The sequence below is a fragment of the Microcaecilia unicolor genome, chromosome 1, assembly GCF_901765095.1.
Source record: "Microcaecilia unicolor chromosome 1, aMicUni1.1, whole genome shotgun sequence".
Lineage (NCBI taxonomy): Eukaryota > Metazoa > Chordata > Amphibia > Gymnophiona > Siphonopidae > Microcaecilia > Microcaecilia unicolor.
This window is the reverse complement of record NC_044031.1, coordinates 207,715,760-207,787,848: the sequence shown is the minus strand read 5'-3', so window position 1 is coordinate 207,787,848 and position 72,089 is coordinate 207,715,760. Positions and strand designations below refer to the sequence as shown.

At 42.5% G+C, this 72,089-nt stretch overlaps 1 long non-coding RNA gene across 1 annotated transcript; it reads right to left on the bottom strand.

Annotated features, from left to right (window-relative positions):
- Nucleotides 1–35,190: 35,190 nt before the first annotated feature.
- On the bottom strand, nt 35,191–48,918 carry LOC115460167. Its single transcript, XR_003940394.1, has 4 exons — nt 48,827–48,918; nt 44,361–44,364; nt 38,168–38,178; nt 35,191–35,200 (listed from the first exon to the last, which is right to left on the bottom strand). It is a non-coding gene; the product is annotated as an uncharacterized LOC115460167 (long non-coding RNA).
- Nucleotides 48,919–72,089: the final 23,171 nt, after the last annotated feature.

Here is a 72,089-nt window from a genome sequence, read left to right as displayed (position 1 = left end):
GGAGTCTTAATCCCAAGCAGGGGACAGCTAAGAGGGAAACTTCCAGACTGTAAAAGTGAAGAGGTTGAGCAAGACAGCCCTGACTGTGGATTACAATATAGCTCTCCCCGTGGTCCGGTGGATTGCAAAGGACCCTGTGGAATTCCAAACCCCAGAACGTGGAGGGTAAACAGAAAACTTCCAGACTGTAAAAGTGCAGAGACCGAGCAGGGCAGGACACAGGCTGGGGGTGTGGGGGGGTGGGGAGCGGCCTTATCACGCTCCTCTGTGGCTGGGAGCTTTACACTGGGCTTTTAATTGTCTAGGTCCACTATCCTTTCACAAGACAGTGTGACATTTGTACTATTGACTGCACATCACTTTAAATAAACTTGTAATGGCATAGAAGTCCCTTTTGAGGCCCTTTTCTGTTCTCTGAGTAGGAAAAATATGTAAGGCCTGATATTTAAAAAAAAGAAAAGCTGGGCACCTATATTTTTGGCTTGTAAGTCATTCTCCTAAATTAGTGTCCTATTTGCAGCCAAACCTAGAAGCGGGGGTCGAAGCCCAAAGGTCTGGGGGCAGGGGAAGCTTTTCATTGTCAAGACGGGCTTTGTTTAGCAGTCTACCTGTACTGTCCAGTGGTTGTGTTTTTCAGGAATGTGATACATCTGTTTATAAACTCTGCTTACCATTTATTAATGATTATGTCAATACCCTATAACGGTAACTTGATGTTATACTCATACATTTAAAAGACGTGCACAGTTGCATGTATATTGTGCTTCTTGTGTGATAGATAGTAAATTATGTACTTGGCAGTTGCGACTGGAAAGGGGGAGGGAGCCCTATGGGCAGGTTGGCCCAGGGGCCTACAAACTTGTGATCCATTCCTGCTTAGAAGCCTAAGTTTTCAGTTGAAGATTCAATATAATTTAGGAATATTTGGGGGAAGGGGGCCTTGAGCATTGGCACATGCTCAAGACTTGCTGGCTTCCGTTCCCTCCAAAACATGAACTTTGGAGGTGACGGGAGCCAGTAGACCTTGAGCTTGTACCAGTACTCAAGGCCCTGCGCCAGCCAGCTGCGCATTGCCTCTTAGGCAGATGATAGAATGGTATTTTTCTGTCCCTGAAGGGCTCAATTTAAAAGAAAAAAATGAAAACCTCACAAACACCTGAAATGAGATTTGTACCTGGGTCCTTTGCTTCTCGGACTACTGCATTAACTATTAGACTACTTCTGACTCTCCACTAAAATCTATTAAGAAATTAATTTGAACATCCATAGTTCCTGAAGCTGTCATACAGTCCTGTATCCCCTGCTATTTTCACATTTGGTGTGTGTGTCTGTGCGTGTGTGTGTTGGGGCAAGGGGACAGCAACCATTGGGGCATTAAGGAGGTGACTTGCCTCAATCTGTCCAGTGGCCAGCTGCTCAATCAGAACACTTTTCTGTAACTTGGATGTGGCGAGTACTAAGTAATATATACTTTTTCTATACTGTCAAACACCAGGAGCTCTAGATGGTTTACAAAAATTAGCATCAAGCTAATGACAAGGATAATGACAGAGGAGAGGTATAGATACATTAAAAGCAGGAAACCGGCCAAAGAGTCGGTTGGGCCGCTGGACGAAAATGGTGTTAAAGGGGCGATCAAGGAGGACAAAGCCGTAGCGGAGAAATTAAATGAATTCTTTGCTTCGGTCTTCACCGAGGAGGATTTGGGGGGGACACCGGTGCCGGAAAGAATATTTGAAGCGGGGGAGTCGGAGAAACTAAACAAATTCTCTGTAACCTTGGAGGATGTAATGGGTCAGTTCAGCAAGCTGAAGAGTAGTAAATCACCGGGACCTGATGGTATTCATCCCAGAGTATTAATAGAACTAAAAAATGAACTTGCGGAGCTACTGTTAGAAATATGCAATCTGTCCCTAAAATCGAGTGTAGTACCGGAAGACTGGAGGGTAGCCAATGTTACTCCGATTTTTAAGAAGGGTTCCAGAGGAGATCCGGGAAATTATAGACCGGTGAGTCTGACGTCGGTGCCGGGCAAGATGGTGGAGGCTATTATTAAGAATAAAATTGCAGAGCATATACAAAAACATGGACTGATGAGACAAAGTCAGCACGGATTTAGTGAAGGGAAGTCTTGCCTCACCAATCTAATGCATTTTTTTGAGGGGGTAAGCAAACATGTGGACAATGGGGAGCCGGTTGATATTGTATATCTGGATTTTCAGAAGGCGTTTGACAAAGTGCCGCACGAAAGACTCCTGAAGAAATTGCAGAGCCATGGAATCGGAGGTAGGGTATTATTATGGATTAAGAACTAGTTGAAAGATAGGAAGCAGAGAGTAGGATTGCGTGGCCAGTATTCTCAGTGGAGGAGGGTAGTTAGTGGGGTCCCGCAGGGGTCTGTGCTGGGTCCGTTGCTTTTTAATGTATTTATAAATGACCTAGAGATGGGAATAACTAGTGAGGTAATTAAATTCGCCGATGACACAAAATTATTCAGGGTCGTCAAGTCGCAGGAGGAATGTGAACGATTACAGGAGGACCTTGTGAGACTGGGAGAATGGGCGTGCAAGTGGCAGATGAAGTTCAATGTTGACAAGTGCAAAGTGATGCATGTGGGTAAGAGGAACCCGAATTATAGCTACGTCTTGCAAGGTTCCGCGTTAGGAGTTACGGATCAAGAAAGGGATCTGGGTGTCGTCGTCGATGATACGCTGAAACCTTCTGCTCAGTGTGCTGCTGCGGCTAGGAAAGCGAATAGAATGTTGGGTGTTATTAGGAAGGGTATGGAGTCCAGGTGTGCGGATGTTATAATGCCGTTGTATCGCTCCATGGTGCGACCGCACCTGGAGTATTGTGTTCAGTACTGGTCTCCGTATCTTAAAAAAGATATAGTAGAATTGGAAAAGGTACAGCGAAGGGCGACGAAAATGATAGTGGGGATGGGACGACTTTCCTATGAAGAGAGGCTGAGAAGGCTAGGGCTTTTCAGCTTGGAGAAGAGACGGCTGAGGGGAGATATGATAGAAGTGTATAAAATAATGAGTGGAATGGATCGGGTGGATGTGAAGCGACTGTTCACGCTATCCAAAAATACTAGGACTAGAGGGCATGAGTTGAAGCTACAGTGTGGTAAATTTAAAACGAATCGGAGAAAATTTTTCTTCACCCAACGTGTAATTAGACTCTGGAATTCGTTGCCGGAGAACGTGGTACGGGCGGTTAGCTTGACGGAGTTTAAAAAGGGTTAGAGAGATTCCTAAAGGACAAGTCCATAGACCGCTATTAAATGGACTTGGAAAAATTCCGCATTTTTAGGTATAACTTGTCTGGAATGTTTTTACGTTTGGGGAGCGTGCCAGGTGCCCTTGACCTGGATTGGCCACTGTCGGTGACAGGATGCTGGGCTAGATGGACCTTTGGTCTTTCCCAGTATGGCACTACTTATGTACTTATGTACTTATGTGCATAACTTATAAAATATTATAAGATACACATGCATCTTTAGAATATAAGCCTACATGATTAAGCTAGCTCTATGACTGGTATAAGTGCTCAAGTGTAAGAGCATATGCGTATATATGCCCAGTTATTCCAGTATCCTATAAAGTAGGTGCCTACTTTCCTTTATAGAATATGCTTCATCAAGCATTCTCTGGGTGCCTATATAAAGGCATGTAGTTATGAATTACTCCCATAGGGCTAGTGTTATGATTGGGGTCTGAACCCCTCTCAAACTTACCTCTTTCCTGGGGGTCAGCTTTTTAGTTGGCTTCTGTTTCTTTTCTCTGTCCTTTCTGAGCTGGCTCTGTCTCTCTGTGCTGGCAGCTTCCAGCAGCATGGGGTTAATTGTCTCACTTCACTACAGCTGTGTGTGTGTTGCCTGAGTTGCTCTAACTCTCTTTGGGTGTACTGGCTTCAAGTGTTTCACGGTTTTGCATTGGTGTGGGTTGGGCCTCTCTGGGTCAGTGTGCTTTTGCCTAGGTCTAGGGAGTGTGACATCATCAGGGAGGGCCTTGATAAGGAAGTGGTGTTGTTTCCTTCAGGGCCTTTGCAACAGTTGTGTTTGCTTTAGGTAGGGTGGTGCAGTGTGCACTTCTGACATTGTGTCTAGGGTCCCTGCTTGCTTTTGCTAAGGTCCAGGTTAGTGTTAGTGCAGTGTGCACTGGTGACTGTGTGTTTAGCTTTCCTGTTTTTCCCTTATGGTTCCCCTGCTTTTCCCTCTTGGTTTTGGAAGCATTGCTATGTGTAGGGCTTTGGAAGCTCTGTTGCTGATAGAAGTACTTCAGGGTTTGGTGTTGTTAGGAACACCGCAGAGTTTGCTGTTAGAAGTACTTCTGGTGTTTGTGCTATTGGGAGCATTGCAGTCTTTGCTGTTGGTGTTTGGTGCTTTAGAAGCACTTTTGGCTTATGTGTTAGCTTCACTGCTTTTTCCTTGTGGCTCCCCTGTCTTCCCTTTTAGTGCTAGGAGCTCTTCTGGTTGCTTGCCAGAGTAGTGCTTAGGAAGCACCTTGTTAGTTGTATCTAGCTTGCTAGAGCAGTGCTTAGGTAGCTGGTTAGTTCTGTGTTTAGCTTATTAGTGTAAAGCTCTGCTTGTAGCTTGGTGCTTAGTAGCACCTGTGTTAGCTTTGTGTTTAGTTCCCTGCTCTGTTAGTTTAGGGCTTAGGAAGTCCCTTTCTTGAGCAGGGCTTAGGAGCTCCTGTTTAGTATAGGGCTTAGGAAGTCCTTTTGTCAGTTTACTGTTAGGAACACTCCTGCTGGTTTAGGGATGGGGAGCACGTAGATCAGTTTAGGTTTAGGAGCACTTCTGTTTCCAGTCCTGGTCCCTATGTCATCCGGTATCCAGTAAGTCCTGTCGGCTACTCGAACCCAGGAGCTCAACTTCTGGGGGGCTTAGTAGCTAAGTGCAGGTGAAGCTGTGTGGACCAGTCCAGTGTGCTCCAGTCCTGTGTCCTCCAGTCCGGGGGATTGCAGTCCAGTGTTCCAGTCCTGTGTCCTCCAGTCCGGGGGATTCCAGTCCATGTGTTCCGGTTCGCTGGGCAGTGCCTGCAGTCCCTGCCGGTGTGCTTACCCAGTGTTGGTTGGTGGGTTTTGCCTGCTGCTGTCGCTCCTCGGCAGCAGCCCAAGGGCTCATGTTTGCTCCAGAGCCCGGCCCCGCGGGCTCTGAACCTGAGAACCTGACAGCTACAGTAGACTGTATATATGGTACCAAAACATCAGCACCAAAAAAGAGCTATTCTATAAGCCACGCTTGAAGTTAGGTGTGGTTTATAGAATTGCATTTATGCCTGGGAATCACACCTAGCTTTAGGTTCGGCCATTTACACAAATGGAAATGTACACGCCTACATTAGACACTTATCCCCATTATTCTGTAAGAACATGCATTAATTTTAGGAATGCCCCTGCTATGCCCATGCCCCTCCCTTTTCTGTTCCCCTTTTTCCAATCACATATAAATTTTAGGCACAGATCCTATGCCTAAATTTATGCACATAAATGCCAATAATTGCTTGCTAAAAAGCCAATTATTGGTGCTAATTGGATTTTTATTCAATTAAATTGCACGTGCAAATTGGGTGTATGCCCAAATTTCCACACTCAATTTTTGGAAACTTTTATGGAATTAGTGGGTTAATGCCATTCTCCAACCCCTGATTTTTTTTCTCTGATTTACGGGCCTGTTTAATAAATTACAGTATGCAGTTAAGCATGTCCTTTATTTGATTGGGCAAGTTTTGCATCCATTATTCATGCTAACTGTAACATACCTTATATTTGGGATTGCCTAAAACTATTATTAAAAACCTGCAAAAAAAAATTGAAAATACCACTGCCAGGTTATTGCTTGGCTTAGATTAGAGATCACATCTCCTCTGCAGTGGCATTGGCTTAAGACTGAATTGAGAATCTGGTTCAAGGCTTTGGTGATGACATAAAATTCAGCGGGGAAAGGAGGCCACCTTATTTGTCATCTAAGTCCAATTTTGGATGTTTTGCTAGAAACGTCCAAAAACTGAGATGTGAACATAGACATTTTTCAGGTTCCAAAATGGCTATCTTTTTAAATAAAACATCCAAGAGAAAAATGCTCAAAAAACTGCCATTTGGGATGTCTGGAGGCCATCATTCTTAGTACATACAGGTTAGCTTATAACTTGGTGTTTTGATAATAGTTAGGATTTACAGCTCCTTTTAAACAGAATTTCACACTGTAATTCATATTTCATTCTGTTTGATTTTGAAACCCTCCCTTTTTTATTCTGCTTTTACCTGATACTCCTTGTTTGCTAGAAGTTTTTATTATACTAGATATGTATATAAGTTTTTTAAAATATTTTTTATGTATACACACCTTTTTATGTATATGCATTTATTAGTTGTGATTATACTTTTTAGACTCCTGGGGCAGGTACTATTGCCAAAACACAGTGCCATGTTGAGTCAAATTTAATAAAGGACCCCTTGACCATCTTTAAATCCCGATTGAAAGCCCACCTCTTTAACATTGCTTTTGACTTGTAACCACTTGTATCCACTCGCCTCCACCTACCCTCCTCTCCTCTTTCCTCTCACCTCCACCTACCCTCCTCTCCTCTTTCCTCTACACATTAATTGATTTGTTTGCTTTAGTTTTTGTCTACTAGATTGTAAGCTCTTTGAGCAGGGACTGTCTTTCTTCTATGTTTGTGCAGCGCTGCGTATGCTTTGTAGCGCTATAGAAATGCTAAATAGTAGTAGTAGTAGTAGTATTCTGGCTATATAGACATCCCAGCATAGCAGTGGGGCAACCTAAGGGGCACTGTAGTAGACTTTACATAAAATGTCCCAGGTACACATGTCACCATAACCCCCTTGTATAGTGAGTCCTCCAGGAGCAGAAAATACCTACTGTACCTCACTGTACACCATTACAATAGCTCTCAAGCTTGCAAGTGTCACCTATGTGTAGGTACAGTAGATATTTATTGTATTTTAGAGGACTCACATGTTCCACCACAAGTGTACAAGTTAGAGTGGGGTATAGGTCTGGGTCCTCTTCTCTACAGTCCACTGCACTGACCACTCCTGGGACCTACTCGCAGCTCTAATAGGAATGGCCATCATATATGAAGCTGTCATAGAGCCTGGTATGTACTGTCACTGTCGCATCTTAGGGGACTGGGAGGGGGTCATTGACCACTGGAGGAGTATTGGAACTTATGCCTTAATCCAGCAGTTCCCAAACCTAGTCCTAGAGGCACCCCATCCAGTCAGGTTTTCAGGATACCCACAATAAATATTCATGAGAGATATTTGCATGTATTGGAGGCAGTGCATGCAAATTTCTCTCATCAATATTCATTGTGGGTATCCTGAAAACCTCACTGGCTGGAGTGCGGACCAGGTTTAGGAAGCCCTGCCTTATTCCCTCCAGTGATCATTTAGGGCACATTTTGGCCACTTAATCATGATGGAAACAGATCTAGCCAAAAACATCTCAATTTTGACTCTAGATGTCTTTATTTTGTTCCATTATTGCAGAAAAGTGTCTATCTCTTGGAACTGCCCATGTCCCACCCAAAACATGCCCCATCATGCCCCTTTGAAATTTAGATGAACTGTGGAGCAAAACGACTAAAATCAAGGTGTTGAAAATCGCAACTTGGATGTTTTTTGAGAGAAAAATGTCCTTGTGCCACTTTATGAAGCTTTTGGACCTTTTTATTTATTTATTTTTTAAATGAGCCCCATAGCCCCAAATTTTCTAAGCATACAATCTGAGCAGTGTCTAAGTAGTAATTCTATGCAATGTCATACAGTAGACCTTGGTTTGTTTTCCAGACCAGAAATGTTCGCATTGAGTGCAGAAAGTTCCAGCAATTGGTGAAACGTGATACCTAGGGTCAGAAGGGATCCATGTAGCCATGTTCCAGAGGGACCTGTGGTCAATGGCAACTGGTCAAAGAGTGTTCATGCAATGTCCATGCTATATAAGTTGGGAAGAGGAATAAAAGCAGGAGAAACAAGCAAGAGAAGTTGAACATGAAGGCTCATGACACCGAAGTCCAAAAGTGGCCAGTTCCAATTAAGCTAGAAACCCAAAGGAGTAGGAAGAAAGTACTGGGCCAAGAAAAACCTCCATAAGATTTGATTGTTTTGCAAAGCTGAAGTATATTTTTCCAACAGAAAAAATTTCTAAGTCCCATAGGTCAATGATTTAAGCTCAGAATGCTCAGTTTCACATCCTTCCTCTTTGGGTAGTCCATGTCAGACTGTCCGGCTCGTGCTCTAGGATTGTTTCTTGTGGAATCGGCTGTCTGTTTCCTGCAGTGCATCCAAATCTTTTCCCCATGTGCTTGGCTATAGATTTGACTATAACCCTCCCCTTAAACGGTCAAATTACTATACGGTAAAATGTGACCATTATTGTAAGGGTGAGCTTTAAGCCATTAGCTGTCATGGCAAGATCCTATAATACTCTTAGGGAAAAGTGAGTTCAGAAGTTGCTAAGCCTGTATCATTAAATTTTTGATATAAAATATCTGTGATAAATTAGAGAACAGGTTCCAGACATTGGGTTTTCCAAATGCCTTCCCAATGTGGCAAATCTCTTCTAATGTTGTGACAGGTTTATGACAGGCATTGATTTATTTTCTCTATATTTTAGTATTTTATAACCAGTACCTTTTGTTCTAATTTACATGCATTCTTTTTTTTTAATATGAAAGCTGACCTACTTACTGTTCTGGCAAGAAGTTTATAAGGAGAAAAAAATGATAGTTTATTAACTGTTTTGTATTTGCAAAACCACAATGAAAATTAGTGTGGTGAATGCTATTGGAATATATGAAATTTAATTTGAGGGTTTGTGGAGGCCTTAGTATGAAAATGTGCAGAATGGATTGCTTTTTTTTTTTCCTTACTGTTTTAACAGGCTTTCCAAATGCCAGGTCTGATACACACATTACCTTTGAGGGTCCTAGTCTTTTTCAACTCTTGAAAATGTGCTATTGATTTTCCTCTCCATGTTAAATGGTCATTCAGAATGAAAGTGTATCAGATCATGGCTTAAGTCAAAGTGTAAATGTTTTGACCTATGAGATCACAAAGGATATAAATGGTCCTTAGAACGCTCAGCATATTTTACTTTTAGCTTGGTTAAATCACAGTTTGATTCTTTTCTGCTGGTAATCCCTGACTTCCTCAACTTTGGCTACTGTATCACCATTTATCTTTATTTCCCTTCATTACTGGCTCAATATTAAGCCAGGGAGGTCAATGTGTGTGTGTGTTTTTTTTAAACATCAGCTGCCTGGCTGAAATAAATGTGGATATTCAGGGCTGGTGTCTGGATAGTGACTGGCACTGAATAGTCATATTCAGCAGTGATCATTGGTGCCATTCAGACAGTGGTGATATTCTTCAGTTCACTCTCCAGATAGCTAACTGGAGAAAGTTAGGACATCCTTTTTGCTGCCCTATCACTGATAACTGGTTAACTGTGGAGACCGTCCTTGTTGCCCCAATGTCTGTCCTGGCACTAACCTCTATAAATGGTGATTTTAATTATGCGTACAAATTAATTGAATAAGGAGCCAATTAATGCAGATAATTGGGTGCTAAAATCATAGTCTGCTAATTGGAATTAATTAAAATTTATGTGCGCATATTTACGTGCCTGGATCCACATGTAAATATTACACGCAGTTCCAAAAAGGGAGCACGGCTATGGGACAGGCATGGGCGGATCAAGGGCATTTTCACAATTTATGCACGCTGTTATAGAATAAGGGGGTTCTGCGCCTACTTAGGCACAGGAATTTACATCAAGGATTTGTTGGCATAAATGGTCACCCTTAAATGAAAGAGCTGTTCTATTAATGGCACCTAACTTTGAGCACTGTTTGTAGAACAACGCTTAGCACGTTTTTAGTCGGCGATGAATTTTCAGCACCATTTATAGACTTCAGTTCTATATAGATAACACTGGGTTAGTCAGTATAGATTTTTAGCAGCATTATCCTCGGGATTCTATATATTGCACCTAGCATTCTGTGCTGAAGTCCAAGTGTATTCTATAACAAAGCATGCAACTTAATTGGCTTAACAATGTGCAGAATGGATTGCTTTTTTTTTTTCCTTACTGTTTTAACAGGCTTTCCAAATGCCAGGTCTGATACACACATTACCTTTGAGGGTCCTAGTCTTTTTCAACTCTTGAAAATGTGCTATTGATTTATAACAGAAATTTACAAGCAATAATGAGCACTAATTGGCAATAATTAGAATTTACACAACTCACTAACGCACGGTACCTAAACACTACATAGTAACATAGTAATATAGTAAATGACGGCAGATAAGACCTGTATGGTCCATCCAGTCTGCCCAACAAGATCATCTGTAGCCCTGTCCCTATCCTTCCTCTAGTTTCAGCATCTGCCCTCAAATTGTTCCGATCCAGCCCTTAAATTCAGCAATTTCCCCTCCGTTCATATCCACCATTTCTCCTCACTCCCCTCCCCTCCATCCATGTGCATGTACTTCCTCTGTCTTCCCACTAATGCATGGAGCCAAAAAGGGGTGTGGTTATGGGTATGGAAATGGGTGATTCGTGGGTGTTTCAAAATTTACATGCACTGGTATAGAATCTGCCCCTCTGTACCTTAATCTATACACCAGTATTTACGCCATGTTTCCCTTGATGTAAATGGATGCGTGTAGTTCTAGGTGCTGGGATATCAACTAAGCGTATTCTATATACCGCGTCTAAATCTAGGTAATGTTTATAGAATATGCTTAGGCAGAAAGTTATTCCACAGGGATTTTTCAGGCACCATATATAGAATCTAGCCCTATATGGATAATGTGGTTGAAAATCAAAGGAAATCCCCAGGCAGAGGCCCTTATCTAGAAAGCAGGTACAGAGTTAATTAATTTGTATTAAGTTGATTACTCTCTGTTTAAAATGGAATAGAATGTGTTTTAGAAATTGCTATTATGTGTGAAATGAATTAAAAAAAACACAGGATATGAAGAAAAATGTTGGAAAAACAAAAACAAATCAAATTTTGTTTTTTTTTTTGGGGGGGGGGAGGGGGTTGTACACATTCCTAATCCTAACTGTAGATACACAATACTGGGCTCTGAATTAGAAATCAACACCCAAGAAAAAGATTGTGGAGTCATTGTGAATAATTTTCAACCTAATATGCTGTGTGGCTGTCAAGATTATTCAAAAAGGAATGGAGAACAAAACTGAAAATGTTCATCTGTATAGCTCCTAGAGTATTGTAGTTCATTTAAAAAAAGGATAAAGCAGAAATAGATAGGGTCAGAGTGATGGAAAACTTCTCTATTAACGGCAGGCTAAGCAAGTTAGAGCTGTTCAGCTTGGTAAGGAGACAGCTCAAGGGGTTACAGAAGTTATGAGTGGGGTGGAACTTTTTAATATGGAAAGATGGTTTAACTTTTCAAACAACAGTAAAATGAAAGTACATTCTACAAAAATAACAACCAGCAGAATGGAAACAAATTATAAAAGGATTTTTTTCATGCAGTACACAATTAGGCCGTGGAATCTGCTGAGGGCTGATGTGATCCTGGAGGAAAAGTCCATTAAAAATTATTAGCTAGGTAGATTTGGGGAAGCCATTGCTTATCCCTGGAAATGAGCTATGAGAAACTGATCTTATGCCTTTCAGAATCTACCAGGTACTAGTGACCCAGATTAGCCACTATAAGAGATAGGATGCTGGGCTCGATTAACATTGATCTAACTCAGCATTGTTTATCTCATGCTCTTATGAAATGAAGATGGCTTGCGAAAAGGAAAATGAACAATGAACAGTCCTGGAAAGTGGATAGGGCACTTCCATTTACAATGAGACGAACAACAGATTTCCAGCTCAAGCAGAACTGTTAGATATGTCTAGTCAAAGACATATGTGAGGCATCATATGACCTGGGCCAGCCAAAGAAAAAGACCTTCAATCTCAGCCACCACTATATTGCTCTTCTATTCTTATTCTTTCTTATGAAAGAAAGGAATAGCTGCCTACTTTGCTGCCTCCACTTCTTCCACTTTTGCTCCCAACTGGTGAGGCCAAGGAAATCAATGGTATCTTTCAACCCCAGCCAGCAGAACTGGTCAAGAACTTCTATACCTACACTTCCTGCCACTGGTTTCTCTCATATTCTCTCGTTGATGGAGCAACGATTACTGGGGGTTTGGGGGGCTGGAGACCCATCGATCCTCCAGCCTCCACCCCCGTCGCTGGGTGGGAGAGGGTTTGGCCGGCGGCGGCCACGACGTTTTCTGGGGGTTTGGGGGGGGGGGGCCTCGTTGTTCGGGCCTCGGGCCAGGCTGTTTGACAGGTTTGGGCTTTTGACAGCCCAGACCTGTCAAACAAGTGCGGGAGGATTGTGCTGAGCGCATGCTCGGGCGCAATTCTACCGCACTTCAACATGATAATCAAAGATAATAGCGCTGCTTAGATTAGCATGCATTATCTTTGATCATCGATGCAGAAAAGCCCTACGCTGTCCAGGCGCTATTTTTAGGGCGCTGTTTGGAACAGCACGGGGCTTTTGATCATGAGGGCCTAATTGAGGCTTTTCCTCCCTTAAAACACATTACACCATTGTCATGATAATTCAATAGATATCTTTTTTGGTTGATGAGTCAATAGGGGTGATATTCTATTAGCTCTGGGTTGGCGTTCAGATTCAATCACAACTAAGTCACAAAAAGGTGCTCTAAATGACCAAATGACCACTGGAGGGATTAAGGCATGACCCCCCCCTTACTCCCCCAGTGGTCACTGACCCTCTCCCACTCCCCAAAGGTATGAAAGAAACAGTACATACCAGCCTCTGTGACAGCTTCAGATGTTATGGCCAGTCCTAGTAGGGCAGCAAGCAGGTCCCTGGAGTAGCCTAGGGGTTGGTGCAGTGGACTGTAGAGAAGGGAACCCAGGCCCATATCCCACTCTAAATGTTACACTCATGGTTGAATGTGTGAGTCCTTCAAAACTCACCAAAATCCTACTGTACCAACATATAGATGACACCTGCAGACATAAGGGCTACAGTAGTGGTGTACAGTTGAATACAATAGGTTTTTTGTGGGTTTTAGAGGGCTTACATATAATATAAGGGGGTAAGGATCTTTTATGTGAACCCCACTGCAGTGCCCCCTAGGGTGCCCTAGTGCTCTGCTGGGGATGTCTATGTGGCCTGTCTACCAAGTAAGAATGCTGTCCCCCCCCCCCCCCCCCCATACGTCCCAATGGCTTGTTTTTGTGTGTTTTTCCCTTGGATGTTTTTTTTTTTTCTTTCCGAAAATGGTCCTAAAAGATAGACACACTGAGCACAAAAACATTTACATTTTTGAAACAAAAATTTACACATTTTTCTGGTTTGAAAATGTCCATATTCACTACTGGAATTTGGATGTTTTCAGAAAAATTTCCATAATCAGATTTAGACGTCATATTGGGAATGGGAAATGGGACTTGATATACTGCCTTTCTGAGGTTTTTGCAACTACATTCAAAGCGGTTTACATATATTCAGGTACTTATTTTGTACCAATGGAGGGTTAAGTGACTTGCCCAGAGTCACAAGGAGCTGCAGTGGGAATTGAACTCAGTTCCCCAGGATCAAAGTCCACTGCACTAACCACCAGGCTACTCCTCCACTAGCAGCATTCCATCTAGAAGCCTGCCCTTGCAGATCAGCAACGCAACCGCGCAGGCTTCTGTTTCTGTGAGTCTGACGTCCTGCAAGGGCAGGCTTCTACATGGAATGTTGCTAGTGGAATAGCAACATTCCATGTAGAATCTCAAATAGGGAAAGGGAAATGGGACTTGATATACCGCCTTTCTGAGGTTTTTGCAACTACATTCAAAGCAGTTTACATATATTCAGATACTTATTTTGTACCAGGGGCAATGGAGGGTTAAGTGACTTGCCCAGGGACACAAGGAGCTGCAGTGGGAATTGAACTCACTTCCCCAGGATCAAAGTCCACTGCACTAACCACTAGGGTACTCCTCCACTCTTTATGCCTTTGTTTAGGGATTTACTCTTTACAGGTTGTTCCCCTTTATGTGTTTATGCAGGGTTGTACCAGCTGCTCTGTGCAGGTTTAACTTCTCTATACCTTTTTATAAGGTACTGGGGTTTACTCTAGACTCTACTCTTCCTTTTGAAACACAGGTTAGTCATATTGTTAAGACAGTATATAAGCTTTGATTGTTGCATAATGTTCATTATTTTGACAGAAAACATTTCACTCCATTAGTTTAGGCTCTCGCTCTATCCCACTAGAGTACTGTAGTAGTCTATATTCATCTATCACTGTTAAATTGTGAACTAAATTGCAGATCCTACAGAACATTGCTGCCAGACTTAAATTCCATTTAAAGAAGCATGATGGTATCACTTCAGCCTTGATTTCCCTACACTGGTTACCTGTACTAGCCCCATTTAAACTAGCTTGTTTGGTATTTAAAATGTTTAATGGAATCAGTCCAGAATATCTGTTAAACTTGGTGGTCTTTCCTTTTAAGAGATCCTCAAGAACAAGAGATTCTTTTCTCTTACTCTTTCCTTCGTTTGTTGGCACCAAGTATAAGAAAATTCTTTGGTTACCAAGCTGTTCAATTCTGACTTTCATTACCTGAGGACCTGCAGTCTGTTACCTCTTACACTGCTTTTCGTAAGGATTTAAAAACATACTTGTGTAGGAAATATTACACTGAATTTATTGCGTTTCTTTTTCTGATTTAATATGTGATTAGTCTGTAACCTGCTTTGAACCATCATTTGGTTTGGGATTTAGCGGGATATAAGCACTATCCAGCTTATTTTCGAAAGAGAAAAATGCCTATAGTGTGACCTAAATCGGGAGATAGACGTTTGTCTCGCAAAGGCGCCCAAATCGGTATAATCGAAAGCCGATTTTGGGCGTTTCCAACTGCACTCCATCGCGGGAATGAATAAAGTTGACGGGGGCGTGTCGGAGGCGTGGTGGAGGCGGAACTGGGGCGTGGTTATCAGCCGAGGAGAGATGGGCGTCTTTAGCTGATAATCAAAAAAAAAGGCGTTTTTACCGCGATTTTGGGTCACTTTTTTTTTATCCTTTTTTTTTCCACGAACAAGTCCCAAAAAAGTGCTCCAACTGCCCAGATGACCACTGGAGGGAATCAGGGATGACCTCCCCGGACTCCCCCAGTGGTCACTAACCCCCTCCCACCAAAAAACCCCACTTTAAAAACTTTTTTTCCAGTCTGTATGCCAGCCTCAAATGCCGTACCCACCTCCATGACAGCAGAATGTGTTCGATCCTGTCACATCAGCATTGCATTGTGGTGGGTGTAGGGTATTGGGCTCCGTGATTTCATTAGCTTGTGTTACAGTCTCACAATGTTGGTAGTTGGTAGGCTCTTCTCCCATGGTGCTTTTCCCCCTGCCTACTGGGTCAGAGTGTGCCCTGTTGTGTTTCCTGTTGTAGTCCATGCGGTAGTAGCCATTTTTGTAAGCCAGTTTTAGTTCCCTTTCCTGTGTTAGCCACGTTAGACAACTTAGTTCTTCCCTTGAATGTGGCTGAAAGAGGGCATTGTACAGCATTCTGCCAGCTCTGACCTACTGCTTATCTCAGTACCAGGGAGACTCGTTGCCAGTGGGGCACAACCTCTGATCTGCAGTTAACTGTGAGTAGACGCGGTTATTCCAATAAAGGATGCTTTTGGAGAGATTAGTCTTCAGGTGTCAACTGGTGTGCCAATGTTTTATAGCAGCAACCAGTCCTAGAGGCCTGCTTGTATGCAGGTCCCTGGAGCACTTTTAGTGGGTACCGCAGTGCACTTTAGCCAGGTGGCCCCAGGCCCATCCCCCCCACCTGTAACACTTGTGCTGGTAAATGGGAGGCCTCCAAAACCCACTGTGCCCACATGTAGGTACCCCCTTCACCCCTAAGAGCTATGGTAGTGTTGTACATTTGTGGGTAGTGGGTTTTGGGGGAGGGGGGTTGGGAGCTCAGCACCCGTGGTAAGGGAGCTATGCATGTGGGAGCTTTTTCTGAAGTCCACCGCACTGACCTAGGGTGCTCAGTTGGTGTCCTGGCATATCAGGGGGGCCAGTGTACTACCAATCCTGGCCCCTCCCACGACCAAATGGCTCGGATTAGGACGTTTTTGAGCTGGGCGTTTTTAGTTTCCATTATCGCTAAAAAAAACAAACGCCCAGCTCAAAAACGTCCATTTTTTCGAAAATTCGGTTCGGCCCGCCCCTTCACGGACCCGTTCTCGGAGATAAACGCCCATGGAGATAGGCGTTTCCATTCGATTATGCCCCTCCATGTCATATCATATCAGATCATATATATGGCACCTGTTTTTAATTCCAATTAGAAATTAAATCATCAATGGATGAATATAGATTGTTGAAACTTTTACTGAATAGTTATGTACACTATGAAAACATTAATAAATGAAATAATGGCATGGAAGAAATCACATATCTACATCACACCTATACTGAGTCTAAAGTAAAAAAACAAAAAACATATACAAAATTCCATCTTGCTCACAAGTGGAAGAACTCCAAGTCATAATTGGGGGGGAAAATAGCTTCCCCATAATTTAAGTACAAAACCTTTCCCAATAGAAAATGTTCTGAACAAAATATAAATCTTCATTTAATCACTCCCATGGATCTTGGAGAGTTCAACAAGCAGAAGAGACTGCTGCCCCTTCCCAGTTCTGTCATTCACAAAGAATCTTAATTGCTGGGATCATAACATGTGATTGGGTTTTCCTGAAATTTTGCTAGACATTTGCATGGATTTTTTTTTTAATCTCCCAGTGATTGGATTTTCCCTGGCCTTCTTTGCAAACATTTGAGGAAAACCCTCATCTTATGTCCCAGGAAATAAATATGCCTTTTAGAAAAGAATAGTCACAATGTTATGCTCCAGAATAAATGAAAATAGTTAAGTAGTGTTAGTGATTTCTTACTCAAGTTATGTCTCCAAAATCTGAGTCATTGGATAACAAATTGCTTACCTGTTCATCCTCATTGCTGACCTGTTGTTTCTTTGAAGAAAGGTATAAATCTTAAAGGTAGGTTGAAGAGCAAATAAAAGCAGCCACTGTGGAGCAGAAGAAGATGGGGAAGCTGCAGCTGTGGTGATTCAAACTCACTGGCAAAGGAAGATAAGAGCCACAGTCATGGTAAAGCACTGTGCTTTCTGCCAGTAGGGACTGAACCCCGTCCAGCAGAAGATGATATGGATAATGACCACTGAAAAAAACTCTACCAGTTAGCCAGCAGGAAAACTACCCAATGGCAGAAGAAGAAGGTAAGGAGAGAGGGAAGGTGGAGGCGGAGAGAGGAAATAAAGAATGTAGAGAACGCAGAAAAGAAGAAAGAATGTGTGAGTAGGGAAGGAGTGGGAAGGGGAGAGGAGACAGAGAAGATGTTAGGGAAATGGAGGTCGGGGAGGGGGGAGAAGAGCAGAAAGGGAGATAGAAAGGAGGGGAGACTGCAAGGTTAAGGAAGAGCAAAGGAGCAAGGGAGAGTACATAAAGGGATGGGGACATAATACCCACACCCACATATTCACACACCCACACACACAGGCCCTACATACCAATCACTAGACAGCTTTTGCAGAGATACTTGAAGCTGTTCTAGATGTAGTCATTCTGCTACCATAGCTTCAGAGGCTCCATACCCAGTTTTTAACACATTCAGAGGCCTCTATTTGCTTCTCAGTTCTCTAGGAGGGTCTCCCTACTGCTTCTTGGTTCTTCATGTAGGCTCTTCTACCTTTTGTATTTCTTCAGATTGCCTGCACAAGTCACCACAGGAGCTAATGCCATTCTTCACCCCAACACTACAATATGCTTGTAGAGGGTAGATAGTAGGATGCCAGTGACCTCTTGAGTCAGAACTTGCAGGTTGGTTACACTTCCTGTAATCAATGGGATGGATGAGAAATCTTCTTCTATCAGAATTTCATATGGATTCTTCTGGCTGGGTGTCATGTGAAGGTAGGGGCTGGTCATTCTTGCTTGAGATGCTATCATTTTAATGCTCTGTTTCTTCTATATTTCTTTATCTCCACTCTGTAAATCCTCTACTTTTTTTTTGGTAAATCTAAGGAGACAGCTTTTGGCCATTTTTTAAAACTCTCCTAAGTCTCTTCTTTCATCTCTTCTGCTAGGTTCTAGAGGTTCTCCCATTGCCGTCCTCAGTAAGAACATGAGAATAATAATATTGGGTCAGAACAATGGTCCATCTAGCCCAGTATCCTGTTTCAAACAGTGGCCAATCCAGGTCACAAGTACCAGGCAGAAATACAAATAGTGGCAACATTCCATGCTACCAATCCCAGAGCAAACAGTGACTTCCCTATGTCTGTCTTAATAGCAGACTATTGACTTTACCTCCAGGAATCGTTTTTAAATACAGATATGCTAACCACTATTACCACATCCTCTGGCAACAAGTTCCAGAGTTTAACTATTCATTGAATGAAAAAAATATTTCCTCCTATTTGTTTTAAAAATACTTTCATGTATCTTAATTGAGTGTCTCCTAGTCATTGGACTTTTTAAAGAGTAAATAATGGATTCACTTTTACTCGTTCTACACCACTCAGGATTTTATAAACCTCAATCATATCTCCCCTTAGACGCCTTTTTTCCAAGCAGAAGAGCCCTAACCTCTTTAGCCTTTCCTCATATGAGAGGAGTTCCTTCCCCTTTATCATTTTGGTCACTCTTCTTTGAACCTTTTCTAATTCCGCTGTGCCTTTTTTGAGGTACAGCAACCAGAACCGAAAGCAGTACTCAAGGTGAGGACACATCATGGAGTGATACAGAAGCATTATAGTATTCTTGGTCTTATTTATTACTTATTTTCTAATAATTCCTAGTATCCTGTTTGCTTTTTTGTCCGCTGCTGTACACTGGATAGAAAATTTCAGTTTATTTCCCACCATGACATCTAAATCTTTTTCTTATGTGCTGACTCCCAAGGTGGACCTTAGAATCAGGTGTCAGGCTTTTTTTTTTTTAATTTAGGTTTGAAGCATGGCGGCAGATTAATGAGAAGAGTATTGTGTATATCTTGTTTATATGCTAATTTGTGTAGTATATACATTGCATTTAGCACTTAGCTAAAAGAGTTGTGTAGATGCTATGCCATTTGGATTAACATACATGTTAACAGGGTACACATGTTAGAACAGGCTATTTATAGTATAGTTCATGTTACTTTTTTATCATGCACATTAAAAAGTTTAAATGAGCACAGGCTAAAATAATTGGGTAAGTTATTGTGCATAAGCTCTACGATATTTAATTTTGTGAAAGATCAGTCAGATGAAGCTTATTCGATGAAGTTAGAGGGGTAAACCCTCATTCTAAAACGGTGTGCCTAAAGATAGACACCATGGGCCGGATTCTGTAAATCATGCTCAAAAGTGGGTGCTGGAAAAGATCAGTGCTAAGCACAATTCTATAAAGGGCATGCACCCTTTATAGAATCTCGCTTAATGCCAATTCCCGTGCCTAAACTTTAGGCGTCAGACTTACGTCTGCTGAAACCTGGTGTAAATACTGGCGCCTAAGATGGGCACACTGACCCAGTATTTTATAACTATGCATGCAACGTTTTGGAATGTCCCTGAATGCCCATGCCCCTCCCATGGTCAAATCCTCTTTTTAGATACTCGCTATGGGAGTTAAGTGCACTGTCTTATAGAAGAGCACACAGCCAGATTTATGTGCAAATTCTAATGGGTGCCAATTAACTTCAATAATTGGTTGTTAGCACCCAATTATTAATGGTTAAAGCTCGCTATTCAATTAATTTGCACGCACATCTTAGGAGTGTACCCAAATTTTGATGTGAAATTCTGGGCACCATATATAGAATCTGGGGACATTTGTGTGCATATGTTATAAAATACTAGCACATATACATGTTTACGGTACACATGCGAGCTGTGGGCACAGTGGTATTCTATAGCATCATTCGCATAACTATTTTAGTACATAAATGCAAGGGGGATGTAAACATGGGAGGAGCACGGGCAGGTGTGTCTCCCACTTATGTGCACAAGTTACAGAATACTGAAAGTTACATGTGAAAGTGCTGCAGTTAGATGTACTCTTTTTTGCCTGTCATCCACCTGGAAAAAGTGGGTGCGCCTAGATGTAAGTGCATTTCAGCCAACTTATGCTAGTCCTATATAATAATTCTCACCTCCAACAGGATGTGCCTGGGACCGTGCCTGCCGGAAGTGGTCTGCTAGGCAGGCACACACTGACCTCAGTGACATCAGTGACAGACAATTTGGCAACGCAAAACAATCTGAGTGCTGGCCATTAGGACACAGGGTTGATAGGAGAGTTTTAAAAGACTGAAGGAACCGAAAGTATTAAATGGGGGGGGGGGGGGGGGTGTTCGAGTTCTGAACGACTGAAAGACATGAACATTTGGGAAAGGAAAACAATCTGAATGCTGGCCATTAGGACAGTCTCACTCTGTCACACACCTGCACATTCACTCTGGCTCTCTCTCTCAAACATACACACTCCCAGGAAAACCTTGCTAGTGTCCGTTTCATTCGTTCCAGAAAAGGGGCTTTTTTACTAGTATTCTATAATGCAATCTGTCTGCACAGATGCTGTTATATAATACATGCCCTAGGCCCGGTTCAGTCTCTTGGTGACCCTGAACATAAGTGTATATATATTGGGACAGACCAAAGGTCCATCAAGCCCAGCATCCTGTTTCCAACAGTGGCCAATCCAGGTCACAAGTACCTGGCAAGATCCAAAAACAGTAAAACAGATTTCATGCTGCTTATCCTAGAAATAAGCAGTGGATATTTCCAAGCCCATCTTAGTAATGGTTTAATTATCCAAATCTTTGTTAAACCCTGCTAAGCTAATTCCTTTATCATATTCTCTGGCAATGAATTCTAGTGTTTAATTACACATTGAGTGAAGAAATATTTCCTCCAATTTGCTTTAAATATATTAGTAGCTTCATTTCATGCCTCCATAAAGGGATTGATGGGCCGAATTCATGACTTAGAGCTAGATTTACTGAAAGGAGCTTCTGCATTGCCCTCCACTAGCAAGTAATAACATGTGTTATCTACCACAGGCCCCCTTTTCACTAAAATGAACATTAACAGTATTAGAACATGCTAACACAGAAGTGCACTTTAGTAAATCTAACTCATAAACAAAATTTGTCATAGATATTTGCAAATTTCAGTAAATTAAAAAAATGGCCTCATCCTGGGTTTTTAAAAAAGTGTATAGCGCCTTGTCTTATACAGCTCAAAAAAGCTAATAAAATCCTTTACATGACTTTTTAAGCTGCTGTGCTAATAGTGCAATGACATATCAGACTTAATGTAATTTATATGTCCCCTGTTATTCCTAACACAAAATATGAGTCACCTTTATAACATGCAGAACACCTGGAATAGGGCAGAGGAAACACTCAGACTGTCATATGAGCTCAAAGTTAGGCATGAAGTCAAAATACCCACCCATGCTCCCTTCCCAGACCTGGTTATTAGGAACACTGTATAACCAATGACTAGCAATGTCCCATAGGCATGAATGCATGAATAAAATAGAAATATAAACCATAGAAAGCTTTATACTGAAAAATATAATGTGTGTCTGCTGAGCTTTGTAGACGCTAAAAGAATTCTTTGGGACTGTTGACCTATTTAAGAATAATTTGTACCTTTTTGCTTTCCTCCAACAGTTTCTGAACAAATACACCACATGATAGATGACCATTCTCTGCACCAACAGCATATTTCTGCATAACCCAAATCTAAAGCTTCATTCTGCATTCCACCCTATTAGGTAATGCACTGACATCTCAAAACTGCCAAATGTAGAGCAACTTAGCACTGGAGGAGAAAGAGTAGGAGAAAGTATTTATTTATTTGACTATTTACATACAATTTATTATATATCAGTTTGCCTCTGGAAAAGAAAAAAAGAAGTGGAGGGGCCTAGGGGTTAGGGCTGGGTGCCCTGAATGCAGGGGATGTGGGTGTTTGGGGTTACTGTTCCTTTTCGTTTTGAGAGAAGAGGACATTTCTCTGGTAAGTGAACATTATTTTGCTCTGTGCTTGGGAACTTAAAGATTGGGGTTTAAAGGAGGAATTGTAGGTTATTGATAGGCAGAATAAAAAAAAAAAGCAAATGTTATTAACTAGTTTCCATACCCTTTTCCCCCTAGTTTTAAAACTTGAACTTTGTACCACAGCAATAACAGATTGCCTGTAGCAGGCATAGCAGGGCCTAGTTTATTTTTGGGGGGGGGGGGGGGGGGGGAAGAGAGGGGCGAGCATTATTATCCAGTTCCCATAGTATACAAACCTTTTCCCATAGTTTTACACTGAAATGTTTTCTAGAGGTAGAAACTTAACAGCCAAAGAAAACCAAAAAGGATTGTAACACATATAGCCTCTAGAAGGCACAGCAGGACCTAGTATAGTCTTCAATCCCACCCACCCTCCCAACTCCCGCCCACACCTAGCAGAACTCTTCATTTATAGTCAATTATTCTAATTAAGATAACAAGGAAGGAGTGCTCTTACAGAGTTTTAATTACATTTCATTACCTGCTAAGAAGAAAACACTAAATAAACTGCACAATATACCATATAAGCTAAATACTTAAAAAAAAAATATTAGACTAATATCCTTAATACCTTAGCAAGTTTTAAATTATTGAAAAACTCAAAAATACTAAGCTGGAGACAGCAGTCCAGCAGCAAGAAGGGTGCTATCCAGTTTTTTTGCATTGATTGTTACATGTATGATTATCTCCCACTTGGTTAGCGGTTATATGTGTGTGCCTGATGCAAGGAGCTCCTAGCTGTCAGAGAACGGGCCCATTCTCTTGAGGCTAAAGTAGCAGACTTAGAGGAGGGAGACAGAGAGGATCATAGAGGAGACATACAGGGAAGTTGTATAAAGTCCCACCTCCTGTCTGGCAACCCCCAGTGAAGTAGGAAGTATTCTGTAGCCAGAACCTGTCTACCAGGGAATGCACTATCCTCTTGTACCGAAGATGTGTCTCCAAGAAATTCTGCCCAGGCAGAAAGGGTTAGGACAGCTGTTGTAGTTGGTGATTCGATCATTAGGCATGTAGATAGCTAGGGGGCTGGTGGATGTGAGGATCACCTGGTCACTTGCCTGCCTGGTGCAAAGGTGGCGGACCTCACACATCACCTAGACAGGATATTAGATGATGGTGGTGAGGAACTGGCTGTCTTGGTACATGTGGGTATCAATGACATAGGAAAATGTGGGAGGGAGGTTCTGGAATCCAAAAATAGGTTCTTAGGTAGAAAACTGAAGTCCAGATCCTCAGGTTAGCATTTTCAGAAATACTCCCTGTTCCACACCCAGGACCAAAAAGGCAGGCAGATCTCCAGTGTCTCCATGTGTGGTTGAGATGATGGTGCAGGGATGAGGGTTCTAGATTTGTTAGGAACTGTATGTAAAAGAGGTGTGACCAGCAGAAGAAAGGAGGTGTTGATGCCCCTCTACAAGGCGTTGGTGAAGCCCCACCAGTTTTGGAGGCTGTATCTTGTTAAGGATGTAAAAAGAATTGAAGCGGTGCAAAGAAAAGCTACAAAAATGGTATGGGATTTGTGTTACAAGACATATCAGGAGACACTTGTTGACCTGAACATGTATACCCTGGAGGAAAGGAGAAACGGGGTGATATGATACAGACATTCAAATATTTGAAAGGTATTAATCCACAAACTAACCTTTTCCGGAGATGGGAAGGCGGTAGAACTAGAGGACATGAAATGAGGTTGAAGGGGGGCAGACTCAAAAAAAATGTCAGGAAGTATTTTTTCACGGAGAGAGTGGTAAATACTTGGAATGCCCTCCCGCGAGAGGTGGTGGAGATGAAAACGGTAACGAATTCAAAAATGCGTGGGATAAACATAAAGGAATCCTGTTCAGAAGGAATGGATCCTCAGAAGCTTAGCAGAGATTGGGTGGCAGTGCTGGTGGTTGAGAGGCGGGGCTAGTGGTTGGGAGGCAGGGTTAATGCTGGGTAGATTTCTACGGTCTGTGCCCTAAAAATGACAGATGCAAATCAAGGTCAGGTATACATATAAAGTAGCACATATGAGTTTATCTTGTTGTCGTCATCTACTATGTTGCTATGTTACTATGGGAGATATTCTGGGAAAGGGGGAGACTGTTCTGAAAGGATGAGCTCCACCATAACCGGGATGGAACCATGCTGCAGGTGCAAACTTTTAAAATGGAGATAGAGCAGCTTTTAAACTAGAATGGGGGGGGGGGGGGGGGGTGATCCAACAGTCACCCAGGAGTGCATGGTTTGGTGTGGAGTATCCTCTAATTATACTATTGAAACAGGACATTTAGGGAATCCCAGTAGAGAGGTTTAAACAATACAGAAAGTAAGCCAACAGGCTCATTTTCGAAAGAGAAGGACGCCCATCTTTAGACACAAATCTGAAGATGGTCGTCCTTCTCCCAGGGTCATCCAAATCAGTATAATCGAAAGCCAATGTTGGATGTCCCCAACTGCTTTATGTCGCAGGGACGACCAAAGTTCAAGGGGGCGTATTGGAGGCGTTAAATAGCACTTAGCCATTTAAATGGTCCTTTTAGTAAGCCGCGTAGGCGCCTACGTGCGCCCAGTGCGCACCAGTTCAGAACTACTGCTCAGCTACCATGTGACCTGGGTGGTAATTTCATTTTGTATGCACATCCAGTAGGTGCGCCGGAAATTTTCCTGCATGCGGTGCTAACCGGGCGGTAATCGGCATTGTATGCACACTGACGATTACTGCCCGATTAACATTTGAGACCTTACTGCTAAGTGAATAGGTGGAGGTAAGGTCTCAGGCCCAAAATGGATGCGAGCCAAATTTCCTTTTTCCGCACATCCATTTTCGGCCCCAAAAAAAGGCCTTTCTTGCAGGCGCGCTGAAAAATGGACCTGCACGCATCTAATACACGTGTCTTCAACAGCGCAGGCCATTTTTTTGGCGCACCTTAGTAAAAGGACCCCAAAGTGCTAATATTCAGAGTGGGATAGTCGGTTATCTCAGCTGAATATTAGCGCTTAGCACATAGCAGCTAACTGGCTGTATTGCATGATAAAACCAGCTAGCTGTGAATATGCAGTGCTTCACCGGCTAGGTGTAGTGGCCAAATTAGATTGCTTAAATAGCAGTCCTAACTGAATTTTAACTTGGCCGGTTAAGTTTAAGCCAACCAAAAAAACCTGGATATTCAATACCAGTCACTGGAAACGGCCTGGCACTGAATATCCTGGTTCATTGCTGATTGTGACACTGAGTCGGCTTGACTCCCGTGGGCTGAATATTGGCTGGAATGCCTTTCAGCATAATTTGGGACTGAAAAGTCATGCACAAGGAGAGTAGATGCCATGTTTAATACTGTGTGGAAAGATGTTATAGGGGTCCTTTTACTAAGCTGCAGTAAAAGGGGGCTGCGCAATCATCAGCATGTGTTTTTGATGCACACTGAGGCCCCCTTTTACCACAGCAGGTAAAAGGCTGGGTTTTTAAAAAAAGAAATGGCTGTGCAGCAAGTGAACCATTTCTGTGCGTCCATTTTTGGGGAGCACTTACCGCCACCTCAATGGTGGTAAGGGCTCCTGCGCTAACCCAGCAGTAACCAGGCAGTGAGTGGCGCTGCCCGATTACCGCTGGAAGTGGTGCACGCTGGGGGTGGGAACTACCGCTGGGCTGCTGCGGTAGTTCTGGATTAGCGAGCAGTAAGCCAGTATTGGGCTTACTGCCGCTTTGTAAAAGACCCCCATAGAGAGGTTTTACAACCCTCAGTGCCTGGTTTAACTATTTTGGTGTCTTAACTTTACTTAACCGGTTGGCAATCTGAGTATTACCATTACCTAGTTAAGTACTGGCTCTGCCCAGTCTGTGTCTATGGACAGTGCAGGGACTGATATCAGCACTGTCTGGTTAAGCAGTCACAATTGATTTGACCGGACCTGGCAGGAGGCTCTCCTGTCCAGTTAAATCACTTTGAATATTGACCAGCAGGATCTTTATATTTAGTCACACACCTTCACTGATATCAGTCTCAGTAGATTTGTAACAGGTCACCTGACTAAGCTCATCCTTCTTACTAATATCTTAGGTTATATCCATGGTCACAGAAATAATTGGAGCCTTTTAAAAAATTACTCCAGCCGCAACTGAGCTAAAGAGAATGCTAATTGCTTCATTCTGTACATCAGGACCCAGGATTTTTATTAGATTCTTGACATACCACCTTTCAGTGCTACAACCAGAGTGCATAAGTACATAAGTATTGCCATACTGGGATAGACCAAAGGTCCATCAAGCCCAGCATCCTGTTTCCAATAGTAGCCAATCCAGGTCACAAATACATGGCAAGATCCCAAGAAAGTACAATACATTTTATGCTGCTTATCCCAAAAATAAGCAGTGGATTTTCCTCAAGTCCATTTTAATAATGCTCTATGGACTTTTCCTTTAGGAAGCCGGGCAGATATTTTTAAACCCTGCTAAGCTAACCACCTTTATCACATTCTCTGGCAATGAATTCCAGAGTTTAATTACAAGATGAGTGAAGAAATGTTTTCTCCAATTCATTTTAAATTTACTACTTTGTAGCTTCATTCCATGCCCCCTAGTTCTATTATTTTTAGAAAGAGTGGTTTACATACAGGTACTTTCTCTGCCCTAGTGGACATCTAAGTTTTGTACCTGGGACAATGGGGAATTGAGGGGTCATTTTACTAAGCTGCAATATAAAGTGGCCCTGATTTTACATTTCTTCTATTAATGGCCATGCACTAATTTTGTCATTAGCACACGGGCATCAAAAATATTAGTGCATGAGTACTTATAAGTACATAAGTAATGCCACACTGGGAAAAGACCAAGGGTCCATCAAGCCCAGCATCCTGTCCACGACAGCGGCCAATCCAGGCCAAGGGCACCTGGCGAGCTTCCCAAATGCACAAACATTCTATACATGTTATTCCTGGAACTGTGGATTTTTCCCAAGTCCATTTAGTAGTGGTTTATGGACTTGTTCTTTAGAAAACCGTCTAACCCCTTTTTAAACTCTGCTAAGCTAACTGCCTTCACCACGTTCTCCGGCAATGAATTCCAGAGTTTAATTATGCATTGGGTGAAGAAAAAGTTTCTCTGATTTGTTTTAAATTTACTACACTGTAGTTTCATCGCATGCCCCCTAGTCCTAGTATTTTTGGAAAGCGTGAACAGACGCTTCTCATCCACCTGTTCCACTCCACTCATTATTTTATATACCTCTATCATGTCTCCCCTCAGCCGTCTCTTCTCCAAGTTGAAAAACCCTAGCTTCCTTTCTTCATAGGGAAGTCGTCCCATCCCTGCTATCATTTTAGTCGCCCTTCGCTGCACCTTTTCCAATTCTACTATATCTTTCTTGAGATGCGGCGACCAGAATTGAACACAATACTCAAGGTGCGGTCACACCATGGAGCGATACAACGGCATTATAACATCCTCACACCTGTTTTCCATACCTTTCCTAATAATACCCAACATTCTATTCGCTTTCCTAGCGGCAGCAACCTCTATTTTGTAGGCAGTAAGAGCTCACTCGCTAATCCTGCGCTAATCAGTAGTATGTGGTAATGTAGACTCGCTGACTGCATAGGATAGAAACATCCACTCTCCACCCCCAGATACGACCCCTCTGCAATAAAATAAAAAAATATTTTTAGGGCGGTTTACGCATTCCACAGCAAGCCCTTTTAAGCTGCAATAAATGTGCACTAGTGTTTACCGCAGCTTAGTAAAAGGACTCGTAAATGACTTGCCTAAGGTCACAAGGAGCTATAATGGGAATCTAACCCAGTTCTTAGTCCACTATCAGGGGCATTTTCGAAAGTGAAGGGCGTACATCTTCCGACACAAATCGGGAGATGGGCGTCCTTCTCTCAGGGTTGCCCAAATCGGCATAATCAAAAGCCAATTTTGGGTGTCCTCAACTGCAGTCCGTTGCGGGGATGACCATAGTTTCCAGAGGCGTGTTGGAGGCGTAGCGAAGGCGGGACTGGGGCATGCTTAAGAGATGGGCGTCCTCGGCCCATAATGGAAAAAGAAGGGCATCCCTGATGAGCATTTGGTTGACTTTACTTGGCCCAATTTTTTTCACAACCAAGTTTCAAAAAGGTGTCCAAACTGACCAGATGACCACGACCAAAGGGCTTGGATTTGGTCATTTCTGAGATGGGCGTCCTCGGTTTCCATTATCGCTGAAAATCGGGGATGACCATTTCTAAGGACAACCATCTCTAAGGTCGACCTAAATTTCACGATTTGGGCATCCCCGACTGTATTATCAAAACGAAAGATGGACGCCCATCTTGTTTCGATAATACAGGTTTCTCCGCCCCTTCGCGAGGACGTCCTCAGGAAAACTTGACTGCCCTTTTCAATTATGCCCCTCAATATAACCCTTGACAAGTTAGCCCCCTGACAAAACGGCCCGATCAGGCTGCCCAGAATATGGGACTGCATTTTTTTTTCCTAATAATCTTACCTTGCCAAACAGGATAAGGTTGGTAAGACTTTGAAAATGATGACAATATATATATCCTATATAATAATTTGAACCTCCAACATTCCATCGCTGTCTGGCTGCCTGGGTTCCATTCCCCCTCACTGCCCCGCCCTCGCGTCAAAATGTAATGACGTCAGAGTGCGGAACAGTGAGAGGGAAGGGAACGCTGTAGGCGAGCTGACGTCAGGATGTTATCAACGGAAGGGAAGCCAACCAGGCCAGCCAGAAATCGATGAGGTACAAAGGAAGAGAGAATCTCGGCACATTGAGGGGAGGGCAGAGCAGAGCAGAATCGATAGACATGGATGGGATGGGAGGAGAGGACAGGAGAGAAGAGAATTGCGGGACATGGATGGGAGGGGAGGGAAGGTAAGAATCCCTGGACATGGAGTGGAGGGCAGGAGAGAGACAAAAAAAAGTCACTTACAAGAGAGCCTTCCTAGGGCCCGTTTCATTGTTGAGGAAACGGGCTGGGTTCCACTAGTGTGTGTGTGTGTGTGTGTGTGTGTGTGTGTGTATATATATATAATATTAAATTAGCATGTTGATGGAAGAATAGTTTCTGTAAATAGCAGAACAGATCATGAATACCAGTTTGTAGCTATAGAATTTTGTTTATTTATATATGCTTTATGCAATTGAATGCTGGTAGGAGTCTTTATCAGTGAAGATTTCAGTTGTAGTTTATTATATTTTTTGTGATGTGTTATTTTTTCTTAGGAGGCTGGTTTGTTAAGGGGTTATTTTGTGTAGAGGCTATTTTGTCAAGGGTTGTTTTGTGGGAGGGGCCATTTTGTTAGGGTGTGAAATGTCAAGGGTTATTTTGTTACAAGGCTGTTTTGTCAGGGCTTTTTTGACTGGGTGCCGGGTCAGACTTATAATGGACCGTGGAGAATGGGCGAGGGCCACGGTTGTGTTGTGGATGTGCAGACTACTGCAGACAGGCCAGGTCCCAGGAGAGAATTTATTTGGACTGGGGATGCCAGCCCCACCACTGTTATTAGGCACTGGTTGGTGCCACTACTATGGCTTTGTATCACCCCAAATAGGAGTCCAGTCCTGCCTTTCTGATACAGTCTTAGTCCAGTCCTAAAGAGAAGTGCTGACATCACCTTCAAGAAACTCCTAAACATGTATCTGCCATTGTATACATTGTGCAAAGTACCTCCCTTCTCTGCTTAGGTTTTTCAAGGGAAAATATTTTTGGTAATGGCAAGCATTCATCCCTGAGCTCTTCCTGGGTCAGTCAGTGCAAAGCTGGGTCACAGATGTGTACAGGGTTGATAGGTTTGGGCACATTTTGGATATCCAGTGAGAGACTGGAATAGAGAGAGAGAGAGAGAGAGAGAGGAAGGAGAGTGGAGAGCGCAGTCCTAGTTGGGGAGTATAGAATAGGGAGTGTGGGTGTGGTGGTGGTGGTTGGGGGGAGGGGGGAGGGGGAAGGAGAGTATAGTGGTGGGATTTACACATTAGGTAAGGTGGTAGGCAGGGTGTGACTCACATTTCAGTGGTTGAAAGCATGAATGCAGGGCTAAGGCAGGAACAGAAAAAAAAATGCCTTGGAGGAAAGAGTAAGGACTCAGGGATTAGGTTGTGGAGGGATGTATTTGAGTGGACACCGGGGGATCAAAAGAAAAGAAAGAAAGGCCTTCATTGGAGTGGTGTGGAGTGGGGATAATCTATATAGCAACCAATAAGATTATTGAAGTAGTTTTCCTATAGCATTAACAAAATATAAAATAAAATAAAGGGACAGGGAATTATTTATGATCCCTGTGTGTGTATCAGTAGTAGGAAACGTTTGGCGAGTGGGGCATTTGAAAAGGGGTATATTTCTTGGGAGGGGGTAGAGACAAGTTTGGGGTTTGGAAGCGTAGGGAATTCCCTATTTCAAAACTGCCTTGCTCTATCCTGTAGCAGCTACATTTCACTTTATCTACATTTCTGTCCTAACATAGTAACAGGTTTATTTTCGAAAGTGATCGCCGGGCATCTTCCGACATAAATCGGGAGATGGCCGGTGATCTCTCAAAAGCGGCGAAATCGGTATAATCGAAAGCTGCTTTTTTGACATCATCGCCGAGCAGGCGAAAGTTCAAGGGGGCGTGTCGGTGGCATAGCGAAGGCGGGACATGGGCAGGCATGGGCGTGGCTACCAGATGGCCAGCTTTCGCGGATAATGGAAAAAAAAAGCGGCGTTAATCAGTATTTCGCCGGGTTTACTTGGTCCTTCTATTTTCACGACCAAGCCTCAAAAAGGTGCCCCAACTAACCAGATGATCACTGGAGGGAATGAGGGATGACCTCACCATACTCCCCCAGTGGTCACCAACCCCCTCCCACACTAAAAAAATAAAAATAAAAACCTTTTTTGCCAGCCTGTATGCCAGCCTCAAATGTCATACCCAGCTCCGTGACAGCAGTATGCAAGTCCCAGGAGCAGTTTTTAATGGGTGCAGTGCACTTCAGGCAGGCAGACCCAGGCCCATCCCCCCTACCTGTTACACTTGTGGTGGTAAGTGTTGAGCCCTCCAAACCCCCCCAAAACCCACTGTACCCACATGTAGGTGCCCCCCTTCACCCATAAGGGCTATGGTAATGGTGTAGAGTTGTGGGGAGAGGATTTGGGGGGGCTCAGTACCCAAGGTAAGGGAGCTATGCACCTGGGAGCTATTTGTGTATTTTAAAAATTTTTTTAGAAGTGCCTCCCTAGGGTGCCCGGTTGGTGTCCTCGCATGTCAGGGGGACCAGTGCACTACAAATGCTGGCTCCTCCCATGACCAAATGCCTTGGATTTTGCTGGGTTTGAGATGGCCGGCATTTTTTTCCATTATCGCTGAAAAACAAAACCGGTGTTCTCAAACCCGGCGAACTCTGGCATTTGGCCGGGCCAAATCCTATTATTGAAAGAAAAGATGGCCGGCCATCTTTTTCGATAATACGGTTACGGGCAGCTGTTGCGTCACCGCCAAAATAGATCGCCTGTGATCTATTTTGCCAGCGCCGTTCGATTATGCCCCTGAATGTAACATAGTAGATGATGGCAGAAAAAGACCTGCACGGTCCATCCAGTCTGCCCAACAAGATAAACTCATATGTGCTACTTTTTGTGTATACCTTACCTTGATTTGTATCTGCCATTTTCAGGGCACAGACCGTAGAAGTCTTGCCCAGCAGTAGCCCCGCGTCCCCCACCGGCTCTGCCACCCAATCTCGGCTAAGCTTTTGAGGATCCATTCCTTCTGAACAGGATTCCTTTATGCATATCCCACGCATGTTTGAATTCCGTTACCGTTTTCATCTCCACCACCTCCCGAGGGAGGGCATTCCTGCAGATGATGGATCTCCTGTTCCTATAGAAATGCATTGGGCTATATTTTGGGGGCTTTTTTTCTTTGGAATTCCTTGTCTGATTTGGCCTATTTCAAATGTATTGTGTCTTTTGACCAGTTTTCCCCGATTCCAAATTTTACCCCATTAAATTTTTAAACAGTTGTTTTGCTCCCAGACAAGCATCTTCAGCCCAATTTTTCAGGTACCTTTCTAAGATGATGTAATGTCAACCTCCTTCCTTTTCCTCCATTCTTATGAACCTTTCCATTGGCTTATCCTTCTTTCTCTCAGATATTTGTCTCCCAGACACTGCTGCATAGTTGATTTGGGGAGTTCATTGACATTTGCCTGAAATATTGTTCCTTGCAGGGAAAAGCAGTTAGTGCTTCCCTCATACCTACTTTAAACGCTAGGTCACTTAGAACGTGGTCTGATGTTTCAGAGCTGCTGTTCCATTGCTCATTTTGTTCTCTTCACGGTGTAGTCAGCAGATATGATCTAATGTGAACTCTCCAGTGAAATTTGAATGTCATTTTTACATGAGAACTATTAAAGAAAAGAAGTACGTGACTTGAGACTTGCAGTAAACAGGAAGCAGCCGCTGATACATTTCTGTTAATCCTTATCATACGCAGAAAGGCAGCATTCTGTCTTATGACAGATGGCTTATTCACTATACAGACAGTTTTTTTCTGTCATGACTTTTTTCACTAGCAATGGGAAACCCCTGTTTTATGACTTCACAAAGGGTCTAGTGACTGGTGTGCAGGAATACACAGCAATCACAACTTCCTGGCTTCTCATTATCTCCTAGGTATGTTTTTGTTAATCACCCTCTGGCTGGTGATTTTTTATTTTTTTTTTGTCTGGAGAAACAAATGAGGCAATGAGGGGGTGTGTGACTGAGAACACGCCTCCTTGGGCGATTACAGCACACAGCACTGATTCTTATCAGAGTTACAGTAATGGTTTAATGCTGTGTTTTGAAGGCTGATTTGACATCAGAGGTGTGTGACTTAGGAATGGTGCACCATAGGTCAGTCTCCTTCCTCTGCATTAGTCAGAAATTTATAGGGAATTGTCTAGCACAGAATACTGTAGAATAATTAGGGAATAATTAGTTTGAACATCAGGGTTAATCTTAGTGTTGTTTTCAGTTTAAAAAAAATGTTCTGTTATGTATTGGACCTGTGCAAGACTCTCTTCAAATGATATGTAATGATGTTAACCCTAGAACGCATGACGTTAAAAATATACATATTAACGTCATGGGGGCCTTTTAGGCCCCCATGCACTTAATGTAGAAAAACACACTTAAATAACTTTCACAAGTTTATTTCAAAATTGCTCAATAAAATATGAATAGTGGACAACATTTTAATTATAATTTTTCACAGAAAACACCAAAAAATCTTTTTTTTCCCAAATTTCACGCAAAGACATGAAAACACACAAAAATGCATAGAAATCTATAGCAAATTAGCTGCAGCTACATTTTTATTCTAACTTTCTTTTCTATTATATTAGTCTTCCAAACAATTCTGACATGTTATTTTTTCAGAAGAGTGTTCTTTGCAAACAGTTTCCTTACAAGTGGAACAATATCGCTCAGTTTTCCTCTCTATGTTTCTTGGACACATGAAACAACGCTTTCGTTTTCTTTCTCCTGGCTCTGGAGTAATCTGAAACTGTACGCCACACCGTTTCATTGCTTCTTTAGTTTTCTTTGGCAAGCATTTCAAGTCGCTTCGCTCTATCATGTGAGGTATTACAAGTTCATGACAAAGGTCCTTCAAGAATAAGCGTCTCCTGTCCTTCCTCTGTGCATGAAATTCAGGATGAGTTTCTGTATAAATAATGAATGAATTTAGGGCTGCTACATCAAGCACATTTGAAAATAGTACTACAGGCCATCGTTTTGTTTGCCTCTTACACGAATATTCTCCCACCATCTCATCCATTTTATCTACACCTCCTTTTGTTGCATTGTAATGCAGGATGATTTCTGGTTTCAATTTTTGGTTATTGCTGTCAACACTGCAATCGTGATGCATGGTACTGAGTAAAATTACAGATTTCTCCTTCTTTGCCTTGTAAGATACCAAAGTCACTTTGTTATTGAATCCAAAGACACTCTCATAAAGTGCTCGCTGACGATTGTGTTTGAGTGCTGCTGGAATTTCTCGTCTGTTTTGCTTTATAGTACCAACAAGTGTAATAGCTTTTGCAAGCAGAAAATTGCCTAGTTCAACATTGGTGAAATAATTGTCCATGGTGATGTTTCTACCTGAATTGAATATTGGAACAGCAAGAGTTTTGACTATTTCAGACCCCAGATCCTTCTGTACTGGTGCACCAACCTCTTTGCCACAGTAGATTACGCCATTTATGCCATAATAATTTGCAGAATCACACATCCAGAAGATTTTTATACCGTACTTGGCTGGCTTGCTGGGCATGTATTGTATGAATTTGCAGCGTCCTCTGAACGGTACAAGTTGCTCATCTACAGTAACATTAGTACTAGGATTGTAAAGTTTTGTGCAATTTTTGATAAATATGTTCCAGATATAACTGATAGGGGCTAATTTGTCTGTTTCAAACCTCGCTGCACGAGTTCGCTTATCATCAAAGCGAATGATCCTTCTAATTTCCTCATATCTGCCCACTGACATTGTCGCCTTATAGTGTGGATCAGAAAGTGGGTCCAGAAATAATTCTCGTATTGGGATATCATACGATTTTTGACTCCCTGCCAGCAGGAAAAGTCCAATATATGCATAAAGTTCCTCTTTTGAGATATTTTTCCAGGACTTATTTTTTGCTGAAGCGATACGTCTTCCTTCTAGGTTTGAACATAATAGGACCTCTTCTGCAATATTGTCAGAAAAATAAGTACAGAATACATCTTTAGGGGTAAAGTAACTGGGACTTCCCACAGCTCCTTGAGCCTGTCTCACAATATTGTGTATTGGAGTACGTCCGACTAATGTAGGATTACTGTCCCAAAAAACATTCGTTTTGGATGTTCTACTTATCACTTCTTGAGGATCCACTAGATTCACTTCTTCATCATAAGAAGAATCACTGGATGAGGATGTTTGATTAGCTGGTGGCAGATATTCTTCATCAGACAAAGATAGTTCACTTTCATCATCGCTTTGAAACATAATCGCTTCAATCTCTTGGTCAGTCAGACACTTGGAGGAAGACTGTGCCATTGCTGACTAGATGTTAGAAAATGAAACAGATTTCCTCTCAACAGCTTATCTTATCACAGGTCCTTCAGCAATTAGCTCACAGTGTATACTGTCCTCAGTGTTCAGAGGACCTGAGGTGATGTCATGGCCTTATCACTCCCTCCAAAAATCACATGACATCCTCACATGTTATTATCCACACCCTGGCCCCTCCACCAGCATTACTGAGTACAAATAAAGTAACTTGAGACACAAACACTTCTGAGAACATGATAAAAACAGCGGGGGCCTAAAAGGCCCCCAATTCGTACAGATGTAGTTTTCACCAAACAAGCATTGTTACACCATAATGCCTATGAAAAAAAATTATATGAACAACTGGATATTATCAACAATGACATACTTGAGGAATACCTTGAGTTTCAAAATTCTAACTAAAGTAATTTTGCAGATAATAGCAAAAATGTAAGCATGGGGGCCTAAAAGGCCCCCAATATGCGTTCTAGGGTTAAACTGACTAATTTTGACAATTAAGGGAGTCACAGGAGACCAGTTGTAACTGTAGCAAGATAAATGGAGTGGGAAAGTGTCCGGATGGTTACAGAAGCAGGGCAGAGAAACAGAGAAACTTGGTTGAAATCCCACTGCAATGCCTTGAGATCTTGGGAAGTCACTTAAGCCTCCAATACAAACTTAGCAGCCCTGTTACTACATTGCAATAAGAAATGGGCTTAGTGCATTTTAACACGAGATTTTGCCATGTGCTAAGCTCATTTTTAACACGGCCAAAAAATACGGCTTTTTTTTTCTTTTTGCGGGTCCTGTGCTAATTTTTCCTTTAGCGTATGAGACCTGCAAAAATATTAACATGTTTAGTCTGCATTATCTGTTAGCATGCACTGATTTGAATATGCTAGCTGGATAATGCTTCCATGCCCTTTCCCTGCCTGGCATGCCCCCTCCCAGAAAAAATAACAAATAAATTAAAAAGGGTACGATTAGTGCGCTGCCAGACAACTTACTTCAAAAGCACTTCAACATATTTTAGGTAAGCTTTTTCCCCCATGTTAAGTGCATGTGAGTGCTTTAATGCAGTATAGTAAAATGGCCTCTTAGATTAATACGTGTTGTATTTGAATGTAACTCACCTTGAGCTACTGGTGAAAAATAAAGGAGCAAGCTAAAAATCTCTTCCATCATCATAAATATATTTCAGATTATAAAAGTGGACAAAGGCAGAAAGTCACCACTTTACAGTAAATAAATACTACAATAGAACAAAATACTTCATTCCATGATCACAAAGCCATGCCTCTTCCATAATGCACCTGGACAATATTTAAAAGCACTTAAAGGTATAGCAGTGGCTGCTAAAAATATAAGTGCCCTATCTGTAAACTTTCAGTGGCATAATACAGTGTCACTGAAAATAGTTTTAGACTACTTTTTGGCACTATCCTGATAGTGTCAGGAAAGAGTGTAGGTGTTCCTCTCAAGTATATATATAGTTATAGTTGGCAATATGTAGCTGCTATTCATATAGCTAACCATTTTAATTTAGCCCAGCAAAGAGACTGTCCTAAATTAAACTGCTTAGCAGTGCTGAGTATCTATGAATGATTTAAGCACTATGGCCTGCATTACCCCCGCCGCTCCCCCGACCACAGTGTTTAAATATTGCCCTGTAAGTTTTTAATGGTGGTTTTATTAGTTCCTAAAAGCCCTGGAAATAAGGGGAAATAAGGGGGAAAAGTTTTGCTTGGAGAGAGGGACAGGATTATAACTCATGGTGCTTCAATGTTTGAGGTGGGTATGTGTGTGGATGATGTTGCTGGGTCACTGCTACCACAAGGAAACTGTGGTGAAAAGCGCTCTTAAGTGAAGTATGCTTTGGTTTCCAGTAGGTGGTGTTCCTGCAATACTCAGAAAGTGCAGGAGAAGATGAGTGAGTGAACATTAAAAAAAGATGAATCAGAAGAAAATCCATTTGACACGTGGCCTTCAACCCCACCCCATTACTAATAGCAGACTCTGTATGTAAACGCTTGTAAAACTATAATAATCACCTCATTTCTCTTTCTGTCTGGGAGGCAAGAGTAAGGCACGAATCATCAATCTAAAGCAAACAGAAAGCTTTTCAAGAAAAGTTTACTTTACTGCTGGCACTTGGCAGTGGCAAGTACCAGAATAAGAAATGCATAGTATTACTAATGGCCATTTGCAGAATCATAACTGCTAATAATGCTCAGTTTTTCACTAAAACTTGACTTTTCTCATGTACTATAAAAATTGGACACTTTTTAAAACACAGTGTGCAAAAATGTAAAATGTGATTTATTCCAATAATGATTAATATATTGAACGTCTCCTGAAGTACCTGTATTCAAAAAATTACACATCACAAATATTTCCTTTAAATATTATTTTAAATTGCAGACTTGTACTATATTTTATATCTTTCCTTATGCAGAACTGTATTATATTTAGAGGGCTGACAGATGAACACAGAGAAAATGACTAAGCAGTCAATTTTAATGCTAAAAAATGCAGGGTCACGCATTTGGACTGCCTAAACCTGGGGGAATGGTATAATGTAGGGAGTGAAGAACTTATGTGCACGAAAGAGGAGTAGGATTTGGGTGTGATCATATGTGATGATCTTAAGGTGGCTAAAGAAGTAGAAAAAGCGATGGCAAAAGCTAGAAGGATGCTTGAGTGAATATGAAGAGGAATTGCCAGTAGGGAAAAGGAGGTGATGATGCCTCTATATAAGAGGCCACATTTGAATATTGTGTACAATTCTGGAGCCCACACCTTCAAAAAGATATAAACAGGATGGAAGTTGGTCAGAGGGTGACTAGTAAAATGGTCAGTGGTCTTCGTCATAAAGTGCACCAGGGCAGACTTTAAGATCTCAATATGTATACTTTGGAAGAAAGGTGGGAGAGGGGGAGATATGGTAGAGACATTTAGGGCCCCTTTTACTAAACAGTGGTAAGCCCAACATGGGCTTACCTCTTGCTAAACAGGAAGTACCGACGGGCTACCGTAACAGCCCAGTGGTATTTCCCACCCCTAGCACGCCGTCATATCCGGCGCTGTAAATGTATATTTATTTTTGTAGTGTCGGAGTGTACCTGGTGGTAATTGGGCAGTGGTGGTAAGGGCTCCCTCCCCAAAATGGCCGCATGGCAAATACCGTACTTGCTGCACGGCCATTTTCTGCAGGAAAGAGACTTCCCTTTTACCCACTACGGTAAAAGGGAGCCTCGGTGCTCACGAAAAACATGTGCTGATGCCAGCACAAGCCCCTTTTTGCTGCAGCTTGGTAAAAGGAGCCCTTAAATACTTAAGTGACATGAATGCACAGGAAGCGAGTGTCTTTCAATTGAAAGGAAGCCTGTACCACTTCTCACCAATTTATTTCCCCTTCTCCTTGTGTCCAGGTTCCTGAAGGGTCACCTTACATTTTACTCCCCTAAGAACTAAGGATTAGTATCTTTGGATGCTGTACAGTTTAGAGCAGGTCTCTATGCCTGATGGCAGTCAACAGACAGACTTCATGTTGTCCTAAGCCACCTGGAACATCACACACTAAGGTTCCAAGGGGGGGGGGGAGGGTGGAGCTCTTGTTCATTCTCCTGATCACAGCTCTGTTGTAGCTAAGGATAATGTACTGTTTTGGCTGAAGGGCAAAACTCCACAGCACAAAACAGCAAACAGAAGAGAATGGAGAAAAAACACATGAAGCGATGTGCAGTCCAAAGAGCAGCCTATATTGAATATAACCTATAAACGTGACCCAACATGGTCACCGTGTTTTGGCTATACAGGCTGCATCAGAGGGTCCAAGGAATGTAAAGGCATCAAATTCTCAATAGTGGCACAGCTGTTATACTGTGTCCACTGATACAACTTTAAAACGTTCCCTGCACTACTTTTGTGTCTGATACAGTTCATTGAGCTGTGCAACCATTGAGAATTTGATGCCTTTACCTTCCTTAGTACCCCTGATGCAAGCTGTATAGCTGAAACATGATGACGATCTACTACAGTCGTAGACTGGTGTAAATGTGGCAGAGACATGTATAACTTACAGTATTCTGAAAGTTGTTTGTGTAACTAGGAGCCTTGCCCATGCCCCTCTCATGCTCCAACCACATGTAAATAACCACAGGCGCATTGTTATAATACTGCCCTTTATATTTTTAAGGCACACTGACAAATACACATCCCTGCTAGCCTAACATTGTCGATCGTGTCAGAGTTGGCAGGCAAATATTATATAAGATCATAAGTGCGTTACTGCCCTTGTCCCGTGTCCTATGGATACTATCCAGGAGTATAGTAAGAATATTATTGGTGTTATGCTTTGAATGAAAGCTTGATTGAGAAGTACCCATGACATCCTTCTCTTCCAAAAAAATCTAGTGGTAGATGTTCAAAGTGGTTTAACTGGACCCCAGGTAAACCCCGCTGAGCTGGCCATCCACCGATATTCAGCGGTACTTAACTGGGTATTTCCACAATATCGCCATTAACCATCAATTCCTTAACTGGTTAGATTACAGACGGTCTGGGGACCGAGTTTTGGGTGGAACTACAACTTAGCCAGTTAGAGGTGATATTTGGTACTTGTGACTGGCTAAAGAGATCAGCTCTCCTGGACAGGGAGAAAAGGCAAGAGAGTGGCAAAAGGTTCCATTTTATTTATTTTTTATTTTTTTATTTATTGATTTAAACATATTATACAAGATACATCTTGTTTGAAAAGCATCCATCAATAAAGAAATCAATTATAATAATCACAATAACAAATGAAATTAAAGAAATTTCACTAGGAAAAATGATACTCAAGTCCATAAATTAAGGTCCAAGACTTCGGAACAAGGGAGTACAAAAAAAAAGCAAGGAAAAAATAAAGGATTTAACATTCTCTGTTAGGTTGAGTTAACAACTTTTCATTTACGCTGTTCCAATTTCACTGAGGTTACAAGCGCTGAGACATGGGCAGGCTCTGTAAACACATATTTTTTCCCCTCAAGCCTTATTATGCACTTGCAGGGGTATCTTAAAAAAAAAGGTACCCCCCAAGTACAAAACTTCAGGCTTGAGGAACAAATATTGCTTCCTCCGTCATCTAGTCTCTTTAGAGACATCAGGAAAAAGTAATATATTCAAACCTAAAAAAGGCTTTGCTTTATTTCGGAAAAACAGACGGAAGATCCAATCTCTGTCAGGCAATAGTGCAACTGTCACCACAAGAGTGGCGGCTGTTGCCATTTCAGTGTCGGAAGTTTCAAGCAAAAGAGAAACATCTATAGGCTGATCAGTCACAGGATTCAAGTCTCTCTCTGGGATATAATAGGCTTGAGAAAATGGTGGTAAATTCTGATCCGGAATATTCAAGTTTTCATGTAGGTAACGTTTTAACATCTCAATAGGGGCTACATTAGGTACTTTAGGAAAATTAACAAATCTCAGATTATGATTTTTAGTATAATTATCAAATATTTCCATTTTTTGCCTGATATTTGTCAAATCTTTTACCATTATTGGTTGTAATGTTTCCAACTTCACAGTTCTTTGATCTATTTTATCAACTTTAACATCCAAAGCTTTTACTTCTTCCTCTCTTTTTTGTAAATCGGCTTCCAGAGATTTTACTATCGGTACAATGTCATTAATTTGCTTAATAAATGTTTGTCCCAGGGTGGACATTAAATCCCACAGTGTATCCAATGTCACTTCCTTTGGTTTAACTACCAACTCTTTGGGAAACTCATACCTTACAAATGACTGTCCAAGTATCTCTCCCTGTCCCTCAGTTCCTCTCCTCTCAATCCGTGATGTTTTTTCGGACATACTGCCCTCTGCTCCTTCCATTGTTGTTAAAAGAGTCTCTAACCGAGGTTCTTCTGAGTCCTTGGTTCCCACGAAGGGTGACCCTGTCGGTTCCGACAGGAAGGAGCTAGCGCCAATCGGCTGAGGAGGTGGACTGCACGCAGCGGGGCTCAAGGTGGTTTCCAGACCCGGGGAAGCTGATTTCTCCCTGTATTTGTTCACACCGGAGCCTGCAAAGGCCTCTCCGGTACTATGTAAGTCACGTTGAGCCTACAAATTGGTGGGAAAATGTGGGATACAAATGTAACAAATAAATAAAAATAAATAAATAACATAACATCTTATAGTCCACTATCTACCTTTTGGTTCTATGTGGATTACAAAAGATACATCTGGAAATTACCAGAGATTAACAATGTTACATTATGACAAAAATAAAATTCCCTTTAAAATTTATAATAAAGTCAATGACAAGGTAATAAACGACTGATAATCATTAATCTACAGAATTTAACACAAATTTCCTGAATAGGTATGTCTTAATCATGCGCCTAAAATTCTACATTCTAAAGCAGAAAGCATAAAATTCGAAATAGTTTTATCTAGTCTTATCGCTTGGAAAGCTAAGAGATTCTCCAATAATTTGAGCCTCTTTCTACCCTTTAAAAAGTGATAACTGAATAAATTGCAAGCTCTTGTGTCTCTCACTGAAGTTAAAAAGATAAAATGATTAGCAAAATATAAGGGAGCTAGACCAAACACAACCTTATAAGTCAAACACAAAAATTTGATGAATATTCTGTTATATATTGATATCCAATAAACCAGCATATATATTGGAGAGATACTATCAGACTTTTTAAACAGAGTTAATCATAAAGCCATGTTTTGAATAGTCTGTAGTTCTGTTAACAACTGCTTGGAACAACCAAGATAAATGACATTACAGTAATCCAACAAGTTTAGTATCAATGCTTGTACAATTAAACAAAGATGATCTTGTTCAAAGTATTTATGTGCTCTATGAAGTTTATGCATGTTAAAACAAAACCTCATTGGATTAATATATTGATCTGTATCTATAAAATAAAATTGGAATCCAAATAAACCCCAGAATTCTAGCAGATGCTGAAAACTGATACATATTTTTAACCATGATACTTGTCTCAACTTCACTCGAAGCATTGTTAATAAGTACTAATTTTGTTTTATTGGTATTCAATTTTAATTTATGAATCTTCATTCAATTCTCTAACACAATAATAACCTCTCGGATTACTATAATCTCCGATGATACAACTGAATGAATAGGAATGAGAACCGTTACATCACAACTATGGGAACAAATCTGCTGAGAGAGAGTTATCCACTAATACCCTCTGCTGCTGCAGCATTCCCCTGTTTGCTGCCTTCATCATACCACTACAAAACATGACTGAAGTCTTCACTTTCATGTCTTTCTAACTCATCTCATATGTACTATAATAAACAAATGAATTGGGCATGTGCATACAGTCCAGCTGTTCTTGAGGAAGATAATATATACAACAAAATGTTAACTCGGTTATGGATATTTTTGCATTACTTTGAGGGATAATTCCATGATTGATGTAGGTAGCTTATATCATGGAGTTCTATCTTAATGGATGATGTGTAACTACCAGTATTACTACCAGTAATCAAATTCATATGACTTTTTCAAATTTAGATTAAGTTGGAAGACTATATTTTCTTTGGATTCATATCCAAAACAGTTGCCATCTGTATCCTATAAATTGTTTATAGTTTTCCCCCCCATATCTCAGGGCCTTTTTTAAATACAGTCAACCAAGCTAGGAGCAATGGCTGCATTTTTTTTAAATAACCAAACTGCTGTTTAAGATGATTGCCTAATTAGACCTAATTTTCTACCGTATAATTACAATTAGGCAAAGAAGTAATAACAATAATAATAATAATCATAAAAATCACAAATGATTTCATGGTTTTGGTTTAGAAGTGTTACTTGAAAATGGAGAAGCTTGTCAGAAATGGCCTGGAGCTAAAAAGAAAAAAAGAAATCATATGAATAGAAATTGTAAGATTTTAACTTTGCAAATGAGTACAACTATAGTCATTAAATGAATTGGTCATAGGCCAGACTCAGCGATTGTTCTTCCATGAAAAGCAATGTGCTCATTAACTAACTGCACTTTACGGTATTTTGTCAAAGGCAGTCTTGTTTCTATTCTGTTAGAAAACCCCGACTCTGGTTATTTTTAGAATGTTCATGGAAGTAGGAAAGAACAAAAGAGAAAACTGTAGTTTTATGTAGCACTTGACTAAATTTGGGTTTAAGTGCCTCTCCTTCTCTGTCCCCATTTTAAAACCTCTTCATATCCTTTTCCTTAGATGAGTAGCTCATTGTGAATCAGGGCTAGAGAGCATGTCTTGTCTGAAACTGAACCCCCACCCCCCACCCCAAGTGCTGCTTCTGCCAGAAAGAGATACTCCTGTAGAATTTTCTTCTCTCTTTCTTTCTATATTCTGAGTAGAAAGGACCTACATATAATAAATATAAACTGCATTGGTTGTGCCAGAGAAAGGCAGTATGTCAAATCCATGACCCTTTATATCACTTGAGCACCCAAACCTCAACAGGCAGAGAAACATTGACCTGAAGGTAGATTAGCACCATAAAGTCCATTTAATTTGTCCATCTTTTCCTTTTTTCTTTTCGGAGTACAGTGCCTTACACTCCTGATGACCCTTTCTTCTCCTTCGTGTCATCACTTCTATGGATCCCCTGTGCTTAGTCTTGTTTTCTTGAATTCTTTCAGGGGTCAATATTCAGCTTTTGTCTGATTAACTGCTAGTGACCCAATCCCTACATAATATTCAATGGCACTTATTCAGAGAGTGTTGCTGAATATGCCTGAGAATTGGGTTCAATTCCCACTGCAGTTCCTTGTGACCCTGGGCAACTCACTTAACTCTCCATTGTACCAGGTATAAATATATTGTGAGCCCACTAGGGACAGTGTTTAGAGAAAGTATCTGCATATATAATATATGTAAACAACTTTGATTGTAGCACGGAAAGACAATATACCAAATCCATGACTCTTAACATATTATTGCCCAGTTAGTGCCAGGATGTTCTGAAGATGGAGCATGGGTGGAGCAAGTTTTCTGGACTCTCCTATAAAGCATCAGATAACCACTCAGTTAATCTGAAGTACCAATTCCAACACAATATTACCAGATAAGAAAACCTTATATCTCCCCCATGTCCCATTTCTAGTTGGCTTCCTCATGCTCCTTCCAACAGTACAACAAGTCTCACTCATAGGCAAGGATGCAACTGGACCAGCAGCTGCTGGAAGTCTCAGGAAGATCTAGTTTGTTTGGCCTTTCTCCATTGCTCTTCAGTCTGGCCCAGAGTTCCACTTCTGTGGCTTGCTCCACCCTTCTTGAAACTGTGGCTTTGCTATCTTGAATACTGTGTGCAATTCTGGTCACCGCATCTCAAAAAAGATATGGTGGAATTAGAAAAGGTACAGAGAAGGGCGATGAAAATGATAAAGGGGATGGGATGACTTTCCTATGAAGAAAGGCTGAAACAGCTAGGGCTCTTCAGCTTGGAAAAAAAGACGGCTGAGGGGAGATATGATAGAGGTACACAAAATAATGAGTGAAGTGGAATAGGTAGACGTGAATTGCTCGTTTACTCTTTCCAAAAATACTAGGACTAGGGGACACATAATGAAGCTACAAAGTAGTCAATTCAAAACCAATTGGAGAAATTATTTCTTCACTCAACGTGTAATTAAACTCTGGAATTTGTTGCCAGAGAATGTGATAAAAGCAGTTGGCTTAGTGGGGTTTAAAAAAAGGCTTGGATATCTTCCTAAAAGAAAAGTAGTCCATAAGCCAGTGTAGCTAGGTGCACTGCATTACAGAATGTGTTTAGCAAGTTGTGCACATAAATTTGAATTATTGCCTATTAATGCTCATTACTGCTTGTTAAAAGCTGTTATCAGTGGCGAACCAAGGGGGGGGGGTCCGCCCCGGGTGCACGCCGCTGGGGGGTGCCGTGGCACTTGCTTGCTCTGAGCACTTGCTTGCTTGCTCCCTCTGCTCTGCCCTGGAACAGGTTACTTCCTGTTCCGGGTCAGAGGGAGCTGCAGCGAATGCGCGAAGTCAGGGAACTCTGAGCAGGTGCGCGCTGCGGCACCCCCCCAGCGGCGTGCACCCGGGGGGGGGGTGGGGCGCCGCCCCGGGTGTCCGCCCCCCTAGGAACGCCACTGGCTTGTTATCAATGTTGATTAGCTTGTTAAGTCTATTAAGGTATGTGCATTGTTATAGAATATGCTTGGATTTCAGCACAGATCTCTAGGCATTTTATACAGAATCCAGGGGTGCCATGCAGCCTATAGGTATACAATGTACTGCACAACATTTAGCACATACTAATTGTTAGTGCTTGCTAAATCTGTTAGTAAAAGGACCCCTGAGGTAGTTAAGTGCTCAATATAGGCATTTAACCACATAAAAGTGCTGTCTCCACACCCAGGCTGCCCACAAAATAGCCAGTTTTCAGTTTAGAGGTTAGTGCTGACATTCAGCAACACTGACATGCTAAGTGCCACTGAATATATGTGGATAGCCCAGCACAAGTGATTTAACTGGCCAGGAGCCTCTCCCGCATAGTTAAATAGCTTTGAATATCGGCCCCCATGTGTTTGTCACATAAAAGTAAGGAATATGGGGGTATGTTTACTAAGGCGCGTTAGCATTTTAAACACACCTTTAAATGTAAGACGCGTTAACGCACATCATGTTACAGAATATGCTTAGACAGTTCACATAAATTCTAATTACAGCCATTTAGTGTCAATAATTGCTTGTTAATTGGCAATTATCAGTGCTGATTGGCTTAACTAATTAAGTTATGCTCACAAATCCAGAATACGATCAGATTTGCGCATGCAACTTGTCATGTTATATAGAATCTGGGGGTAAGTGCCTATTTCTGCTTGTAAACCAGTGTTTTACACACATAAAAATCTTATAAAATGATCCCTGACCTCTGCAAAGATCAGTCTTTATGATGGGATGTTGGAAGACTAGCACAAACTGAAAATGTTTTGAAATGAATTTTAAATACCATCCTAAACTGAATGTCTTAAGCTACTTTAAATATAAAATAGATGTACTAAAAACACTATATAGTCATCCTTGAACTATGGGTGGTAAGGAGTTCCACCATTTGGTTTCAAAATTATTTCAATTATATTTGTCATTTCCTTTTTTATAAGTATACTAGTAACATGAATACTGTTGGAGATTTATGAGGAAATAGATCTGTGTTTCTTAGAAACATGACAGCATTTTTTTCTTCTCTGTAAATCCAGATGTTTCTACTTCCAAGAAATAATAAATACCTTATGCAAAGTAAAGTTCTTTTCCCCACTTCCAACCCCACTCCCCCCCCCCCCATTATTCCATCACAGACAAGAACTGATGGAGCTGTTCACTATGGACGGACACTTTGCTGCTGGTAAGACCTGACACCTTATCACTTGTGATGCCACCACAGACCCTCCATATAATGATGCCCACGGGAGAGGATGGGTCAGCTCCAGATTGTTCACTGCTAAAGGTGAAAAGTAAAGGTTGCTGTCCTTATCAAAGCTTTTGCGGAAGAATCTAGGATGCTCATTTTCAAAGCAGTTGGACATCTTACAGCATCTTGTGGGTGTGCTTTGGTCGGGACTAGGGAGGGCCCAAAAGTAGGATGCTCAACTAGGATTTTTGAATGAGAAGAAATGTCCGTATCTAAAAAGAAGGACATTTTTATCTAGGCCTGTGACAATCACATCCAAGTTATGAACAGTTGCTCTAATTAAACAGCTGACCACTGGAGAGATTAAGGTCCCTCCTTAATCACTCAGTGGTTGCTGTCCCCTTCCTTCTCCCTTGAATGTGAAATGGAAAAAGAAAACCAGGCTCTATGCCAGCTACAGGTATTATGACCATTATGAAGAAAGCTGCAAGGTCAGAGGAATGGCCAAATGGTTAGTGCAATGGACTACAATCCAAGGGACCCAGGCTCAAGTCCTGCTTGAACTCTTGGCAGCCATTTTGAATCGGCACTGGGAGAAAGACAGTCTGCAGAGAGGGGCTCTTTCCTGCCCTGAAGAGGTCACTAGACCATCAGGACACCACACTAAGGTAAAGGAGGGGAGGGGAGGATATGACACCTACCCGCAAGTCTGCCTGTTTGTCCGCAAATTACAATTATATACAAATCGGTGAAAACGGTTCAGGATCATCTGACTTTCAGGAAGTCACTCAAGACCTGCCTATTTAGGCAAGCTTACCCTAAAGATACTGTCCTATCTCATTGACCCCAGGACACTAACCCCTCTAGTGCTCTCATGAACTAACCCATTTCTTCTCTTTACCTCTCCACCCCACTTATCCCTCTCAATTTATTGTACTCGCATATTTGTTATTTAACTGTTGTAAGCCACATTGAGCCTGCCAGTGGTGGGAAATTGTGGGGTATAAATGCTGTAATATATATATATATATATATATATATATATATATATATATATAGATAGATAGATAGATAGATATAGATATAGATATATAGATATATCTATATCTATATCTATATATATCTATATATAATTATGAGCCTTCCAGAAACAGAAAAATACCTACTGTACTAAATATATAAGACACCTGGAAGATCCCATGTGCCTGTCCCACACTTTCTTAAATTCAAACACAGTTCTCGTGCCCACCACCTCAACCAGGAGGCGATTCCAAGCATTCACCACCATTTCCGTGAAAAAGTATTTCCTTAGATTACTCCTGAGCCTATAACCTCTTAACTTCATTCTATGTCCTCTTATTCCAGAGTTTTCCTTCATTTTAAAGAGGCTAACCTCCTCTACATTAATGCCACATAGATATTAAACATCTATCATATCCCTTCTCTCCCGCCTTTCTTCCAAAGTATACAAATTAAGGGGTTTTTTTTGCTTGAGTTTTCTGCAGCAGGGCCCATTTTATTCCTATGGGTACTGCTGTAGATAACTTGATCTAAGCTTTAGTAAAAGACCTCTTAAGAGCCTTAAGTCTGTCCTAATACATTTTATGAAAGAGAGTACTGACCAGTTTAGTAGCCACTCTCTGGACCAACTCCATCCTGTTTATATCTTTTCATAGGTGCAGTCTCCAGAATTACACACAGTATTCTACATGGGGTCTCACTAGAGACTTATACAAGGGCACTATCACCTCTTTTTCCCTGCTGGCCATTTCTCTCCCTATGCATCCGAGCATACTTCTGGCTTTTACTGTTGCTTTTTCTACCTGTTTGGCCACCTTGAGATCATCAGACACAATCACGCCCAAGTCTCTTCACCCCCTTTTAATAGACATTTCCCTCGGATTTTTGCAACCTAAGTGTATGACCCTGCATCTTTTAGCATTAAATCTGAGTTGCCAATTGCTGGCCCATTCTTCAAGCTTCGCTAGATCCCTCCGCATGCTATCCACGCCTTCCAGGGTGTTGACCCTATTACAAAGTTTGGTATCGTCTGTAAAGAGATAAAACTTACCAGATAGTCCTTCCACAATATCACTCATAAGGATGTTAAAAGAGCCAGCCCAAGGACCGATCCCTGTGGTACACCACCGATAACATCCTTTTTCTCAGAGTAAACTCCATTTACCACTATCCTCTGTCTCCTTCCACTTAACCAGTTACTTTAGCATTCATACTGAGGACACTCAGTTTACTTATCACTAATCTGTGTGGAACCATGTCAAAGGTTTTGCTAAAATCCAAGTACACCACATCTAGTGCCCCTCCCATATCCGTTTGGTCACCTAGTCAAAGAAATCAATCAGATTTGTCTGACAAGACTTACCTATAGTGAAACCATGCTGTCTCAGGTCCTGCAGTCCATTTGATTCTATAAATCTCACAGTCCTCCACTTTAGAAGCGTTTCCATTAGTTTTCTCACCATCAAAGTCAGACTAACAGGTCTGTAATTTCCATCCTCCTCCTTACTTCCACTCTTGTGCAGAGGGACTACATCCGTCCTTCTCCAGTCCTCTAAGGATGCATTGAAGAAGTCAGACACTGGAGCCACCCAAACTTCTCTGAATTTGTTGAGCACCTTCAGATGTATCCCAACAGGTCCTGGGAGGACCACATTTACAAAACAAAAAACATTATGGTGGAGGTTTGATCCTGTGTCTCTTCATTTACAGTCCACTGCATTAACCTCTAGGCTACTCCTCTGTTGTGTAGAGCCATTTCTGTGGTCACATTTTTAAAAATGATGACAGACAAACCTGCATGTCCCTGTTTATTGTTCAAACTTTGGACATTGCATTTTGGAAAATAGCTATTCATTTTGAACATTTTCAGTGCAAAAATGTCCATCTCACAGCCATAATCGAACAGAAAACCTAGACTTTTTTTCTTGTTTGATTATGGCTGCGAGATGGTCATTTTTTTTGTGGATGTTATATAAAAGCAAGACGATTGCCTCTGCGTCTCAGCTTCTGGTTTATGGCTGATGGATTGTTATGTAGTCAAAACCTTGCAGTGTCCAGATTTACTCATAGTTGAGAAGCATTTACCAGGACGTCATGAGGAACTAGAGGTAAAGCTGATGTCTAGCACTGGGATTCCCTCATCCCAGCTGATATTACCAACTTCAGTGCAATCAAGTGTTGATTTAGGTGTAACATGGCAAAGCCAGATAGAGATGTAGATGGAGCGTGTTGAGAAGGAAGTAGAATCTCCTCATTGGATAATCTATGGGTGACTCCTGACCCTTTTGACCTGACAGTTTTCTGCACTCCTGGGGCTGGGTTTGAGGTTAGTGAACCTTTGGTCCACAAGTGGCTCCTGACACTGACTATTATATTTACTCCAGGAGGCAGGAAGGCAGTGACCTTTCTACACCATCTTGAAAATTGTGTCTTAGACAGTGTTCATGCTGCAAAGAATGTTTTCCAACTGTATGATTTTTACTGAAAACATAAAGGGCAATTCTCTAAGGGGTGCCTAGATTTAGGCGCCAATTGTGTGAACTAATTTAGAGAATAGGCACACTTATGTGTGAATGATCTCACATATTAACCAAAAGAAAGTGAGGCGAATGCAAGGAGGATTCCAAAATAGAACTTTATTGTAGTAGTCATATAAATTAACCCAACACGGCCGTGTTTTGGAATGTAGGCCTTCCTCAGGGGTCAATGAACCATTATATTTGGTGTTGATGAAGCATAGACTTTGATCCAGAAGGTATCACAGTCTGTTTCTTTCAGAAATCTCGTTTTCAAGATGAAGAGCAAACATAACAGCTCTGTAACAACAACTCTGCAAAAACAACTCTCTGAGAATCCAGTGAGATGACCTGCTTCCGGAGTCTGCCCGTGATGTATGAATGAGTGGAAAGATGTTGTTAGCAGTGTATACCTCTCAGGCTAAATCACTACAGATCTGCTCAAAACTCATAAAGACATTATACTTCTCCATCTGTCTACACATATGTATGTACTGCAAATCACTTAGGGGTCCTTCTACTAAGCTGTGGAAAGCATTAATGCGTGTGCTACCCACACACTAAAAAAATAACATTTATTTTGTGATGCAGGGGGCATGTCTAAGGCAGAGAGTGGGTGCATCTATGCAAATTAGTTTAATGCATCGGCATTGTCACACGCTAACTGATAACAATGCTGATTGGCTTGTTAAGCCAATTTAGCTATGTGCGTTGTTACAGATTATGCTTGGATTTCTGCGCGGATCTCTAGGTATACTATATAGAATCCATGGGTTAGCGCATAATTCCCTACCGCCTACAAAATTGGTGGCAGCAGGCTCATGCGCTAATGGGAAAATAACATTTGGCCATTGATGGGAAAAATCTGAAAATCAGCCAGTTTGTCCCTGCAGAAAAATGGCCTTTGTGCGCAGGAAAGACCCATATAAGGGTGCGCTAAGGCTACTTTTTGTGACAGCTTAATAACAGGGCCTTTTAGTGTGATGTAGCTATTAACATGGGGAAATATGACAGAATTTTAAAGTCTTCCTTTCACCATCATCAATGTTAATTTTTAATTGGAGAAAAAATGTAAAGTGAAAAAAAAATGAAAGGTAAGAATATACTTTATTGATGTAATGTGTTGTCAGAGATGGGTAGTAACAAAGTACTTGTTACATTACTTAAGTACAATAGGTAGTACTTTTACTTGTAAAGAGTTACATTTTTTTGCAACACTTTTTACTTGTAACAAGTTACATTTAAAGGGTAGCCTAATGGTTAGTGCAGCAGGCTTTAATCCTGACTATCTGGGTTCAATTCCCACTGTAGCTCCTTGTGACCCTGGGCAAGTCACTTAGCCCTCCACTGCTCTAGGGACAAAGAAAGTACCTGCATATAATGTGTACAGCGTTGCATACATCTAGTAGTGCTATAGAAATGATTAGTACTAGTGAGCTGTACTTAGTAACAAAGTACAACTCTGGAAAGTAGTTTTAAAAAAAGTATTTTTCATCCCCTTGCTTCTCTCCCTCTACAGGCTTTCCAAGCGATGTCAGACGTGGCTTGCAGCTGATTGGACCCGCCAAGATCCAAAATAGCTGAGCTGGAGCCAAAAGTTTGAACCCAATCAGATACAAGCCAGGGTCTGACATCACCTGGAAACACTAGTGCCTGCCCTCTATGCCTGCCCAGAACAGTTGTTGATTGGCTATTATTTTGTTGTTGTCAGGCTCAGCTGCCTCCCCAGCTTGAACTCCACCTTCAATGTGTGCAGGATCCACTTCCTCTCCCCCTCCCATCCACCATAGCCCTGCAGCACAGTCTTGCTCCCTCCCTCCCGTTGCACCTCTGCTGGGCTCACGCTAATAAACTACCATGGGAGACACATGGGACCTGGCTCTCTGCAGTGCCACTAGTGCTTTCTGTGCCAAGTCCGCCTCCTCTGATATAAACTTCCAGGACTGGTGTAGGAAGTATTAACAGTGCTGCAGAGAGCCAGGTCCCATGCATATCCCATGGTAGTTTATATTTGCACGGTACAAAAGGACATGTCAATATTTCTGGTTTTTCGTTTTGCACTGTATGTAGAGTATGGCTTCTTGGGAGTTCAGTTTAATTTTTGTCTACATATTTCTATTTTTAGTTTATGGTAACAATCTATACTTCATGAGGGGCTGCCTCTGTTCATCTGTGAAAAAGGCTGGGTATTCTGTTAACATCAAGTGTCTGTGTATGACTAATCTGTATTAATCCAGCTTGTTTTGTATAGGTATATTAATGTTGTTCTGCCCACTGCAATGCTTCAGGGTGTTGTTTTTTTCTAGGAAGAACATCGAATGACCCCCTGGAAATTAGCATGTGTACATACTAGATTCTGTAGTTCAACTTGTTAAGAATACTTTTTACTTAACAGATGTACTTTATTACTTTTACTTGAGTGTTTTTTGGGAATAAGACTTTCTACTTTTACTTCACTATTTTTGAAGACAGTACTTTTACTTTTTACTTAAGTACTTTTAAAAAGTAACAAACTCATCTCTGTATGTTGTATATTATTGATGCATTGTAATGCACATTGAACACATGATTTGCCCACAGAAAGTCATGACCCAACCAAAATTAGAAAACTAAGGCCTTCATTTACTAATTTGTGTTAATGATTTACAGTGTGTTAACACACATTAAGAGGTGAATTCTATATATGGTGCCAAAAAAATCAGCACCAAAAAAAGCACTATTCTATAAACCATGATTAAAGTTAGGTGTGTTTTATAGAATAGTGTTTGTGCCCTGGAATCATGCCTAACTTTAGGCACATAACCAATCAAAAACAGGATATCTACATTTGCAAAGATAAGTATTTAAACGGAGGAAAAAGCCTCAAATGAACCGCTAGGACACTCCTTTTGTTAATAAATCACTTTAGAGAGGCCTGCGGAATCATCACTGGCAAAAAAACCCTCCTGACTTGTTACTTTATTAAAGCTCTTCACATCAATTTCAAGCTGTCCAGTGTTAGTTGTAACTACCCACCGCCCGACTTTGGCCAAGGTTTTGGTACTGTTTCATTTTTGAAATTGATGTGAAGAGCTTTAATAAAGTAACAAGTCAGGAGGTTTTTTTTGCCAGTGATGATTCCGCAGGCCTCCCTAAAGTTGATTTATTAACAAAAGGAGTGTCCTAGCGGTTCGCTTGAGGCTTTTCCCTCCGTTTAAATACTTATCTTTGCAAATGTGAGCTGGTGGAGGGAAGAGGGGTTGGTGGTGGGGAGGCGAAGATAGTGGTGGGCAGACTTATACGGTCTGTGCCAGAGCCGGTGGTGGGAGGCGGGGCTGGTGGTCAGGAGGAGGGGATAGTGCTGGCCAGACTTATACGGTCTGTGCCCTGAAAAAGACAGGTACAAATCAAGGTAAGGTAGACTGGATGGACCGTAGGGTCTTTTTCTGCCATCATCTACTATGTTACTATGTATGTTACTATGTAGATATCCTGTTTTTGATTGGTTATTAGAATTAAATTGATATTCTACAAGCTTCACTTAGATTCTTAGATTTGACTTTAGGCACAGCCATTTCCACCAACTGAAATGTGGTATAAATCTTTGTGCCTAAATTATGCGTGTATTCTCTTTATTCTATAACTATGCATGTAAATTTTAGAAATGCCCTCGCATTCCGCCCCTGTTCCACACATGACCCTCCCTTTCTGTGCTCCCTTTTTTTAACTCATGTTTAAAACTTAGGTGTGGATCCCGCGCCTAAATTTACATGCATATAGTTCAATTAAATCTAATTAGTGCCAATAATTGCTTGTTAACAAGTCAATTACTGGCTCTAATTAGCTCATTCAATTAAATTGGACACACAATTTTTTTTGCAATTTTTATAGAATTTGTTGGTAAGTGCACGGTTAGTAAATAGATCTCACAGATAATATGGGGGATTGCATAGTAAATGAGGGCCTGTCATAAACTAAAGAAAATGGGGATTATTCATGAACATGTGTCATTATTAAAATTTGGCTGCTTGTGATGGTCATGCAATGATCAGTGATAGTAGAGATGTATGCTTGAGCCTCCCTCGGAGTTGTGCAACCAGTCAAAGAAGGGCTCCAGGCTATACTGCAGTTCATATCATAAAATATTTGACCTTTTGAGGAGGTCTTGATTTATTTTGGAACATGATTGCAAATGATTTCTGAATTATTGTTAGAGGAGGTAATACGATGCTTTAAAATATCAACTGAAATATCTATCTATATAATTAGCTGATTTAGATCATGGCTTTATTTTTCTTCTTACAACTATTTGGTTAATGGGTGCATAGCTGAAATGCTTAGAATAATTCACTTTGAGATGTTCAGCATGTTCAGACAACAGATGTGTTTAGTGGTGTAGCTCTACAGCACTCAGAGACTGATTATACTCAACTCTGGGAAAAAGCCAGAGGGACACACATGAAAGACGAAGCAGAACAGACGAGAGAACTGCTTGTAAGTCATAGCAATCTGAGACAAAGGATTGACATGAAGTAGTTTTAAAACTATAGGGTTGAGAAGGACTCGAAAAGAAAGTAAAAATGACCCAGTAAAGTGAGGTGAAATAAAACATTTTAAAACAAGGTAACCCTATCAGAGTGTATCCTGCCATTATGCTCAGTGTTTTCAATCCAGTTTTTTTGCTAAGGGATGCAATGCCAGATTTATTGTAGGAGGAACAAAATTAATTTTTGATCCAAGGCCAGCTTAGTGGTATGGTGGGAGTAAAGAACGTGCTTGTGGGTGCTTATTTTTTATATTAGTTTATTTGTACTGCTACTTCAGACCCCATTCTATGGCTAATCTTTAAAAAATGTAGGGGAAAATACCCTGATTAATGTGAATCTCTCAGTCAGAATAGATTTGGCCATAACTCAGCAGGTTTTAATATTGAAATGCATAGACTTTCAAATCCTACTTTCCCCAACATATATTCTTAATAATCTAAATCACAGGTATGGAGTAGCAATTCTATAACAATAGAGCTAAGCAAGAGGTTTTCTCAGTGGCAGGCATATTACTATGACAGCAAAAGAAACAGAGCAGATGCAGTAGGCAGACACTAAAGAATATAGGAATCCTTGTAGAGTGTGATACCATTTAAAGGACTACGGAAGAAGAGGCTGTAGTGGCTGAACCTCTGCGACATCCTGTTGGCCCCTTAGAAAGCATCATAAGCTAGAAATTCTCTCCAGGACCAATGCAGCTACTAATATGCCATAGGAATGTTAAAGCCTTCAAGAAGCAGAACAATAAAAACTCTTTAAGGTGAATTCTATATAATAAAAAAAATTGGTGCTGAAAAAGTGTTATTCTATAAACTATTGTAATATCCTAAGGGAGGGTTGAAGGTGGGCCTGCAAAATAACACAGCCAGACAAAGGTATTTAAACAAAAAACAAGTGTTTTATTAATGAAATCCTGAGGCATGTTATGTCACAGGGCCAGGAACAGAAGGTGAAATGCCTCTGTAGTTCAGTAAATAGTCTTAAGCAGGCCCAGTGGCGTTCCTAGGGTGGCAGACACCCGGGGCGGCGCCCCTCCCCCCTGATGCAGCGTGGACCCCCCTGGCGAAAGACCCCCCCCGTGAAAGAGCCCCCCCGGGTGCATGCCGCTGGGAGGGGGGGGGGGGTGCCGCAGCGCGCGCCTGCTGTGAGTATACTAACTTTGCTTGTTCGCTGCAGCTCCCTCTGCCCCGGAACAGGAAGAAACCTGTTCCGGGGCAGAGGGAGCTGCAGCGAACGAGAGAAGTTAGTGAACTCTCGCAGCAGGCGCGCGCCGCGGCACCCCCCAGTGGCGTGCACCCGGGGCAGACCGCCCCCACCCCCCCCACCGCCCCCTCCCTTGGTACGCCACTGAGCAGGCCTCTTGCTGGCAAACCCAAAACACAGTTTGTGGCTGCTGGGGTAGTTGTGCCCCAAACACAGCCTGTAAATTCTTCTTCGTTCTTCTCCAAGTTCCATGTATGGCTCAAGCCGGATCTCAGAGCAAGACTTGCCAGTCTCAAATCAGAAAACAAAAGTAGGTTACCTCAGCCAGGTCACAATTATTAGATGTAGTGGCATATGCTGAGACTTCCGTTCTTCCTTTCCTGGGCCTCCTTAACCTCAGTTTGGCCCTGCCTTATACACTTTCTGGTTCTTACTCTACCTCTCCCAGCTCACTTCCTCCCAGGGTGAGACCAATGATCTTAAGGTGGCTCAGGCTATCTGAGAGACTATTCTTAAGGGTAAGGAGCAGTATTCTATAAACCCTCTCACATACCCTCCCCTTCAGCTCAACCATGCCCGGTTGAATGCCTGCCATTTCAGGGTTCACCTCCCAGGACAAATTGTCCACATTAGCATGCACTTGGCCCACCCAATGTTTCACCTGCTAGCTAAAGGGATGGAGGCTAAGGAACCAGCACATTATATGTGCATTTGAATCTTTATGTTGAGCCAGCCACTGAAGGGGTTGATGGTCGGTAACCAGCAGGAAGTTTTGGCCCAATATTGGAATATTGGAATATCTTCAGGTCCCACTTGACAGATAGAGCCTCCTTCTCAATTACCACAATTTTTCTCTCCTGGGAACAGCTTCTGACTAATGTATGCCACTGGGTGGTCTTCCCCATCTATTTCCTGGGCCAAAATAGTCCAGAGTCCAACCTCTAATGCATCAGTCTGCACGATGAAGGACCGGTTCCAGTTTGGGCTGACCAGCTCCAGCTCTAAGCAAATAACCCTTTTCAGAGTTTGGAAGGCAACATCCAACTCTTCAGTCCTGTGTATCCTCTCTGGAGCCTTCTTCTGCAGGAGGCGGGTCAGCAGTAATGCTTTCTCAGCAAACTCTGGAATAAACTGGTGGTAATAACCAATGAGCCTGAAGAAGGCTCATATTTACTTCTCCCTCTGGGGTACTGACACCTGGGTAATTGCCTCTACCTTCCAGATCTGGGGTCTCACTTGTCCTTTCCCAACCGAGTAAGTACTGGACTTCTTATCCTCCCAAGAAGCACTTTTGGTGATTCACTCTTAACCCAGTGGTCTGTAGAGCAGTATTGCTTTTACCTGGATGAGATGGGTCCTCCAATTTTTACTGCAGATGACAATGTTGTTTAAGTAGGCAGTCATGTAGTTGCCATGGGGTTTAAGTAGGAAATCCACAATGCACTAGTAGGTAGCTGGAGCTCCATAAAGGTCAAATGGTAGCACTGTGAACTGGAACAAACCCTGGGGTGTTGAAAAGGCTGTCTTCTCCTTAGCAGCCGGGGTGAGAGTCTCTGCCAATAATGGTCAGGTCCGACATGAATCGGGCCCCTCTTAGCTGCTCAATGAGTTCATCCACCCTTGGCATTGGATAGGCCTACAGTTTAGAGACAGCAATCTCCTTCCGGAAATCAATACAAAACCGGAGGCTCCCATCCGACTTTGGAATCAACACAAAGGGAGGTGACCAATTACTGGTTGACTCCTTGATGACTCCCAGTTCCAGCATTCCAGTGACCTCTTTTGCAACAGCTTGCTGCTAGGCTTCTGGGATTCGATAGGGACGCTGTTGGACTACAACTCCTGGCTCAGTGATAATATCATGAGTTCCAAGGTGGGTCTGGCCTGGCACTCTGGAAAACACATCTTCATTCTGGTATACCAACTGCTCTAGATTGGCCTTCTGTGAGATGGTGTCACGTCTGTGGCCGTGACCACCCTCATACTTACCCTGTTTCTGGGAGTCAGTGGCTGTGCTGGCTTCTGCTTGTCTCTGTGTCTGTCTCTGTCTTAGTTTCTCTCTGGCTCTGTGTGCTGATTGCCCTACTGAACCTCACCTGTGTGGGCTTTGCCTCTTCCAAGATGGCTGCCGCTTCCTCCTCCTTGCCAGTATCCAAGATGGCTCCCGCTGTTCCTTCCTATGGGATGACTGCTTTGTGTGTCAAGCCTCTGTTTGGTTGCAAGGTGATTGCTGCACCTGTGGCTCTGGTGTTGAAGGGCTTTATTAGTGACTTGAAGACTACAGTCCTGGCCTTTGCATTGCCATTTCCTCGGCAGTGCCTTAGGTCCCGAGGTTAGTGTGCTGTTAGCACTGTTTGCTTTCCTTGTCTTGTGCTCTGTGGGTTTTCAGCCCTTCTGTGTTTATTGTTCTGTGGGCTTCCTATCCTTCTGTGTTATTTGCTTTGTGGGTTTCCAGCCCTTCTGTGTTTATTGCTTTGTGGGCTTCCTACCCTTCTGTGTTATTTGCTCTGTGGGTTTTCTGCCCTTCTGTGTTTATTGCTTTGTGGGTTTCCAGCCCTTCTGTGTTTATTGCTCTGTGGGGTTCCAGCCCTTCTGTGTTTATTGCTCTGTGGGTTTTCTGCCCTTCTGTGTTATTTGCTCTGTGGGTTTTCTGCCCTTCTGTGTTATTTGCTCTGTGGGTTTTCTGCCCTTCTGTGTTTATTGCTTTGTGGGTTTCCAGCCCTTCTGTGTTTATTGCTTTGTGGGTTTCCAGCCCTTCTGTGGTTATTGCTCTGTGGGTTTTCTGCCCTTCTGTGTTTATTGCTTTGTGGGTTTCCAGCCCTTCTGTGGTTATTGCTCTGTGGGTTTTCTGCCCTTCTGTGTTTATTGCTTTGTGGGTTTCCAGCCCTTCTGTGGTTATTGCTTTGTGGGTTTCCAGCCCTTCTGTGTTTATTGCTTTGTGGGTTTCCAGCCCTTCTGTGGTTATTGCTCTGTGGGTTTTCTGCCCTTCTGTGTTTATTGCTTTGTGGGTTTCCAGCCCTTCTGTGGTTATTGCTTTGTGGGTTTCCAGCCCTTCTGTGTTTATTGCTTTGTGGGTTTCCAGCCCTTCTGTGACCATTGCTTTGAACCTGCCTACTGCCAGAACCCGGACATTCCCTGCCTGTCTGCCTTGCCATCGCCTAGGGGCCAGGGGGCACTCCTGGACCTTCATTCCTGCGGTTCCTGTAAGTCCTACCGGCTGCCAGAACCTGAGGGCTCAACCCGAGGGGGAAGGCAGTCAAGTGTAGGTGAAGCCTAGGTCCAGTGGGTTCCAGTCCAGCGGGTTTCACTCCTGTATGTTCCAGTCCTGTGAGGCCACTCCAGTGTGTCCAGTCCAGTGGGCCCCACTCCAGTGTGCACCTGTCCGGTGCGTTCCAGTTCTGAGTATTCCTGTGTAGAACTCCAGTCCGGGGTTCCAGTCCAGTCTTGTCTCATCTCTACCTTGTAGGTGATCTTGCCTGCCACTGCCGCTCCACGGTAGTGGTCCAAGGACTCACGAAACCAGTGCTCCCGGGGAAGAAGCCTGACAGTGTGCCAAGGTCCTCGGGCACGCGACAGAATGCAAAGGCCATGAGTCCGGCAAGATCATCACTCCCAGTGGGCTGCCTGCCCATGAGTTCGTTCCCGGTGGACAATCCGGGTGCAGTTTCTGATTTTGACTCTGATCCTTATGTCAGCCCAGTTTCTTTTTTGGGTCCTTTTATGACGCTTCGGGAGTACCGAGATAAACTTTTGTCTGATCCAGCCCTGAAGGCTACTCCTGAAGCAGCAGCTGAAAGAAAGCGTCTCTGGTGGCGTCTGGTCCGCCATAGCCCAGTTTCTGACATGAATCCTGCTATCTCGCTCTGTGAGTACCGCCTCAGACTTCTGGAGGAGCCAGCTCTGCGGGATACTCCTGAAGCTGAGGCCGAAAGAAGACGCCGGGGAATTCCTCTGCTCAGGTCTCCTCAGCAGAGCAGCCTGCGGTACCATAGCGGGTTAGTTCCTATTCGGGATTCCAGTCCACCGGCGCTGAGTCCAGTCCAAGGAGAGTTTCAAGTGGAGTCTTCAAATCCTGTTCGAGTGAAGCCGCCAGTTAAGCCTCTGAGTTCGTTCCGAGGGACGGTCCTGACCAGGTCTCTGAGGTCAGGCCGAGTGAGGCGTCGCACCAAGCCCCTGACCCCAGTTCAAGTAGCGCTGCCTCCTAAGTCACTGAGTCCAGTCCAGGGGATGCTTCATACTGAACCTCCAATTGCAGTCCAAGTAACGAGGAAGCTTAAGTCTCCGAGGCCAGTCCGAGGAAGGCGTTTGATGGAGCCTCAGATTCCTATGCAAGTGGCGTTCCAGGTCGAGCCTTCAGTCCTCGTTCAAGTGGCACGCCCTTTGAAGTCTCTGAGTCCAGTCCGAGGGAAGCCTTCGATGGAGCCTCAGACTCCTGTGCAAGTGGCGCTTCGGGTCAAGTCTCCGGTTCTTGTTCAAGTGACCCGTCCAGTCAAGCCACTGAGTCCAGTTCGAGGGGGGCTTCTAACCAAGCCTCCGATGCCAGTCCACAGGGTGGTTCAGGTGGCACCTCCGCTTCCAGTCTGGAGGGTACCTCCAATCAAGCTCCGAAGGCCAGTTCGAGTGGTGCTTCAGACCGAGCCTCAGTTAAAGTCCAGTTCGCGGGGCGCTCCCAGCCAAGCTCCTGAGTCCAGTTTGAGGGGCCCTGCCAGTCAAGCTTCTGATTCCAGTCCGGGTTCCAGTCCCGGTTCAACTTCTGTTCCAAGTTCCAGTTCTAGCCAAGATGCTGAGTCTGTTCCAAGTTCCAGTTTCAGCCAAGATGCTGACCCTGCTCCTAGCTCCAGTTCCAGCCCAGATGCTGAGTCTGTTCCAAGTTCCAGTTCCAGCCAAGATGCTGACCCTGCTCCGAGCTCCAGTTCCAGCCAAAATGCTGAGTCAGTTCCAAGTTCCAGTTCCAGCCAAGATGCTGACCCTGCTCCGAGCTCCAGTTCCAGCCAAGATGCTGAGTCCGTTCCTAGTTCCACTTCCAGCCAAGATGCTGAGCCTGCTCTGAGTTCCAGTTCCAGTCAAGCTCCTGACGCACGCCTGGGTTCCAGTCCCGGTTTGCTTCTTGACTCTAGTCCGGGTCCCAGTCCCGGTTTGCTTCCTGAGTTCAGTCTGGGTTCCCTCAGAGAAGGGTTCCTTTTGAACATGGTTCCTCTTGATGCATCCAAGTTCCTGAGTTGGCCCAGCGGTGATTGGAAGGAGCCTCCTGTTGACAAGTTCCGCTCCTGTCTGCCAGTTTTGAACTTCTTTGTGACTTCCAGTCCAGTGATCCATGTCTGGGGGTTGACACCGATCAGAAGGTTTCACCACAGCTACCCCTGGACACCTGACCTCCTCAGGGAGACCGAGAGGGGGGTCTTGAGGAGGGGGTACTGTCACGTCTGTGGCCGTGACCACCCTCATACTTACCCTGTTTCTGGGAGTCAGTGGCTGTGCTGGCTTCTGCTTGTCTCTGTGTCTGTCTCTGTCTTAGTTTCTCTCTGGCTCTGTGTGCTGATTGCCCTACTGAACCTCACCTGTGTGGGCTTTGCCTCTTCCAAGATGGCTGCCGCTTCCTCCTCCTTGCCAGTATCCAAGATGGCTCCCGCTGTTCCTTCCTATGGGATGACTGCTTTGTGTGTCAAGCCTCTGTTTGGTTGCAAGGTGATTGCTGCACCTGTGGCTCTGGTGTTGAAGGGCTTTATTAGTGACTTGAAGACTACAGTCCTGGCCTTTGCATTGCCATTTCCTCGGCAGTGCCTTAGGTCCCGAGGTTAGTGTGCTGTTAGCACTGTTTGCTTTCCTTGTCTTGTGCTCTGTGGGTTTTCAGCCCTTCTGTGTTTATTGTTCTGTGGGCTTCCTATCCTTCTGTGTTATTTGCTTTGTGGGTTTCCAGCCCTTCTGTGTTTATTGCTTTGTGGGCTTCCTACCCTTCTGTGTTATTTGCTCTGTGGGTTTTCTGCCCTTCTGTGTTTATTGCTTTGTGGGTTTCCAGCCCTTCTGTGTTTATTGCTCTGTGGGGTTCCAGCCCTTCTGTGTTTATTGCTCTGTGGGTTTTCTGCCCTTCTGTGTTTATTGCTTTGTGGGTTTCCAGCCCTTCTGTGGTTATTGCTCTGTGGGTTTTCTGCCCTTCTGTGTTTATTGCTTTGTGGGTTTCCAGCCCTTCTGTGGTTATTGCTTTGTGGGTTTCCAGCCCTTCTGTGTTTATTGCTTTGTGGGTTTCCACCCCTTCTGTGGTTATTGCTCTGTGGGTTTCCAGCCCTTCTGTGGTTATTGCTTTGTGGGTTTCCAGCCCTTCTGTGTTTATTGCTTTGTGGGTTTCCAGCCCTTCTGTGACCATTGCTTTGAACCTGCCTACTGCCAGAACCCGGACATTCCCTGCCTGTCTGCCTTGCCATCGCCTAGGGGCCAGGGGGCACTCCTGGACCTTCATTCCTGCGGTTCCTGTAAGTCCTACCGGCTGCCAGAACCTGAGGGCTCAACCCGAGGGGGAAGGCAGTCAAGTGTAGGTGAAGCCTAGGTCCAGTGGGTTCCAGTCCAGCGGGTTTCACTCCTGTATGTTCCAGTCCTGTGAGGCCACTCCAGTGTGTCCAGTCCAGCGGGCCCCACTCCAGTGCGCACCCGTCCGGTGCGTTCCAGTTCTGAGTATTCCTGTGTAGAACTCCAGTCCGGGGTTCCAGTCCAGTCTTGTCTCATCTCTACCTTGTAGGTGATCTTGCCTGCCACTGCCGCTCCACGGTAGTGGTCCAAGGACTCACGAAACCAGTGCTCCCGGGGAAGAAGCCTGACAGTGTGCCAAGGTCCTCGGGCACGCGACAGATGGAGAGCTGATTGCCAAATGGAACTTGCAAGGGTCCAGGTTCTGTCAAGACTTCTAGCCCAAAGTTGTCTCTTTGGACCAGGGCTGCAGTCATGTGGACCTACTTCTTCAACAAATTAAGGTGGAAGCACTTCACCTTGGCCCTCTTGTTAGGCTAGACCACTTTAAAATTGACAGGTCCTGTCTTTTCCACAAATTCATAAGGGCCTTGCCACTTGAATAATAGTTTACTCTCTGAGGAGGGTCAAAAAGGACAAAGATTCTATCCCCTGTCTGGAAGGTTCATTGTACTGCCTTCTGATTGTAGGCCCTGGCTTGACCCACTTAAGCCTTTTCCAAGCAGAGCTTGGCTGCCTCACTGGCCTTTTTTAGCCACTACTGCATGGTAAGCACATATTAGGCCAAGTTCCTTCCCAGACTGGGTTCCTTTTCCCAAGCATTCCTGAACCACATCCAGAATTCCCCCAGGTCTACTCCCATATAACAGTTCAAATGGAGAAAATCCTGACTAACTCTGGGGCACCTCCTGGACTGCGAATAGCATATATGGGGGTAGAGAATCCCAGGTTTTTTTCCCATCTTTGGCATGATCAGCAGGGATCAGCAACAGCCACTGGCCATGTAGGAGCTGCAGCTCCTCAACATGGAAGGCAAACCAACTGCCCACCATGATTTGGAACTCCCCTGCAAGTGAAAGCAAGATCATGAGAGGAAGCTTTACCCCTACAGACCGATGTCAGATGCTACGGGTTCTTCATTGCAGTGCTCAAAGGCATGCTGCCATTTGGCGCAACACCTAAGGTGCAAGTCATAGGCACACGCCTTTGTGCCGCATCTGGTGCAGTGGCAATGCTTGGAGTGATAACTTGCTCTTCACTGCTTCTCGATCTCTAATCTTCTCTCTCTCTCTCCTGGAACAACTTTCACCTTTCCATCTACAACCCAATCTCACAAGGCAGATGGAAGATAGACAACACAACTGAAAGATCCTGAAGATTCTCAAAAATGGTACAAACCAAATTAATATTAATAGTTGTAGATAAGCAGAATATCAAACCCAAAACTTCATACCTGTAATCAAACAGATAGTACAACATTTAGGGCTGCTTATCTGAGTCATCGTGTTCAGCTACCTTCTCAACTAATTCCTCAATCAAAAGCCATGATTTCATCTCCTCCCCAAATTTCTCCATAGGTGTGCCACACCTTAGTGCATACCTTGACTAATAATGGGACCTGCCCATTTTTCATGACCTGCATCCTACACTTCACACTTAATTCCTTAAGGACCTGTTACCATGCGTTGGCTCCTTTTAATATGCCTTGCCCTCTTGGGCGCTTTCAAGGGCAATACCCCTGACATATCTGAGATCTGCAACATTCCTGTGGCTTACAACTCGATCAGGAAACCCAAATTCAGAAAACATCCTCCTTTCAAGGCCAGCCACTTGTTAGAGAGCATAGATACTGGTTATCATGATACCACCAAGGCCACTATCCATGAACTACCAACTAGGCCTATCTCCCATCAATCTTCACGCAACTGCTCTCAGCACCCTAAGACCCATTTTCTCTTGGAATTGCCCCACCGTGACTCAGTGCTTCATTATGGGAACAATCTAACCCCTTTTAGAGACCTCCTAGAATCTTCAGATCTGGGCTTCTTGATTATCACAGAGAACTGGCTTGCAGAAGCTGAAAGCTCTCTCCTGCCTCACCTAAAGCCTTCTGGCTATGATATCTTACACTCACCAAGACAAGGCAAAAGAGGGGGGCTTGCACTCATTTATAAGAGCTTTTTTTATGTTTCATTAGTCACCTCATACCAATCCACTGAACTGGAATACATGCAGTGCAAAATCAGTGATGACTCAAAATCCACAGTTCAGATTGGCCTGCTTCTCATATATCAACCATCAGGTTCCTGGCAAAAGGCTGAACACATATTGACTGAGATTATTTCATCCATTCTGTCTCAGTTCTCTAAAATAATCATCCTAGGTGATCTAAGTTTACATTTAGAGAACAATGCTGATATTTTAAATCTTGTTTAGAAATGAGTGTCCTCAATCTGCTTACCAATAGTGCAACCCATGAGCATGGCCACACCCTAGACTTTCTAATCTCCTATCCCATATGAATGGTAGAGAATATAAACAAATTTCTAGTAGATCTACCATGGTTTCTGTTAAGAAAAGCAAAATGATCAATTAAGTAACCCGGAGAATGCTTTAAAAGTCAAAACCACAATCTTAAACTGTATTTATATTCCCTTCCCTTTTGCCTTCAACTGTCGTAATTCTTTTCCTTAGTTTATTGTAAGCCGCTATGGGGCTGCGTTACGTAGCAAAACGCGGGGTATAAATAATGTAAAATAAAAATAAGTTTGATCAGTTAATTCAAATGGCAAGCAATTCCCTAGTTGGATCATTACCAACTACATTTCACCATTAACATTTGCTTATCATGCCCATCCAAACATAAACCCAGTAAACTGATAGCCACTAGAGGGAGAATAAATGAGTCCACCTTCAGCACCAAGCTAAAAGATTCTGTTACTCCTTGGAATCGAACTCAAGATTCAGTCAAATTCCCCTGGGATACCAAGGTAAATATCATTCTAGACAAAATCACTCCCTAATGCAAGTGACACAGAACTGTTTGAACTTATCGCTCATTACGATTTTTGGTAGGACAGCAAAGAGCTATAAGCCCAAACTGTTCCATGACACTCGCACCATTCAATCGTGGCTGTTATGATTTTCTGCACATAAAACAAATTTGTGCTTCATATAAACAAAACTTTATTAGACTCCTGATTCAGGTCCAATAGCCGAAACAGAGTCTGTGTCGAGTCGTTAGAAGATAGAAGAATAATGAGTTTGAAGTAACAGCTGTCCTTTGTTTTCTCCACTGCCTCTGCTTGGTTTGGACTTTTTTGCGGAATTTCCTTCTTCTGTGTTGTGTTGCATGCTAATGCTAACATTTGCACAAATCCACAAATAAAACAAATAGGAAAAAGCCCTTCCTTTTTGATGGTCATGCTACAAATGGGCTTAGCACATGGAAAAAGCCGCCTAAGCACATGCTAAGCCCATTTCTTAGTGCAGCTTAATAAAAGGGCCTCAACTGGATAACTAATCCAGTTAACTTCCACAAGTTATTGTTAGCAGCCTGATTTAACTGAATTCATTTTCTGAATACCTGGTAAAATTAACCACTGAACATCGACCTCATGGTATTCACAATCAACATCACAAAAACGATACTACAGGAGAGGGTAAAGGAATGATGATAAGCCAGGATTATGTTTGTCCCTGCTGCTTTGTAATATTTTTGGTACTCTTCGCGTAAGTTATTGCAAGCACTGGGCTTTTTATTTTTTATTACTTTTCCAGTACTGGGAGGGAAGGGAGTAAAGGGCAAGCCTTGCTGAATCTTATTCAGAGCTTACTGCCTGTTTTAAATTGACATTTAAAGAATAAATTGATACTAAATTCCCAGAAAATTGAACCTGATATTCAAAGGATTTATGCTCCTAATTTTGGGGCCCTTTTATTAAGCCACAGTAGGGCTACCACACGGATAGCATGTGCCAAATTGACTCTACCACTGGGATAGCTCAGGCACCTGGCAATAGTTCTATTTATTATTTATTGCATTTGTATCCCACATTTTCCCACCTCTTTGCAGGCTCAATGTGGCTTCCAATACATCATGAATAGTGGAAATATGTGAGAAAGTCAACGTTTAGTATTACATAAGAATTAGCACGCGCAGTTTTCCATGGTAGAAAATAATTTTGTATTTTCTACTGTAGGGTGCAATTCCAGCAGTAATTGGCAGTGCGGCCACATTGCCGTGCGCTGCCCGATTACTACTACTACTACCACTACTCAACATTTCTAAAGCACTACCAGACTTATGCAGCGCTGTACAGTCAAACATGAAGAGAGACAGTCCCTGCTCAAAAGAGCTTACAATCTAAAGGACGTAACAACAGAGACAATCAAATTAGGACAGCATAGTACATCTGATTACACAATAGTTCATAGGGACAGACTAATAGATCTAAACAGCACAAGTAACACGTGAGCCCTTACCGCCTTCGACGGCAAGGGCTCAGGCAGTAAATAGACATGTTCTAATTTTAATATTTGCACACAGCCATTTACTGCCTTATTTTAAAAAATGCTTTTTTTTTCCTGCCATGGTAAAAAAATTGCCCAGCGTGCATTGATTTCACACGCCAAAACTAGTGCAGGCCACTTTTTACTACAGCTTAGTAAAAGGGCCCCTTTGAGAGTTATGCTCATGAACTGACCTCTTTGAAAATTTACTAGGTCTGAGTGTGTAACTTGATAATCAGAATATCACTTAGGGGCCATTCTACAAAAAAAGCATTACGTTTTGGGCTTAGTATGCTATAAAATAGGATTGTCCAAACAAAAAACAGCACCACGGGCCTTCAAAAATGGAACACAGTTCTTTAATGAATAAGCCTTGACAAAAAGACCCGACATGGGCTGTGTTTCGGTGACTAGCACCTGCGTCAGGGGTCACAGTGATGACGTGGAAAACTCGAGGAATAACTTGAATATATTCCTCTACAATGTATTATTCCTTACCCCACGTCTCATATAGTAAAAGCTACAAAGCAACAAGGCACTTTCACTTTCTCGAGTCGGGTCTTTTTGTCAAGGCTTATTCATTAAAGAACTGTGTTCCATTTTTAAAGGCCCGTGGTGCTGTTTTTTGTTTGGACTTTAGTTTGTACTTTGTTCCCTCTCTTTTGCTATATAGAATAGGATTGTAACATGGCATATGTCCACAATTAACGCTGTATCAAAAAGGGGTGTTCCAACTATGTTTTATTGCAGGTCATGTGTTAACATTCAGATTAGGAGGCAATTAAGTGGTCCCGTGTTAACCAGTTAGTGTGCAATAAGCGTAACATGCTAGCTGGCTAATGCTTCCACTTTGCTCTCCGCCCATGCCACTCCTCCAACAATAAAATTCAGCAACTTGCAAATTAACTGCTCATCTAGGGGTCCTTTTACTAGGCTGTGGTAAAAATTAGCTTGCGATAGTGTGGGTGTGTGAAATTGCCATACGCCGAGACTACTTTTTATTGCAACCAGAATTTCCATTATTTTAAATGGAACTCGTAAATGGTCATGTGCTAATAAAAAACATATATTGGCGCACTGCAACTTACTGCCTGAGCCCTTACTGCCACCCATTTAGCAGCCAGTAATAGCTCACGTGCTAACCCGGCCATAATCGGACAGCTTGTGGCGATGGCCGATTACTGCTGGGGATGCCTACACCAAGCCCCTGCGCTAGAATAGAAAAAATATTTTCTGGTGTAGGAAATACCATGTGGTAAACACAAAACTTCTGTGGGACACCTGGCACACCCTGCGGTACTTCTGTTTTGCTGCACGCTACCCACACGGTAGCTCTACCACAGCTTAGTAAAATGGCCCTTAAGTGCTTAATGCCATTTAGTATATGAACTAAATTTACAAGCATGAAAAGTGTTTGGCAACAGGGGAAGATTTAGTGCGGGGGGAAAGGTTAGGTGTTTAGCTGTGATTTTCAGTACTAGGCTTATAAATTAGGCTCCTAAATCTGAGAAAATGACCAGCCGGCCTAAATTTATAAATATACGGGTTATTATTCAAAGTGATTTAACTGGCTATAAATGACTCCTGGCCTGTTAAATCACTTGTTTGGGGCTAAATGGTCATTTTCAGTGACACTTAACCAGTTAGTGCTGCTGAAAATGTCCAATTAGCGCTTATCTCAAAACCGGCAATTTTGGGGGCTTTTCGGAGTAGAGCCAGCATTTAGCCAGTTAAGTGCTGATATGCTGCATTTAACCAGCCAAGGTAACTGCATAGATAGGACTGCATAAATGGACCAAGTGAAGCCGGCCAAATGCTCGTCAGAGCCAGCCATCTTTTTTCCATTATCGGCCGAAGCTGGCTATCTCATAACCATGCCCCCGTTCTGCCTTCCATACCCTTCCGAAACGCCCACTTAACTTTGGCCGGCTCTGCAACGGAAAGCAGTTGGAGCCGGCCAAAATCGTATTTCCATTATACCGATTTGGCAGGGTTCATGAGATGGCCGGCCATCTCCCAATTTGTGTCGGAAGATGGCCGGCGATCTCTTTCGAAAACAAGCTGGTTATTTATTTACCGTCTTTTTGAAGGAATTCACTCAAGGCGGTGTACAGTAAGAATAAATCAAACATGAGCAATAGACAATTATAGCAGTAAAAATATTCAAATAATAATACAAAGTATGGCATACTGCCACATTACAATGTCAATACAATACATAATAGAACATTTTAATTGACAGTGTAGGGCATCATGTCAACACAATATGTAACAGAACATTTTAATTCAGCCTATCATTTGATGTTACCTCTCTTGTAGTCATCTTCGTCTCTTCATTTCTCATATTTTATCTTTTTGATATCTGTATGGAAGGTAAAAACAAAAAACAAACACACTTAAAAGCCTAAGTTTATAGTTGTACTGATATACCTAGCAATGTATAGTGGTAATAAGTATTCAGGTACACAAAATTAATGCATGGTAGCTGTGAATATAATGTGGTGACTATTGGGGAGGTGTTCAATATTTTCCATTGCAGTTCACGCATTATCAGTTGCATTAGCGTGTGGTAATCAGGTTGCAATTAACATGGATGCAGTAAGTGGTGCCACACTAACTGCATGTTAGTCCGTTAGTGTGCGAGAAGGTCAGCATGGCAATTGTTATATGATCTTCACCCATTCTCCAACCATGCCCTGCCTAGTTTTGTCCCTAACAAAAAATATCCTGTCTCCTGTGTATGCACATCTGTCTCTTATTGATAGTGGATATCCTGAAAACCTGACTGGCTAGGTGTTCCCCAAGGACTGGTTTGAGAACTACTGCACTAGGTCACTTTCTTTCTAGCTAGTATTCAAAAGGGATGCTTCAGAAATTGATTGTCATGCATTAAGTAGCCGTGAAGCAGAATATGCTTTAATAGTTGAAATATATAGTAACAGAGAGGGGGATAATCGAACGGGGGTGCCCATCTTCTGATTTGTGTCAGAAGATGGGCGCCCTTCTCCTTTGAAAATAAGCAGGATAGCAACATAGTAAGTGACGGTGGATAAAGACCTGAACAGTCTACCCAGTCTGCCCAACAGTCACATTCATTATCAATTCATGATTAAATCAACAATGAACGTGATATTATATACTTGATCATGGTCTTTCTGTGGTGTTTCTCGGACACTCCAGACTATCTGAATCTGTCTTGTCATTTGCCTGGCCTGGCACTGCCCTCATTTTCTAAATTACTGGAGTTTCTGTCAAAGCCCTCTCCAGCCCATCCTAAAATGGATTGCCTTACGCGGGACTCAGACCGCTGAAGCCTGCCCAGCACTGGCCTTAATTTTTACAGTCACAGTCACCATCTAAGCAGCACTTGATATGCAAACACATATGCAATCATTTAAGTTTTGTTTTTTATACCATTCATTTTCTAATTAGAGATCTTCTATGTCCATCCCGTGCATTTTTGAATTCCGCCACCATTTGTTTTCTCCACCACCTCCCTCGGGAGGGCATTCCTTGCATCAACTACCCTCTCCATAAAAAAGAATTTCCTGGCATTACTCCTAAGTCTATTACCCTGCAACCTCAATTCACGTCCTCCAGTTTTACTGTTTTCCCTTCTCTGAAAAATATTTGTTTCTATATTAATACCTTTCAAGTATTTAAATGTCTGTATCATATCTACCCTGTCCTTCCTCTCATCTAGGGTATACATATTCATGTCTTCCAGTCTTCTCATACATCTTTTGGCGCAAGCCCCATATCATTGTTGTTGCCTTCCTCTGGACTGCTTCTAATCTTTTTACACCCATAGCAAGATATGGCCTCCAAAATTGAACACAATACTGCAGATGGGGCCTCACCAGCGACTTGTACAGGGGCATCAACACCTCCTTCTGCTGGTTTTGCCTCTCTTTATACAGCCTAGCATCCTTCTGGCTATGGCCACCGCCTTCTCACACTGTTTTGTCGCCTTCAGATCCTCAGATACTATCACTCCAAGGTCCCTTTCCCTATCTGTGCATATCAACCTCTCACTGCCTAACACATATGTCTCCCGTGGATTTCTACTCCCTAAGTGCATCGATCTGCACTTCTTTGCATTGCATTTTAATTGCCAAACATTAGACCATTCTTCTGTCTTTTGTAGATTTTTTCATGTTTTCCACTTCCTTCAGGGAGTTCACTCTGTTACAAATCTTGGTATCATTTGCAAAAAGGCAAACCTTACCTTCCAATCCTTTCGTAATGTCACTCACAAATTTATTGAACAGAATCGGCCCCAGCACCGATCCTTGAGGCACTCCACCACTCACCTTTCCTTCCTTTGAGTGAATTTCATTAACCACCACCCTCAGGCATCTGTCAACCAGTTCCTAATCCAGTTCACCACTTTGGGTTCTAACTTCAGCTTGTCAAGTTTATTCAAGAGCTTCCTATGAGGAACCGTGTCAAAGGCTTTGCTGAAATCTAAGTAGATTACATCTAGTGCACATCCTCGATCCAATTCTCTGATCACCCATTCAAAGAATTCAATCACATTTGTTTGGCATGATTCACCTTTGGTAAAACCATGTTGTCTCAGATCTTGTAACCTATTGGATTCCAGGAAATTCACTAGCCTTTCCTTCAGCATCATTTCCATTACTTTTTCAATAACCAAAGTGAGGCTTACTGGCCTGTCATTTCCAATTTCTTTTCTGTCACCACTTTTGTGAAGAGAGACTACATCTGCTCTTCTCCAATCCCACAGAACCTCTCCTGTCTCCAAGGATTTAGTAAATAAATCTTTAAGAGGACGCCCCCCCTAGAACCTCTCTAAGCTCCCTCAATATCCTGGGATGGATCCTGTCTGGTCCTCTGACTTTGCCTACCTTCAAATTTTCAACTTGTTCATAAACACTTTCTTCTGTGAATTGTGCTATATCCACTCCATTCTCATATGTACCTTTGTCAGCCAATTGTGGTCTTTCTCCAGGATTTTCTTCTGTGAACACAGAACAGAAGTATTTGTTTAGCATGTTTGCCTTTTCCTTATCATTCTCCACATAGTGGTTCACAGCATCTTTCAGTCTCATAATTTTATTTTAAGTCTTCCTCCTTTCACTAACATACCTAAAAAATTCTTGTCTTCCCTCCTGACAATTCTAGCCATTTGTTATTCTGCTTGCACTTTCGCCAGGTATGTATCTCTCTTGGCTTCTTTCAGTTTCATCTAGTATTCCTCTGTGTTCCTCTTCTATATTTCATGAATGCCAACTCTT